This window comes from Rhipicephalus sanguineus, chromosome 4 (genome assembly GCF_013339695.2).
Source record: "Rhipicephalus sanguineus isolate Rsan-2018 chromosome 4, BIME_Rsan_1.4, whole genome shotgun sequence".
Lineage (NCBI taxonomy): Eukaryota > Metazoa > Arthropoda > Arachnida > Ixodida > Ixodidae > Rhipicephalus > Rhipicephalus sanguineus.
In genome coordinates this window covers 46,096,769-46,168,857 of record NC_051179.1, presented here as the reverse complement: position 1 = coordinate 46,168,857, position 72,089 = coordinate 46,096,769, and the positions used below count along the sequence as shown (strand labels likewise).

At 47.1% G+C, this 72,089-nt stretch overlaps 1 protein-coding gene across 4 annotated transcripts; it reads left to right on the top strand.

The window, feature by feature from the left end:
• Positions 1-20,639: 20,639 nt before the first annotated feature.
• LOC119389889 (solute carrier family 12 member 9-like) lies at positions 20,640-55,757 on the top strand. Of its 4 annotated transcripts, none has more exons than XM_037657305.2 (14): positions 20,640-21,229; positions 23,315-23,449; positions 26,374-26,508; positions 33,467-33,760; positions 35,106-35,213; positions 35,871-35,982; positions 38,747-38,904; positions 39,910-39,992; positions 40,178-40,302; positions 41,812-42,004; positions 43,742-43,984; positions 49,764-50,006; positions 51,036-51,404; positions 52,683-55,757. In XM_037657305.2, exons 1-14 carry the CDS (start codon positions 20,872-20,874, stop codon positions 53,004-53,006), a joined length of 2,880 nt encoding a protein of 959 aa, XP_037513233.1. In that variant the 5' UTR covers positions 20,640-20,871; the 3' UTR covers positions 53,007-55,757. The 4 variants fall into 4 exon arrangements, with proteins under 4 accessions (XP_037513233.1, XP_037513232.1, XP_037513235.1 ...); XM_037657304.2 differs by having other exon boundaries at positions 52,680-55,757; XM_037657307.2 differs by having other exon boundaries at positions 20,641-21,229; positions 49,764-49,946.
• The last annotated feature ends 16,332 nt before the right edge of the window (positions 55,758-72,089 follow it).

The window sequence follows — 72,089 nt, the reverse complement described above, 5'->3', positions numbered from 1 at the left end:
TCGTTTTGTAACCAGGACGAAACAGTTGAACATTATTCCTTATCATGTAACCGTTTCAATTTACTAAGGAAAAATATTCTCATAGCAGCGTTTAATCGAATTAGATTGGATTTCATTACTTCTAATATTCTATCCTTGGGAGCCTCCTCATTAGGTCATTGTCACCGGGATGTCTGTTCCGCTGTACAAAAATTCTTAATTGAATCAGGGCGGTTTTAACTCTGAATTTTAAATTAGCATTATGCATTTTTTCTAACCACTCTATAATTCATTAGTCATAGAAATCATATGTGGCCACTTCTACTTTAAATTAATCGTTTCTTGGCCAATCCCCCAGAGTGGGTGTGAGCCATGCATAAAGGAAATCATCATCATCATCATCATCACGGGCACACGAAGAAGAAGAAGAAGCGGTCGCGTGCGAACGTGTTCAACGCTGCGGGCTGCGACTGACCAGCAATATCTGCTTTTCCGACTTTTGCAACCCTGCGATCCGAGAAGTGTCCAGGAGGCTACGGTCATGGAGACGAGTGGCTACAGCGCTCAGGTATTACACGACGGGGCTGCTTAATTTCCTCATAGACCACTGTGGTGACATCGAGTCTACTAGGCCTGACACTCCTTCTTTGGCATGGAGGAAAGAAGATGGCTGAACCCTCCGTCATGGGGATCGGTATAACACGAAAGTAAAACGTGTCGTCACAGAAGTAGTTGATTGTTTATAGTTGTTTGGCAGATATAGCACCGCTTGATCTGGACGCATCCAGGTTGACGCCTGGTGGCACATCTCCGTACCGACGACTAACGCCCATTATCATGATTTAACCCTTGCAGTAGCTGAAGTTGTCAACATATACCTGGACACCGCATATGGTGAATCCCGCGCAAAGAAGGCATTAACAAGCACATAGTAAACACCGATAGTAACACATAGTAACACACGTAGTAAAACACATAGTAAACACACGACGCTTTAAAAGCGTCGTGAAAAGCGAAGAGAAACGCGACGAGCGTCGTTTCTTTCCTCTAGCCTGGCAGTTATTTCTCACAGGGCGCGCGGGGAACGCAGAGCGACAGCCAGGCGAGCGTCGGAGAGCTATTTTTGGATATGGATGGATGCAATGAGCGAGCCTTGGGAGCCGCCACTTCGCGATGTGTCAAAGCGTGGACGAAATTACTATCTATTGGAAACGCGCCGAATTGGACGCTCATAGCATCTATCCATCTAAGAGCACTTTGAGAGGAAAGTGAGAAAGATAAAAGGCGCTTTCTTGTAGCCTCCGCTATGTGTTGGAAAAAAAAAAAAGTTTGGCGGTAGCTCAGTGGGCTAAATGACCGCCAGACATCGTCACGGACTGAGAGGTCGTGGGTTCGACTCCTGTCAACTGAACTTAGTTTTTTTTTTCTTTGCCATCTGATGGCGTTCATTTTGGCGTCCATCTGATGATGACGTCATGATAGTCTTGGTGGACCCCGGCATAAAACACTTTCGTGTTAAAAAGATAATTGGAGAGAGTGCGCCTAGAGTCCACAAGCCAACCTCCTCCGACGCCGCTCCGTCCTCTTGCTCCATGCTTCGGTCAAACTTCCCAACATGATCCTATTTCATTTTTTATGGCTGGCCTTCAAGATTGTAACTTGACGCTCCCTCCTAGTTTTTTTTCCCGCGATGTTCGGTGTCATGGACATAGAGGTTCGGGGGGGGGGGGGGGGTTGTAAAACCGTAATGTATCGCGGTGGGCGAGGGGCAGGGCGCGTTGGTGCGGCTTGGGTGTGGGCAAGTGCTGGTGTGGCTTGGAGGGGGGGGGGGGGGGGGCAAGTGCCCCTTTTGCACCCCCCTGCTGACGCCCATGTTTGGTGTCCCGTGGAACAGCTATCCGCGTTCTGTCTGCACTGTACACATAGGCGTGTGCACAGGGGAGACGGAGGGGGGGGGGTGGCAAGTCTGCCCCATACATTTACTGAGTCAGACTTGTACCGTCATTGTTTTAAGTGCAGGGGTCGCAGCGATCAAACTAACTTGCCCCTCCCCCAGCCCCCTAATAGAGAACCCTGCGCATGCCTATGACTGTATGCACTGTAATCAGGTCTCGGTCAAAGTGTCAGATATAGACCTTTCTTTCGGAGAGAGGGAGCACCTCCTTTCTGAACTGCTGCACGGGAGTATGCGAAGGCTGACGTCGCTGCCTCGGGAGTGCATGTTTAGTGGGTTGCGCATATTTACAATAGCCCTGAGGGGATTACGGCGGCACACAAGACAACCTTATAGGAGAGGTGCATATTCGTGAAACTGCACGAAAAATGTCTAGTTTCTTGGATACATCCAGGGCTTTACACAGGACATGATTAAGAGCGTATGGGAACGAAGATAGCTTAGTTTCCTTCTACAAATATTTGTTTATTATCTTTACCTTCATAGCAAGCTCACACGATGCATTATATAAAGGGAAGCTTGGCTCGACTGCTCGTCTCCAATGTAATGGAGGACCAGATAACGGAGCACAGACCAGGAGGCAGCACACGTAAGCGCGCGTACACTGTGTTCATGGCCGCCGCTGTGGCTTAGTGGTTACGGTGCTGACCCGAAGGTCGCGGATTCGATCCTGGTCTTGACGGCCTCATTTCGCTGTTGTCGAAATTCTAGAGGCCCGTGTAGCCCCTTCAGACACGAATTATGATGCACTGTCTGCAAATGCGTCAAATGCGCATGGCATCATTTCAAGGCGCTCACTATTACATTCCAAGAAAGAAAACGAAGCAATGTGTTGTTTTGTGCGAGTTTCAGTAAAAATTTTTAATTAGCAAGTAACTCGTTATCTAATTATTCTGCCATCAGTCAGCTTCAGTACTTGCATAACAAGAATCAACTGTTAGGCCCGAAAAGCATGCACACTTGCTTTTTCGGTTGTATTCGTTTCGAGCGGAGAAAAAGAATACTCTTGACGTTGGTCCTGGAACGCGGCACGTCGAACGATCGTTTAACATGGTAGTGTCTCCAGCAAAGTGATCGTCTGCAGCAATACGAAGGACAATGAAGTTAAATTACCGCTAGTTGTCTAATCAGGAAGCGTGCACGAATGTGCACACTGAGTTTCAGTTCATTTGAAGAAACACGCGGCGTGGGACGCGCCTCCGAAGTTCGCGTCCCCAAACGAGGACGCCGTGTCGCAAAGGGGTAGTGTGTGGTGTGAGGGCACATTAAAGAACCTTAGGTGGTCTAACTTATACGGCGACCTCCACTACACGTTGTCTCTCGTAGTTTTAGTCGTTTGGTACTTCAAACCTCATCAACTAACCGTGCACTCTTGTCTATGTCCCGTTTCCCTTAACTTACGTCATAACGTGTGAACCTGTACCATCTTGTCCAGTTCACTATAGGGTATTACAGAGTGCGTGGTATACGCAGGTTAGACCTCAGCTCCTGGCCCTGCAGTCGGTGGTGGCGGCCACCGAGGAGGCGCCCTCGTCGGCTCGCCGCATGCTGTTGATGCCGTCGCTGGGCATCGCGGCCGTGGTGCTGGGATCTGCGCTGCTCCTCTCCATCGTGTTCGCGCTCATCAGCTCGCGCACTGAGCCGTGCCGCTCGTACGCCTGCGGACAGTTCGCCCGGAACCTGCTGGAGTCCATGAACAGGTTGGTATACGCATGCCACACGGCATATCTCTGCGTCTATATTGTCTGCTTTTGTAATTAGGGCGGTCTAACCGGATGGAAAAGTTACTGTCGGCACCAGCGAATGGTCCAACACGAACGGTCCGAAAAGTATCACGGGATCGCGATTACCTCTCGATGACGTCATCTGTGATCTTCGACACGTCATAATGATGTCATAGATCACAGATGTGACGTCATGATGACGTCACAGGTCAACACAGCGCAATACAATAGGGATCAATGCGTCTCTTACACTGCGGCTCGTTATGCCTTGCAAGAATTCTTGTCCCCGCTGGGACCAGATTACTTCACCAAGTCAGCAGCAGTCTTTCGTCTCAAACTGTTGCAGAGTTTAACATGCTGCCAACTTTTGGCAAGATCAGTATATATTGCAACGAAGCAGACGCGAATCCCTGTGTTCCCTCCGTTGTAATAATTAAGATTGTTAGAATTAGTTTAACTTAGCGCTTTATATACCTTGAAGCCTACGCCTTTAGTCAGGGCCTGTCACCTCTCCGTGGTCGATAAACGTATACGTTCGTAGATCTCAGAGAAGTGCATGATAGACCATGACTAAATTACACCTAACCTCGTAAACATTTTTTCACACATTTCGTCCGTTTCAGTTCTATACCTTACCGTATTGAAACTGATACTATATAGTTTGCTAAGAGGTTCGAGAAAACCTGTTATCGCTTCATAACCAGTAGCAACCTAACAGTCTGCAGTGGCACTCCTGTCCAATTCCACGAGCATCGGCGCGCAAATGTGCCATCCAATCGCGTTCCCTTTCTTCCGCGACATCATGGTGTCTTGGATTCTCGTGGGTTATCTTCTGTAGCACTGCACCAAGCGACTGTGCTACAGGAAGTGTGACCCTGATTTGTATAGGTCCGAGTGTTCTTTCGGAGCAACCAGGACAAAGTAAGCAATTTTCCGTTGCACGATTACAGGTCCTTCAACCCGTGCTACAGCTTCACCCGCTTCGTATGCGACGGCTGGCAGCAGCATCACGCGCACTCAGTGCGCACCGAGATCTTCATGTCGGCGCTCGAGCGGCTGTCCCGGCTCACGCGCAACGCCGTAGACGGAACCACGAGTGACCTCCAGTACGGCGGCAGCGGCCGACGGGATCGCACGAACCGCGAGCGCATCGCGGCGCTCTACCGCAGCTGCGACGCCGTGGTGCGAGACGGCAGGAACGAGATGCCGCACGTCAAGAAGGCGCTGGCCCAGGCCGGCGTCTTCTGGCCCGTCAGGTCCAGGACGCCCGACGTTCTGCGCACCGTGCTCTACCTGTCTGAGGTCCTGCACTGGCCCGCCATCGTGTCCATCCGCGCTAATGACGACTCGGCCAGCGGAGGGCGCGTGAGCGACGTCTGGCGAACCACGGTCGTCGTGCGCGAAGCGCACACCTTCCCTCGGATGCTGGGCCGGCAGGCCCGACTCCGCACCGTCAACGAGTCCCGCCAGTTCTTCGACGTCCTACACGCCAACTTTGCCTCCGATGACAGGTCGAGCCGCGAAGGCGTGACCTTCGAACAGATGAGGGCCGTGGAAGAGAGGATGCTGCCTCCGCTGAGCAGGGCCTACCGGGGCGTTTCGCACGTCGAGCCGAAGACGCTCGATGACGACGTCGAGGCACTCGTCAACCGCAGCGAGTGGACCGCGGCCGTGGCGAGACACTGGGCCGTCGCGGGCCACCGGGGCATCCGAATCGTGGCAACAAACCCGGACTTCCTGCGCTCTTTCCTCGCGCTGCTTCGCAGGTACGGCGAGTCTGACACGCACCTATACGTATCCTGGTGCGCGGTGCGCTACGCCGCGCTGTTCGCCAACATGGAGCTCGTCCTGAACCACTACGGCGCCGACCGGAGCAAAGCCCTGCTCAACTACGGCCGCGCCTGCTTCGCCATGACGTACACGTTCATCGGGGACCTCGTGTTCGCCCTGTACGACTCGGACGTCGTGATGCGGCCAAACACCAACATAAACGTGCACAGCCTTGCCCGCGACGTTCGCGACGCCTTCGTACGGCGCCTGACGTCGTCCTCCTCGAGGCCCTTCGCGGCCAACACGTCGTTCGCGAGCCGGTGGCAGGCGGTGGACTCGACGCTCCGGCTCGTGGACATGCCCACGGACACGTCGGCCGAGGACGTCGCGCTGCCGGCGGAGGTGAGCGACTCGCTGGTCACCAACTGGCTCGCCTTCTGGTCGCTGACGCGCAGTCCCGGCTACGTGGCCCCGCGGAGGTCGCTGTCGGCTCGCCCCTTCCAGGACTGCATGTTCTACACGATCAACGAGACCGAGAACGACTTCGTGCTGTCGCCATTCACGCTCGTGTTGCCCTTCTACGACGACGGCATCACGGCCGCCGTCAAGTACGGAGGGTTGGGCACGCAGGTACATCGACGATACGTCTAATATATGGCATATTAAAAGGGCCCTGCAACACTTTTTCTGCATGGTCAGAAAACACTGGCGATTAGTAGTCGAGGCTCCTGAGATGGCATGTGAGCCAAACATTATAGCTCAGCACGCGGCTTGGAACTTACAATTCGTTATCGAAGTCAACTAGAAATCGCTCTCTCTTCTCTCGACAAAATGATGCCATAAACCCAAGTGACCGCGTCATAAACACGATGTCTACTGCCATTGACTGATTTGAGCATCGTGAGTTGCATAGTTACCGCGGGCGCCGCGGGATGGCGGGACGTACCCGCGCGCTCGCTCGTGATCAGACTGAAGGTAACCCACGCGTTCGAAGAAAAAAAAAAACGCCAGGTCTGCGCTAAAACCGCAGCACAGTCACAGCGAAAGCTGGAAGAGCGGCGTTTCTAGAGCCCGTTAAGCTCTCTTGGGGCTACAATACAAGTACACTAGAAAGGTACCCACTACGCCATAAATCACAATTTTTGTGAAGTTTGGAAGCACCTACTAAGCCATTATTCGTCATTCTGCGGAGAAGCGAGGCACCAGCTACACGTCTGTAAGGCATTATGCGCACTTTGTTCACGCGACGACTGATGACGATGAAGAATTATGGCTCAGCCCTTTGTAATGGGTTGGAATCTTTAAACGGCCCACCAGTTATGTAATTTGCATTGGGTGCCGCCCGCTCGCTATTTCCCTCTCCCGTCATGCTGTATAACATACGTTGACGTGGGAAAGAGACGGGGGGGGGAGCGAAGAACTTTACTGAGACCCCGAGGAAATGGATCATACGCTTATGGGCTTCCTTGGCAACCAATACAAGTGCCCTTGCGAGGAACCCACTACGCTATAAATCATTGCAATTTTACTGAGACCCAGACGAAGTGTATCATGCGCTTATGGGCTTCCTTGGCAACGAATCCATGTGCACTTGCGAGGAAACCACTACGCTATAAATAATTGTAATTTTTGAGAAGTAGGCCAGCAGGCACTCTGCCATTTTTTGTCATTCTACGGAGAGCGTTGGTACCTACTAAACCCATGTAAGGCATTATGCGCACTTTGTTGATGCTGTGCCTGATGATGAAGAATTATGGCAGGGTCCTTTGTAATGGGTTGGAAGCATTCAACAACCTGCTCGTTGCGCAATTCGCATTATGTGACGCCTTGTTACATAATTCGCGTTGTGCTACGCTTGGTGCTTATTTTACTCATCTACCACGCTATATTGCATATGCGAATGTGGTTCCTTCCCGACATGAAGCCTGTATAGGACCTTTTAGCAAAGCAGTTTCAAGCACCGGCATGGCTCAGAGGTTGAATACTGGGCTCCCACGCAGAGGACCCAGGTTCGAACCTCGTTCTATACTGGAATTTTTTTCTTATTTAGTTTTTTTTTCTTATTTCGAGCGATACTGGTTACGGACACCGGCGGCGGCGGCGGACAACTACGGCGCCAAAAACGGCCGGTGAAATGATCTCATAACAGCTTTCGCTGTAAAAGAGTGCTCAAGGTCCTGACGCGCGCTGACGAACAGACGAGCGCCCCCCCCCCCCTCCCCCCACTTGCGATAGCTTTCAGTGCGCTCGCTGAGCTTTCGAAAGGAGAGAGAAAGCGCTTAAAGGGGTCATGAAGCACCCCTTGGGCTGATTGAAAAAACACATCCTGCGGAAAGCTGACACGGCTATGAACTGCTCTGCCAAATATTACAGTCGTGCGCGCCGCGTAATGGCCACAAGCGGAGCGCGAAGTTGCCGTTTCCCCAGGCACCCTCTTTTCAAACACAGGCCGGTTCTCACTCTCGTCGGTGGGCGGGGCGTCTGTCCGCTGTACGTAGCAAGAGACATAGCATGCTTATTGGCCGACAGCCGACGTAAATTGAGAGCGGCGTTCGGATCAGATGCGCTTCTTGCCGCGGGGTGCCGGCGCCGCACTCCTCAGTACACGGTAGCCGCACTCGCGCAAGCGAATCACAGCGGGAGAGCGATCGCGTTTCATGACGCGCGCTGGCGTAACTTCTTTCCCCCATGCCATCCCTCCCTGTCTAGCTTCCAGTGCGCTCGCCGGCACGAGAAAAGAGAGAAAGCGCCGGGAGCGTGCGCCAAACCCCCGTAACTCCGCTGATTCTTGACGGATTCGAGAAATTTTTGCGGCAATCGATTCGGGAGGCAGTACACTCCGATACTGAGGCCATTAGATTATTACTTGGAAAAGTGGTTCATGACCCCTTTAAAGCGTGCGACAAATCCCTGTAACTCCGCTCGTATATGATGGATCCTAAGAATTTTTGCGGCAGTCGACTCGTGAGGCAATAAACTGCTTGAGTTGAGGCCATTCGATGTTTACTCGAAAAAGTGTTGCAGGGCCCCTCTAGGAAAGCTCAGTAACGTAGCGTTTCGGATGTGTTGGTATGTATGTGTGCGCTACGTGTGTCACAACTTATGAGCACTGTGTAAGCGCTGTATCTACTCTAATGTGAGCCCGGCAGACTTCTTCCTGCTCCCAAAGATCAGGAAAAGACTGAAATGTCACCGTTTCAACGGTGTTCCCGCCATACAACGGGCTGTCACAGACACTCTGTAGCCTGGTAATCGCGTTGGAAGCGGTGTATCCATACCCTAGAAGCTGTTTTAAAGAGTTTTAATATGTATACCGATCGGATCAATCTTTATACCAGCCCCGGTCTCATTACTTTACGTACAGCCACTGTACGTGTAAACGTAACATGTGTGCCCTCTCTTCAGATGGGCGTTGCGTCGGCCGAGCTGGCTTTCCGCTTCTACCGACACCTACCGGACGCCGAGGCGGCGCTGAACGAGTCGCGGTCGTGCCTGAAGTTCTCGTCGACGTCGCCTGCAAGCCCGGCCTCTCCGGACCTGCTCATGGCCGAGCTGGCCTCTGTTGAGGCCGTGCTGGACGCCTTCGTGCGCTCGGGTCACGGAGAGGACGACCGGTGGCTGGTGACGCCGCAGCTGTCGGCTGTCCAGGTACAGGATCTTCAAGGATTTTATTACTGTAAATTCAGCAATCCTTAAGTATACACGTGATTTTAATTCCATAGCCATATGTTATAAGTAGCACGTACACTAGTAATCTACGATCCACAAAAAGGCAATAGCAGAACGGAAGTGCATTGAGAAGCTTACCGCAGTACGCGCGCATAGACTTGTTGTGTTATTAGACAAAATGTATGGAAAGCTGTACCTATATAACAATGATATGGGCTTCTGTTTGTGTCCTTAAAAAGTCACAGGGTCCCTTATGCATTCGCCTTCATATTTTCCTTCTCAGTCCGACGTATCGACCCTTTAAAGCTGTATTCACACGGCAGACCAAATTGCGTATCACGTGACCATATGTCACCCGTTACCACGGCACTCCCCTGATCCGCGTAAAACGATTCACGAAACGAAGGAGACCCAAATCACTGGTGTGGCGAAGTATCCCTTTAATATCCCTATAAGCGTAGGCGTACGTACGCGGGGTTCCCCATCAGGAAGGGGGGAGGCAAAGTTTCATCTCAGCGCCCCCCCCCCCCCCCCCCACCGGTCGAGTCCAAAAGACAACATGCTTAACAATGAATGAAGAAAAATGAAAACGAAGTGATGACGTGCTTCTAACAATGGGCTGCCTTTGGTCCTTGGCTTTACGGGTGCAACGATGGGAAGTACACCAGTTCTTGGAATGCAACATCAGGGGCCTTCAACCGCAGTTATCGTCAAAAACCTGTGTGGCCGTAACCCTACTTATTAAACAACAACGGGACAGGTACAACTTAGTAAAAGTATGGGGCACGCTTTGCGCCCTTCCCCCTAGGTGATTTGGGGTGGAGGGAGAGTGGGTCGCCCTAGAGTCACTAGAAAAATTTCCAGTGACTCTAGGTCGCCCCGCTCGTGCGCACACCTATGCCTGTAAACGCCAGTAGTGGTGCACGTGTGGGTATTTTTATCGTAATGTGCAAATGTCGAATGAGCGAGAATTTCACTCAATCAGACGTTACTGTGAAGCGCGAGACTAAACAAAAGGGTATCGTATTCTCTCGCGTATAACCCGCGCGCACCACTACAAACCGCGAAAAAAAAAAAAAAAACGCCAGGCCTGCGCGGAAAGCGCAGCACAGTCACAGCGAAAGCTGGAAGAGCGGCATTTCTAGAGCCCGTTATAAACTCTCCTGTGGCTACTAATGCAGGTACATTAGCAACGTACCCATTACGCCACAAAGCGTAATTTTTGGGAAGTTGGGAAGCACCCAGCACGACATTATTCGTTGTTCTGCGGAGAAGCGAGGTACCATATGTAAGCGATTATGTGCAGTTTGTTGATGCGGCGGTTGATGACGATGAATAATTATGGTTGCGCCCTTTGTAATGGGCTGGAAGCTTCAAATGACCCACTAGTTACGTAATGCATATTGTGTTAACTGTCCCACCACGCTTTACAACACACTTTAACCGGAGAAACGCAGAGCGGGAGAGAGAGAGAATTGACTTTATTGAGACCCTGAGGAAATGGATCATGGGAGCCTTATGGGCTTCGTTGGCAACCAACAGAAGTGCACTTGCGAGGAACCCACTACGCTATAAATCATTGTAATTTTCGAGGAGTAGGGCAGTCACTGTGCCATTTTTCGTCATTCTACAGACAGCCGTGGTACCTGCTAAACGCATGTAAGGCATTATGCACACTTTGTTGATGCTTTGCGTGATGACGATGAAGAATTATGGCAGAGCTCTTTGTAATGGGTTGGAAGCATTCAACAACCTACTCGTCGCGCAATTCGCATTGTGTGACGCCTGGTTACAGAATTCGCGTTGTGCGACGCTTGGTGCTTATTCTACTCTTTTACCACGCTATATTGCATATGCTAATGTAGTTCCTTCCCGACATGAAGCCTGTATAGGACCTTTTTGCAAAGCAGTTTCAAGCACCGGCATGGCTCAGAGGTTGAATACTGGGCTCCCACGCAGAGGGCCCAGGTTCGAACCTCGTTCCATCCTGGAATTTTTTCTAATATAGTTTTTTTTTTCTTATTTCGAGCGATACTGGTTACGGACACCGGCGGCGGCGGCGGCAGCGGCGGCGGCGGCGGCGGACAACTACGGCACCAAAAACGGCCGGTGAAATGATCTCATAACAGCTTTCGCTGTAAAAAAAAGCGTGCATCATCCCGCCTCTTCTTTGCATTGCCGTGAAGCAGTGCCGTGAAGCCCGAATAGCTCGCCAGAATTCGCGTATAACTCGCACCCCAACGTTAACTCGGAATTTTCTGTTTTGTGCAGGTTTTACGCAAGAAAATGTGGCAATAATGACACTCCCAGTGCTACTGGCATTAACTGCAGTGCTCTTGCGAGTTATGGAAGAGCTCGCTGTGGGAGTTGTGGAAGGGTTTGCTAAGTCTGTGACTTGGGATTTTCTCACATTTTTCTTACATGCGGGTTGGTGGTCCGTTGCATGGAGGGCGCAATCAATAACATACCACAGCATGCCAGGCCTGCCGTTCATTGCTACTCATGCAGAGAGGAAATGCGCCGCCCGTCTTGAAGGAGCACAAAGGAACGCGAGGGAGGGGATTGTCAGTCAAAACTGCTTTAGTTTGTCCCTCGTGCTCTAACACGAGGTTAAAAAAAAAACGACGCGTGAACTACAGGTGCTGCTGATCACGTGGTGCTTCGTCAAGTGCCCCGGTCGGGAGGAGCCCGGCGGCGAGGGAGACCCGTGCAGTGACGTGCTGCGCCACGTTCCGCGCTTCTCCCAGGCCTTCGACTGCTCGCCGGAGACGGTGCTCAACCCGACACACAAGTGCAGCGTCTTCTGAGAGCGCCTAGTTGGATTACCACCTCCCCAACCCCCCCTCCATTTTTTTTTTAAATTTTACTTTCGGCTCCCACGGCGCTCTGTTGTGAGCATCTGCGGTCGCCTAGCTGGAAGAACCGAAGCGATAGACATTCGGCGAATGGCAATGTTGCGTAATATATGCAGATATAAATATATGGTACGCAATTCGATATGTTATGAGATGCTTGGTGGTCTAGTCGGTTATGGCGCTTGACTGCTGACACGAAGGTCGCGTGATCGAATCCCCGCCGTGGCGTCCACACGGGCGATGGAGGCCCGTGTGGTTAGATTTTAGGTGAATGTTCAAAAAACTCAGGTGGTCGAAATTTCCGGAGCCCTTCACTAGGGCGTCCCTCGTAATCATATTGTTGTTTTGGGAAGTTAAACTCGACCAATCATTATGCCTACGTTTCTGATTGCTACTCGACGCACGCTGTTCACCGGGAAAGCTGTTCACAAATGTGGAGTGGATATGGGAGTTAGTGTGCATTGGCTCGCTCTCAAAAACAGCTCACGAAAGACGGCAGACGAAAAGCGCTTGCGTTACATGCAATCGCATTCGTGTTGGGGGTTTTACCTGCGAAAACCACGGTATGATTTGAGGTACGCCGTATTGGATGGCTCTGGCGATTTCTACCACCTGGTGTTCTTAAACGGGCACCTATATTCTAAGCACGCGGGACTCCAGCATTTTCGCCTCCATAGAAAATTCTCCCGCCTCGGCGGGGATCGAACCCGCGAGCTTCAGGTCAACCGTAACCATATACCACCGCGGCGGCTATCTTTCCTGTTCGCTGTCCTCCTCAGAGGCCTGTTATACTTCGGTGGTACGGGCAGAGGCACTTTATTTTACGTTTTTTAAAGCCTCACCATAACGTTTGTCCTCCTCAGACCTGAGAGCAATGTCGCGCATGTGGTCTACTGCAAATTGTCGGCATGTTCTTCACAAGTCAATTATATATATATATATATATATATATATATATATATATATATATATATATATATATATATATATATATATATATATATATCGCTTTATGTTATTTCACAGATGGTTCCACAATACTTGTCCTCCGACAAGGACACCGGGGGGTCTAGATCATCTAAGAAACTCAGTTTTCCGTGAAAACCTGAGAACCAATATTCCTGTAGAGATACAGTATTTTTACGAGAAAGCGGTTACTCCAGTTCGAAGAAAAAAGATTCAGCAGATCCCACGCGTTGTGGGAATCGGTTTCATGCGAAGCAATCAGCGAGTACTTCTATGCTGCATTTTATGGCTTCGAGCCAAGCTTTACGAGGTGTTCCTGTAAGTGTTGTAGCTGTGTGCACATATTGGGCTTCTCAGAGACGTCGACAACACTGGCATTTAAAGGGTAACCTATGGTGCGACGGAACGTCAGCCCTCACGTTAGAGTACACACGTCAGTATTATCAAAACTAAGTGCACTTTAGGGTGCAATCATGCGAATATCATACGCAACTTTCATTAAAGGGACACTAAAGGCAAATAATTTGTCAGAGTGAAAGCTCAATGTATGACAACGTCTAAAACGGCAATATCAACAACAGTGCCCTACTTGCCGAGAAATTAAGCTAAATGTATCACACGATGAGCTCCACGAGCGGCACATTTTGGAAGTGATCCCGATGACGTGGGAGAGTCTGAATACAAATAATCACTAGTAATCAAACTAGCTGCAATAAAAAAAGAACCTTCCGTGCATCAAGAGACGCAATAAAATGCTGCTTGTTCGTTTCTGTTTGATTCATGGAAAAAAAGAACCTCTTTGGCGTTGCCATGGGGAACGGCACGCGTGGTTCAAAAGTTCCGTTTTCGCCGGACTGCGCTTCGCCCGGCGCCCTGCTTCGCTCACGCGGTCGCGTCTCAGTGGTAGTTTCAGGATCGCCTACTGCTGCGTGTGTTTTGCGCGCTCGTGAAAGTCGCTGTGACAGAAAGTTCGACAAAATGCCGCATGCATGTGATGTTGCCGGACGTCCGAATGGTGCACGCCGCCAGTGCACGCTGCCGCGCAGTAAAGGCTCGCAACGTTGGGCACTGCAACAGTGACGTGAGAAAGACCGCTTTCAGGCGGGTGATTTGAAGTGCGCTAACGAAATGCGGACCACTAAAACGTCATTTTATTTCAAAATAAGCACTTCCTTGGCACAAAAATAGCATTACTAGGTTTCTGGGCCGCTATTTCAACAATCAACGTCGAGTTAATATTTTCCTGTAGCGCCCCTTTAAGGCCATCGTCGTCATCACTATCCCCGCTCCTGCTGCTGTTTTCCTTCGTACGAGGTGAAATTACTTATTTATATTACCTTGTCTTGCTCTTATATATATTTAAATTACTTTGTACTAGCTTGGGGCGCAACGATATTTTCTAACCTGCAAAAAATACACAAAATCAAAAAAAGGTCATTCGGTTTACTTATAATGCGCCTTTTGGGTCGCCAACTGCTGACTTCTTTAGCTATTCTCACATTATAAGAATTCATCAGCTGTATCGCTATAGACAAAGTGTATGTTTTGAATGTGAAATTAAAGAAAACTTAGAGAAAACAGTTATGAGACACGAGGATCTGAGACATGGATGGTATACCGGCCGCGCGTTTAAACTCTTCAATGCAACGCTTGTGCCATACCTTGCTTTGCCTTCTAAACCATTATATATAATCTAATCTTGACCCGTTTTCTTGTGCATCAAGCAAATTACGCTTGAAATTTGTAAACGCGAAATACTAAGTTACTGATATGTATATATTCTTTTGTTGTTGTTGTCGCCGTCGTCGTTGTTGTCGTTGTTGCTGTTGTTGTCGCTTGTTACTCTTCTATATGCTTATGTTTCGAAGTGATCTAGCTTTGAAATTATGTATCTTTTTTTTTTCAATTTTTTGTGCTAAACACAACTGCCTCTGTGCTGCCGTGAAACCTTGTAATGGGGGCGGCGGGCTGCCGAATAACAGCTTTTATTCGCCGCTGCTTTGTCTGTTTTTAAATGGACAAAACAAATTCATGTAATGCGAAGCATGCGGCGGGAAGGTGAGTGTGTCGTTATTTTTTACGTTGTGCGAGACGTTGCGAAATGACGCTAAAGATATAGGTGCCAATGGTATACGCGCACACATATGTTGAAGAGTCGCACATGCGTTATAATAACCAGTTGTTTACACTTGCGTAACGATGCCAACAGCAACGTGGGTATTACCAACACCAGACGCGGTAAGCCGATATGTAGTGCCTATACTTGTTCGTTGTGACGGAGAACTCACGCACGTTTCACGAACACGTGTGCACGTGTGGAAGGGGCTCTTGACAGTTCTCACGTAGATGGCGGCGCCGCGCAATGTCTTTGTTATTGTGATGTGCGCAACGCAGACCTCGCCGATCCCGCTACTTGTCTGTGTGTGTTCGGTGTATGGCGGCCGACGAAGTGGGATGCGGCCTACGTTGAAGTTGCGCATCGCCGTGTTTTTATATGTGCCCACGCCACCGCACCTGCAATGAAGCCGCTTGCTGTGGGCGACACATTGGAACCCCGTGACTGCAGTGGGCTCATCGCTCCAGGTTTCAGAAAGTGCTAACACGCCAATTTCTGTGAGCAGAGCCTCTTTTTTCGAGGTTGTGCACGTGCGCGCGCACAGTCTGTACGTGCACGCGTAAATGCGCATGCTTCACACTTGAGCAGTGGACCAAACCGGAGCGACGACACCGCCGATTGCATAAATGGGACCCGGAAATGAGGTTCCGCATGCCCCCTAAATTAAAGCGGCACATCGCAAGTGTGATCCACCGGATTCGTCTTGGTGTGACATTCACAAGACGTCACGCACATATCATCTCGCTGCATTGACACCGGTCCCAATTGTGATCACTGTCAAGTGCCAGAAACACTTGAGCACATATTTTGTAGCTGCCCAGCATACGAGGGAATAAGTTGCCCAGCAAGTGAACGATTTCGTAACATATCATTAACCGATGAGGTTGTGCTGGGCCCTTGGCTTGACGTCAACAGTGCAAATGAAGAGCGGTCATAACCCAGTCCAGTTGCTTGTAGGAAGTTCCTACAAGCAACTGGACTGGATGTACCATAGCGCTTCGCCAACTTGACTGGACTGTATATACTCACCTCCCTAACTCACCACCGTCATCCATCATTCTTCCCCATTCCCCTCTCACGGTGTAGAGTAGCAGGCTAGATCATACTAACACCCAGGCAGGCTTCTCTTCCTTTCTGTAAATAAACATCTCGTTTCACAGAAATTTCGGTGCCTGCGTTGTTGTCGTTGGTTCAGAGCGAAAAATCGGCGTTGTCCATAAGCGAAAGTTCGAGATAGATGCAAATGAATAAAATTACAGTGGGAATCGAACCCAGGACTTTTGCGTGGCAAGCAGGCCTGTTCTACCACAGATCCACGCCGGTTATTTTTGTTTTCTTTTCTTTATTGCCAGATCCACGCCGGTGCTTGACACTGTTTCAAAAAAAAAAACTATGAGAAGGTCATGTATAGTGCGTGTTAGAATTGTAGAATCGCACCCGACGTCAAAACGTGTGACGCAACGACTGCGAAATTGTGCAACGACTGGTTGGTTTAAAGGCCCACCAATTACAAAGCGCACGGACGTAATTAACCATCATTATCAGCAACAGCATCAACAAATTGCGCAGCTGCGCGATTGCGCGTGTTGCCTTACGGACGCGTAGTGGCTACTTCGCCCATTCGCAGAAGGAAGAATTAAATGGCGTAGGGGGCATTTTGCAACTCTACGTGCAGTATAGGCATTCTAGGATAGGATAGCGAAGCCAGTCTAACGATTGAGAAGGCGACGGACGCGAGGCCCGATTACTCTATCGCGTTCTACTAATTGAAGGCGAAACTCAAGCGTCCTCCATTTTTTTCTCTTCCAAATACAAATCACGTCTTCTGTAGTGGATTTATGCGCAAGAAACAAGAAATGAACAAACAAAACTCGCAGGGTTTCTTATGCATTCGTCCCAGTCGGCTTTAAGGCGACAGTAATCTTATTTTTAGGGGCGAAGCTCCTTATAGCATCACCTGGTCGGTCGTCGCTCCATGCGGCGTTCCCCCGCCGTCGCGTCTCCCGTGTCATTCAATAGATGGCGCTGTCCCATAGAGATGCATGCCAACTGCAGTTGGGTGACGATATACTAGATGGCGCTGTCCCATAGAGATGTGTGCAATATGTGTGCAAAAAAAAAGAAAAAAAAGAAAAAAAGGAAAAAAAGAAGAAAAAGAAAAGAAAGAAAGAAAAGGAAAAAAAGAAAGCAGCGGCACCCTGCACGCTAGATGGCGTGCAGTAATTAAAGCGGCGTATCGCTTTGATTACTGCTGGGCGAAACCACTGGACATTTCACGGTGTAACCATGATTGCTTCAGGAGCTTCGCCCAACGCTCTTCATCATTCACCCGTGGAGGAGGGAGGAATAAACTTTATTAAGGGAAACCAGCAGGTTTAAGTGGCCGGGCCTAGGCCTCCGTGGATATGCTGTAATTTTTCTTCTAGTTGGATGTGGAGGGGTTTTAGATGCAGTGGCGTAAATCCAGAAAAATCACAAGAGGGGGGACACACATCTTGCAGTGGCGGCCATTTTGTTTTTATAAATGTGCTTTGTATAAAAATTAAAAACATGCTTTGAAATGAAAAACTTTAAAAAGGAAACGAGCATGAACAGCCAATAGTGTAAGCATACGTTGCATGGCGAAGCAGGTTTCTAAGCGGAACTCGTAGGTAGGCCCTAGCATATTTCCAGGTATGCCAGTAGGGTTAAACCATGAAATTAGAACACACGCTGGGTTTTCTTTTTTCTGGTAATGCGCAAAGGTACCCTTTTTCTCTGACTTCATTCAGCTCCAGTTCCCCATCGTGTATACGTGTCAGAAATAGCCTCCCACGATTTACCCCTGCAATCTTTCTTCTAAAGCATTTTCATGTTCACCGGTAATTTTCTTAAATTAGCCCAATCATATTCAAGCCATTGCGTGTACTCTTTATAGTGAATGACTTCCAACAAATCGTCGACGTAATTATAACGAGAGATGATCAGGGATTCTGTCTCTGCTTTGCAGTTCAAAGGCCCGCATAATAAACATTTGTGGCACGTCAGAAGTAACACGTAGCATTTTAGGAAGCTCGTACTTTACAGTGAAGGGCTTCAGATTTGGTTTTACGGGGAGTGCGCTATCCTTAACTGTCAAGAAGTTCAAATATGACGTTTGAAAGATAAATTACAAGGGAGGGACACTTGCAAGGGATGCAAGGGAACAAGCTGCCGTTCGAATCGTGTCACACTCCACCTGTTGTTGTTGTTGTTCCTTAGACACTTGGCGCAACCCGCTTCGGGGGATAGATGATGATGATGATGATGTCCTCTTCCTTATGGAAGAAGACATCATGATCTAGAAATTTAGATTAAAAATGAAACATCGAATAAATGAAATTGTTTAACGAGCAAGCGGATCAGACTATCGTTTGGGCTTTGTAAGATAAATAATGACTGATTTTAAATCAAGATTATGAACAGAGAAAACACGCTAATGTTTTTGTATCATTTATGTAACCGAACACAGCAGCGCAGACCATGAATTCCGTTGTTGTTGTTGTTGTCGTTCCTCAGACATTTGGCGAAACCCACATCGGGGGATAGGCCAGGAATCGGACGGTGCTTTTCTTAAAGAATTAATTCATTTTCTGAAGGAAATGATTTTAAAAATGAATTGTTTATGCGTTACACATTAACAGTATAACTTCTTAAAGCTTAAAGAGAAAAAAAAAAAGACGAAAGAAAAACGACCAAAAATACGAGTATACACAGCTGTGGTTAAGGAAAGAACGTTCGAAAAAGAAACTGAACTAAGTTACACTTAACATTCAAATCTTTTAGAGAGAGAGAGAACAACTTTATTGAGGTCCGTTACAGACGTGGGGAAGAGTGTCCCCCGCGCCCACCCGGCTATTCCAACGTGGGGACCGACAGGTCTAGCCTTTGGGCCCTGTCGCGGGTATATCGGACGGCCAGGATTCGGTCTTGCGGCTTCAGGCTGTGCACGGCATGGCTTCCCATCTGGGCTTGCTTGGAGGTAGGGCCTAGCGACCCGCACTCCAAGAGCATGTGAGCTAGCTAGGGTAGCGACCTCCTGACCACATGCGGTCGAGCGCAGCAGAAGTCGAGAATTCAGATTTTTTAGTCACTCGTAGGAAATTGCATACGCGTCGAAAACACCTGCTTGAGTCGCACGCCGAACTCGCTCTTCTTTGTCGTCTTCCCCGTCTTCCTTCAGTCGGAAGCACCTGGCACAGAGCCCAACTGCCGTTGCATCTTCACTTCGTCGCGGCCACACAATCCACATCATCACAGTCTGAACAAATCCCCCCCCCCCCCCCCCGGACAACCCCCGCGTGCGCACGGCTACGCTCACAAGAACCCTAATCCGAGCAGTTGTAAATTAATCTCATTAATTAAAAAAAAAGAATGGCTTAAAGCTTGCAGTAAGCCGCGCAAACCTCGATGCACAGCGATCGTGACCGGTGTTATGCTTATTTATTGCTGTAGGCAGAACTTGGCTTTAACCATAGGCGTGCGCGGGGGAGGGGGGGGGGGGGGGGGCGCAAAGCCTGCCCCATACATTGAGTTAATAGGGAAGGGGGTGCGCTGCGATGAACCTTCACCCGCTTACGCCCCCCCCCCCCCCCCCCCTCTCCCCCGAAGGGGAACCCTGCGCACGCCTACGGCTGTAACGTTGTTGAACTTTTGCTTTAACTTGGCTTGAACTCGGCTCCACCTCGCATTCATTTCGCGCATGCGATCCTTGTAATCGGGATCTTGCCGACGCTGTCACTCCTGTATTCCGGATCTGCTCGGCGCCTTCGATTTCGTTCTCGCGTAGCGGCAAGCCTTGCTTATCGGATCGCAGCTTCTTCCTCTGGAGTGCGATTTAGCTTCGGGCGACCTGTGGTTGCGTATGGTTAGGCGCCAGCTGTACACTTTTTCATTGTTAGTGGACCAGTGGTGAAATAGTGGTGATGATAATAGTTCATGATGATGATAGTTTTTCGATTCGTTGTACGAGGAACGATTTGCCCGAAGAGCTTCGCTGTTAAAAAAAGGCTTGTGAACTTTTCTAACAATGCAGACCTGCGCGCGCGGGCGATTTGCTGGTTTCATCACACTCACACTTGAAGCCACAGGCGTAGTGCATCAACGTATTCGGATGAGCTTCACCCGCTGCATTAATTTGTTGATCATGAATTATCCAGAAAGGCAGAGACGTAGGCAGGGCCGTTTCCAGGAATTCTTTCCGGAGGGGGGGGGGGTTGTGCGTATAACGGCTAACTTTGGCAACTGGTGGTCGCTGTGAAGGCGTGTAAATATTTTAGTATCACCTGAAAATTTGAAACATGAAAAAATTTCGGGCGGGTGGGGGAGGGTCAGAACCCCTTCCCCCCCTAGTTACAGCCCTGGACGTAGGAGGCAAGAGACGGTCTGCAGCCCGCCTGTCCACTCGATGAGCGTTTTAAAACTTCCCGCGAAAGCCAATAACGAAACACCGCGCTTCAGGAGCACGACAACAGGTGTCTCTGCCTGTCATTCCCGCAAACCGACCACACTCGCAGCACGTGCTGCCATCTGACGCGCTTTCCCAGAGACTCGCCTTATGTCGACGTCCAATGTTCGCGTCTGACGGCAGCAGCAAGCAGCAACGGTAGGCGTGTAACGGCAGCAGCCACGGACCCGAGAACGCCAAGCGATTCACGATCGGTGAGGTGGCCGCGCGTATTCAGGCGCGCTCGCCCCCCAATGGGTCCCAGGTGATACCCGTTGCCGCTGTCGCGGTGACAGGCGAAGCCAGCCGTTGCTCGAGCCTCGCCAGCGCCTGAGGCATCTCCCGTTCCCGTCGCTTGGACTTCCCACGAGCGTATGGCTCACAACCACAAGAAGCTCGTCGAGCCGTCGTCGTTAGGCTTCGCAGTTCCCGAACATCCCGTCGTGGTCGTCCAGATGACAGACCCCAACAACAGCGCATCGGTCACGTCGCAGTCGTCTTCGGTGGCCTCCCTCTCGTCGCTAGCGCAGGGCGCCGTGCAGGCGCCGCGACCCAACGACAGGACGCCTCTCCTTCGGCACACCAGGCTGTTTCGCAGCCTGAGCGGAGGCACTCAGAGTCCCCAGCAGACGACATGTCAGGCGCCGTCGACGCGACGACTCGCCACGTTTTCGGGATGTTTTACCCCTGTCTGCCTCTCCATGTTCAGCGCGATCCTGTTCCTACGGATCGGTACGTGATCACGACGAAATAGCGTTGTTCTTTTCTTTATTGTTTGGCGTCCTCCCCATCCCGCTCGTGAGCCTAGCCCCCGTCACACTTGAGAATGTATGGAGACCTCCCCTCCACTCCCGTGGTTTCTTGCTGAGAGAGCGTAGGCCCATTTACGGGGTCGGCCAGCCACACAGCGAGGAGCGAAGGGCTTTCAGGAAGTGACTCACTCGCTCGTGAGCAGCGCGTTACACTGGAACCGTTTCTTCGATTCAGAATGACAGACAGGACAGCCCGTTTAGCTCGTGTGAAGCCCAACGAGAAGGGCAGGCCACATTTCCGAAAGATGGATGCGTATATGTTGCCACTGCTCACGCAGAAAGCGGAGGAGCGCACGCGGCGCTACTTTGAGCGCACCTGTGCGTCTTGTCAGACGGCGAGGCGAAACAATTAGTAGTTTGTAAAGTAGCCAGCATTATGTGCGACAGCGGGCAGCTGACAGCTTTTGTCGGAGGTCGTGCTTGCCTAATCAGCGATGCGATTGAATTTAAAATGAACATTCTTTTGGTGCTTTCCGCCGCCGCCAACCGGAATACGTAGAAATGTTCGAAATAAAGAGAGCTAGACAGAGATGCCCTTGTTTCCAACAAGGAAATGGTAGTGTGTGCGTTAAAAGTGGTGCGCGTGGCGGTGATGCCACGAATGAATGGGGCGGATGTCGCGGCTAATGTAATCAGCAGGCCGCGGCTGGAAGTCTGCGCGGAAAAAGAAAAAAAAAAAAAAGGAAGGGCGACCGAGGCCACGCGCATGGGGCGACCCTCGCTAGAGTTATCTCTTTTGCGCCGTAATCGCTTTCGCTCGCGTCGGCGTGACGTAACTGCACGCCGCGAACAGCTGTGCTCGGGCAGGTTGGCGGTTAACTTTTGCATGGGGGTGAAAACGAGTTTTGCGTCGCGAATGCCTCCGCCCTTGCGGTTGTGGGTGAAACATAGTGAGGTGTTATTAGACTCGCGCAACTTTAACCGCTGCACGCCCTGTGTGTCACTCGCTAGGCGCTCGCCGAGCTGCAACTGCCAATGCAACTGTCGTAAAGCTGCAGCTACCAATGTGTATTGTGTCTTATCTCCCACCCAGTGCTGCACATTATCATGAGCAATTATAACGATGAAGTGCGCCTGCTCTGGAGGTTTCTCTTCTAAGGCGAAAGTCTTAGATGCCTCATCGAACGACCGTCGGCGTCAACACGAGTAATGCAATAATAAAAATAATTTGATGACGTCATCATGACATCACAGGTCGCCATATATTGTGGCGTCATCGTGCCGTCACTCTGACGTCATCGCATCGCATCACCGCATGATGAAAGGTGGGAAGATCCCGGAGGCAGCGCAAAAGTACGTTGGTCGCAGTAAACTACCGGGCGGGAAGAGGTTTGGGGGGGGGGGGGGGGGAATCAATACAGTCGACTTAGAAGAAAAAGTTGACTTTTGCCTCCGAGTCATCTTAGGGCATAAGGGACCATGTGACTTTTTCTTTCTTTCTTTTATAAAACTTCCATGAGCAACTTGTGTGTGTGTGTGCAAACATTTGATTAAACATACGTGAACAGCATTAAGTTCACTTTTGCATGCATACTTGGTATCACATTTTTTAAAATTTTTCTTATCTGGAGTTTTGTTTCGAACTAAGTAACTTAGTTCAGGCATGAACTTCCTTGCCTCTTTGTTCTTATGTGCCATAGGTCATTCGCCTCATACATTGTTCAGAGATGATGTGTTGTGTTTGTAGACAGCTGGCACCTTGAATCCACTTTGACGATTCGAAATGCCGTGTGAAGGCAAAATTTTTTCCTATTCGCGATTCTTCTCAATCCGGACACACGGGCACCACACGCCCCTTTCATAGCCCACGTATGCGGAACAGTTAATTTTCGTCGTTTTTAAGTAATGCATCGGTATCGCAATGCATTTGCCGAAAGTATTGATTGATGAAACATTGATGTTTCATTCCAGTTTCATAAAAGTGTGCTTGCGTTGTCTCTATGCAGCTGTTTTTCCTTTGTCACTCATTGCCGGTGCTTTTCTGTTTTTTTCTCTTTCACAACAGGCTTTTTAATAGGTCATTCCGGTCTACTCGAGTGCCTGGTTGAAATTGTACTTGCCTACTCCATCCTTTTCTTCACCGTGTTGTCCATTTGCGCAATCTCTACAAATGGTGCCGTGGAAGGGGGCGGTGCCTACTGTATCCTTTTCACACTTCTGATGCCCCGCTCTGTGAGATTTGAACAAACACACTTCTTAACGATCAGCCGCACTGAAGTGCTGCTTTTGCTTGACTAATTGTAAGTGAATTGCACATACTGTTGAAGGAGTCATTGCAAAAATGTTTTTTCCTGTTGTATGCATACAATACCTTCGTTTTGTTTCTGAAGTTGTTTGCCCACTTCTGCTTGGGTCTACCAGCCTGCAGTATCAGGAAATAAACTATGGCAATCTCGACATAATTAAGGATAGTCTTGATGAAAATCACTTGGTAAGGCAAAGTTACGTGATGCCTGAGAGACTTGCAAGCTGTAGAGGTAGACAAAGCCACACCCTCAGCTTCAATTACTAGCTTCTCTGTTTTCAATTCGTGATTTTAGTTACTTTTTGAGCTAAGCAAAGGTTAGCATGATGGGCAAAAGCTAAAATATCTGAAATGTATTTGTATGCGCGGTTGGGTGTATTCTGCCCATTAAGCATTTCATATCTGCAAAATTTTCGATTGTGTGCCTTCAGTTACACTTATACTTAACAATAACGCATTAGTTTACTCAGCCATTACATTACAAAACCCTCTTCTATATTTTGTGATGGCAGTTGCTTCTAAACTGCAGCTTACTAGAGAAAGTTAAAAAATGTTTGATAAAGTTACGTTGCATCAAATTAAGCTTTTAGACATGCTTATGAAATATTGAAAGAGAGACTGTGAAATGCATGCCACCAGTCCTTGGTTTAAAAGTGAAATTATGTGCACAATTTGTGCGTGATGTAGCGGTTGTTGTTGTTTTTACCAAAACTATTGTGCTGGAAAACATCGTGATGCTGATTACTCTTGCTAGGAAATGCTCGGGGCGTTTGCCGCCTTGTCCTCGGCCATTGTGTGATGCGCGGGCAGTTTTATCTTGCCCACTGATAAAAACAACGTATGCCTTTGTGATTGAACGCAATTGTGCGAGTGTATCACATGGCCTCAAGTAGTGGGCAAATTACCTTGTGACCAACCAGATTATAGCAGAACCTTTTACATGTGTTCAATTGTTCTGTGTCACATAGGTCATACTTTGCTTACCTTTGCATTTATATGAAATAAGAGGTAATCCAAAAGTATTTGAAAAAGTAAATGTTCAACCATTCTAGAAGCGTATAGACATTAACAAGTTGTAGTTTTCACAGAAACATGCCGAAATATCTTTAAGGTAATAGAAAGTCTTACAGGGACAGTAAAGTTTATCATTGAACGTTGATGCTGTGGCAGTCTGGCTTAAACTGTCACGCAATTAAGGCATCACCTGTCAGTTATAAATGAAAGCCTCTTGGCTGCACAACGGTTTTTATTGAAACTACATTTTCCTGTGCATTTCTGTGACAGCCGCATCTTGTGATGGTACATACTTCTTGAATGACTAAAATTGCTCAGATTCTTTTGCCTTCAGATTGCTCCGTATGTCGTCTGACTGTTTGAATTCTTCCGAGGTGTGTGTTGACAAGGTTGGGCTGTGTTTTATAAGTGACATATAAGACCTGAAAGAGAAGAGATTTAAATTCTTTAAAACCTTCGAATGTTATCAAAAAATTATGTATAAGGTGAAGAAACTGCATTTCAGTGCTGTTAGTCGGGGCTTTTGCACATCTCTTTGGAGTCTGACCATGCTTTATGAATAGCACTAAATACTTTCATTGTTTTATCTCTGAAGGTGCTTAGCCTCGGAATGATAATGCGTGAAGGTTGCAGGTCAGAATGATGCTTTATCTTTCGAGCTACCCCAGACTGAAAGCTTGCACCTTTTGACGATACGCATTGTATTTCACGAGCTGATAAGGAGATTGCAGGTAGCCTTCTTTAGTCTTCCGAGATCATTCCAAAGCAGACAGTGGGCTTGCCTGGGCTTGGAAATTGCCAATGCTGATAGATCTGGTGTCCCACTTTACGCTTTTGAATGGTTATAACTGACCACTATTTACGTTGACCCACATTGTATCTTTTTTGTGTGTGTCGGTCTCACACAAAATGGTCAGTTAAAACCATTCAAAAGTGCAAAGTGGGACACCAGATCTATCAGCATTGGCAATTTCCAAGCCCAGACAAGCCCATCTCACTGGCCTGCAATTTCGGATGCATGGAAATTTATTAGTGCAATAATATTTTTGCACAGGTTCTCATTTTTGTTTGGCTCATAACCTATTAACTTCTTTACGCTATGCAGTTCTGATAAACTTTTGGTTCACTTTATATATTTTTCATAGATTTCTCAGCATGGTAGGGCATAAGGTATGAGAAGAAGATAGAAGACTGAATAAATGCACTCACCTAGTCTACCTTGTCCCCAGTTGTCCATTTTTGCACCTGCGCATATTCAGTGCAAACCTCTGATATATACGTCTCAAAGAGACTTTTTACGTCCTTAAATGCTTTTTCAAGATTTATTGTAGATTTCTATGCATAATCCTTATGGCAGCGTAGCATTTTTGTAAAGGCAGCCTTTTGCCAAAGCTTTAGTTTGGAGCAAAGTTGGTTTCTCCTGTACAGAGACATGTGAAGTAGTGAAGGGCTTTCATTAGCCAACTGCTAAGCCAATTTCAATTATATTTGTCTTAATTGAGAGAAACTTACGAATTCTGCTGATTGTAGAAACGAAATTTTCGTTTAGGGCCTCACGTTTTCCTTTATTGTAGGAAACCACACAGCAGAAAAAAAAGTGAAGCACTAAGTTACTAGGCCCATAGCCCCACACTGATAAAAGATATTGCGGTCCTCAAGCGTGAAGGGCCGAAATACAAAAACACCCATGTGCTTAAAATTGGGGGCATGTTCAGAAACTCCAGGGAATCAAAATCGATCTATAGTACCCTACGGTTCGAGTTTGTAGTGGAGGAAAAGAAAATGCCTTGACCCTGCTTCCTCAGTCATGATCAGCAGAGCGCTGGGACCTGAGTTTGGTGGCAGTATCGGCACCTTGTTCTTCATTGCAAACATCTTCTCCAGTGCCCTGTACATCACAGGATGCGTGGAGGGTTTGGTCAACAACTTCGGGCCATCTGGTAAGTGCCATCGATAATCTGTCTCGTGGCAGCATGCTGAAGCAGAGCTGCCACGAGTTGCCGCGCCTTAAGGGGGGGACACACTGTTGTAAACGTTAATATTTTTTTTATTTCTTGATTGATTTTGGTGAAACTTGTTGAGTTTATGTATATTTGTGTGTTGATTTCAAATATACAATTATTTTTGTAGTAAAATGTGTAGTTTTTAAAATGTAGAATATATCATGTGCCTTTCGGGGAGCAAGATATTTCCTAAGCTGAGAGAGTTACAAAGTAAATCAGCATATTACAATAATCTGGAATCAAAACTGTGTGGAGTATGACAAAAATGGATGTTCTAAACCAATTTAAACAATACTTATGTTATGTTGAACATTAGCGAGTTAGTCAATGTCAAGCTGGGATTTCACTAACAAATGTTTGGCATACCAAACTTTTGTTCGAATGTGTTTAGAACCAGGGTGTCGGAACGAAATGTTTTTCGTTTCGGTTTTAGTTTCGTTCCACCGCAAAAAGTTCCGTTCCGTTTCTGTTCCGGAACGGAAAAAAAAAATGTTCCGTAACGGTTCGTAACGGTTTTTTTTTTATGGAAAAATTTGAAGTTAAGGTAATCATAACGAACATTGGATTTGTGATGTAGTTACTTGCCCTCCTCTTAGAAAAGTGGGACAAGGGTAAAATACGTTCTTCAGAGGAGCGGAAGTAACTGTACCACGAATTTCTACCACCTAGCACAAACAAGTATTAATTTCAGTCATAGTATTTATTTTCTCAAAGGACAAATACGATTTTTTTAGTGGGCTCAATGCTTTGTGTCAAGGGAGTCAGCACGATCTCAGAAGCAGCACGTCATTGAGTGTACTCTCTGATGTGCAAGACCGCTGTTCTGATAAAGAGATCGCCAGGCCTGCGCGACACACGCAGCACAGTCACAACGAAAGCTGGAAGAGCGGACTTTGTAGAGCCCGCTCGAGAGTCTCTTGGGGCAATAATACAAGTACACATGCAAGGTACCCACTACGCCATAAATCATCCCAATTCTTCTGAAGTAGAGAAGTTCCCACTATGCCATTTTTCGTCATTATTCGGAGTCTCGTGGTACACGCTGCACATCTGTAAGGCATTATGTGCACTTTGGTGGACAACTATGGCGCCAAAATCAGCTGTTGTGATCTCATAACAGCTTTCGCTGTAACAAACTTCAGCGCCGACAATGCCCTCTCTACGCTGGCCTGCGTGACAGGCGCGCAAAAATCCACTTGCGTTGATATAAACATCTCTTGTTGGCACTGTTTTCGTTTTTCGCACAATTTCAACATATCTTTGCTTTGGAATTCCTGCCTGAGGTGCGCGCTAATACCGTACCCTGAGATATGGTCACATTGCACGAGCTCAGTTGCTCCGGATTGCGAAGTTCTCTCGTGAACCGAAAAACGATTGAAAAAATTTCGTTTTCACTCCGGAACGAAATAATAGATAAAGTTTCGGTTACGTTTTCGTTCCGGTCCAAAATATCGTTTTTTTCGTTTTTCGTTTTCGGTTTTCGTTCCGTTCCGACACCCTGTTTAGAACACATTGTTTTGACATCACCACCACAGTTTTGATTCCAGATTATTGTGATATGCTGATTTACTTCGTAACTCTCTGTTTAGGAAAAATCCAGCTCCCCAAAAGGCATGAAACGTTTTGTACTTTAAAAGTTACGCAATATACTACAAAAATAATGGTATATTTTAAATCAGCACATAAATTTACATAAAATCATCAGGTTTCATCGAAATAGAACAAGAAAAAAAAAATTTGTAGTGCCATGTTCCCCCTTAAACAATTTGCTGGGTTCTTTCTTGCTTACAGTAGCAGTGTTCCTTTAGGTGCAAATAAACTTAACATGCTCCTTGCAAGACTGACGCAACTCCTTGGCGAGGAGTTGCGTCAGTCTTGTGGAGTGGTAACTTTGGTGTGGGTACTAAGTCTGCGGCAGCGAGACCTGCACTGTTGATATTCACACCTAGTTTTATTTATAAAAACACACTCATTAAATATCTGTGACAAACAGCAATCTGTCAAATCAGCTGGGTTACTTAGAGCATGTGGAGATTACTAGAATAGAGAATGGTATTGTGATCTCACTTAATTAACAAAAGAAGTGCATTAGTCTCAACTGGGTAACAACATCGGCGTGGCAATGAAGTCGCATCCATTACATCTGTTAGCAGAAATCCTGTGCTTAGTACCAGTTGTGAAAAATTACATCCACGAATTGTGCCGTAAATTCTGTTGTTTAATTTAGCCTCAACTGTATAATTAAACCTGCTAAGTAGCAATGAACACATGACATTTATTACACATGTTTCAAGAAAGTGTGCTCAGCACCAATACCAAGAATTACGTTCTCAGATTCTGTGGTGAAATGTATTGATAACGCAGTTGTGTCAGCAAAAATATCAACGCATAACAATGCTGCACTGACAGCGCAGAAAGCCGGGCAAGACATCTCCAACCTAAAGCAAGGTGGTGGGGTTTTGCATGGTCATTGCAGCGTTCCTTTTAAAGACTTATATTGCATAGAAATTCACACACGCGAATCTACAAAAACGCATAATGGAGAAACAGAGTAGACGTGCACAAGCAGAAGAAAGTGACCTTACTGTGTTTTTTGTATGGACTGTGAGTGGGACCATTCAAGATATCATAAAAATGTGCAGGTTCGTCGTCGTCTTCTCTCTCTTTTTTGGGGGGGAGGGGGGAGAGTATTGCGATATTATACTTTAGGTTGTATATGTAACCATATCTTAACAAAACCTGCTCAGTCTGTGAATGGCCAATGATTATCGTTGATCTCCTGGCTTATCAGATTTACTTTCTCACAACCAGCACTGATTAACACTAGTGAATGTCGACTATGTTTGTCTGTCTGGCTAATAAATAATTGTAAGTGGGGGATACTGTTCGCTTGTTATTGGCAAACATTGGCAAGAGTTGCCATATGTTGGCTTAAATTATGTCTAGTATTGTCAAATATTGGCTTCGGCTGTTATAATAATGGCAACATTGTCGTCATTCAATTTCAGTCCAAAAATTGAGCTCAATCAACCTGAATATTTTTCAGTGTTTCTTCACCAGGTCCAGTGATTTCTGCATTCGAATGCACATTTGGGTTTTGTGTGTAGACATGGAGTGAGCTAGTTCTCATGGGTGTGACTGTCCATCAGTGCACTCATCTGCTTCGTCTCTGCTGTAATGAAAGAACAGCATCCAGACTGCACTGTGCTTCGTCTTTTATTTAAAAACTTGGAGGACGCTTGAGCTTCGCCTTCAAGAGTAGAACGCGATAGTGTAATCGGGCCCCGTGCACATTGCCTTCACAATTGCTGGCCTTGCTTCGGTAGCCTGGCCAATGTCCGAAGCCAGGCTAGCAAGGCTAGACTGGCTTCAGACATTGGACGTTTCAAGCTATCCTAGAATGCCTACTACAAGTACAGTTAGTTGTTAACCACTCTTCCTTTTGCGAATCAGTGAAGAGCCCACTACGTGTCCGTAAGGCAACACGCGAACCTACGCAGCTGCTCACTTTGTTGATGCTTTTGCAGCTGATGATGAGTCAGTATGTCTGAGCACTTCGTAATGGGTCATACTTTAAAACACCCACTCGTTGCGCAGTTCACATATTTTGATGCCTGGCACGATTCTATGCTTCTGCCATGCAATATTACATGTGTTAAGGAGACTCCTTCCACTACATGATGTTCATATAGTGTTTTTTCCCGAAGTAGTTTTAAGCAATAGCGTGGCTTTGTAGTAGAACGCTTGCTTGCCACGCAGACAGCCTGGGTTCGATTCTCACCCAAACCCGAAAATTTTTATTATTTATTTCATCTTTTTCGATTTTTCGCTCAGGGACAAGATGATGATTTTTGGCCCACAACCAATGACGCCGACATTGATGCCGACACCAGAATTTCTGCGAAACAAGCTCTTTAATGCTATCACTTTAAAATACCTTACATGGCCTCAGATGAGGCATTGTGTAAGGGGGGCAGTACAAAAAGTGAGCATCCATTATACTTTGAATACCCAATATTAGGGATTGTCGATTAAAATTTTTAATCGATTAATTGTTAATCATTAACCGATTTAGCCTTTAATCGATTAATTGCTTTCTGTGGAAAGTTTTAATCGATTAATCGACATTTTTTATGGGTGCTTTAAAACCGATATCTCTTTGTTTGAGAGGCATCGTTCGTGCTTGATATGGACCCAAATGTTTTCATCAGACGCGCTGACCATCGAAAATTCCCGCTTTCGAAAGTGTCGACGACGGGCTTCTTGTGTCCAGTGTGCGAAAATTCCCACTTTCGCACACTGGACACAAGGGGCCCGTCGTCGGGAGATGGCTGTTTGCTAAATAGCGAGATACTGATAACTTACCTGAAGAGGCGGATTGGTGTCGTCAGGATAGGGTTCTTCAACACTGTCACCTTCGTCGTTACCACCTTTCTTTGGGAGATGGCTCTTTGGCACGTGAATAGAGTGGGCGTGCAGCTGGTGATATTTTAGAGCCTCCGTTGCTGGCTTCGAGAAGTGCTTGCCACATTTATTACACCTTGCAGTCTTCGTTTTCTCATCTTCAGCGAACAACAACCAAACTGCGCTCCTCTTCCGATTGCCCGGCATTATGACATCCCAAAAGTAGCAGTATAACCACCAATGTGTAATAATTACACAATATGACACGCAAGCAACGCAAGCCCCACGCATAGACCTTATGCAAAATCTGCTGCCATCTAGCGGCCGCCGTGCGCATTTCCGCCATGTTGAAGGTTAAGCGTGCTCCTCATGTGCACACACGGAGCGTACGTATCGACGTGTGGGGGTTGATAGGAACGGCAGTGCCAACATATTTTCGTGTGCCGTGTTGCTCACATTGAGGAAATTGGGGTGCTGAAAAAAGGTTTAAAGGAAACTAACCTCCATGTTATTAGATTTCCTCGCGGCTGACGAGAAGCGGCAGATCGTTCCGTTGCTCCGGCTACTGCTCACGACTAACGCCGTGTTTACGTTCGCCGTACTGAATAGATGCGGTATGTGATAGCATCGGCACTCATCAGAGAACACTTTTTCGTGTCATGCCGGAACAAAGCTTTCGCGCCGTGTGCTTGCAGGTACAGACAAACCGCAGTTTCGAGTACGAGCTTCAAAGATCATCGCGGCTACTCGCGTGTGTCTGTGCTGTTATTGACATTATTTTGTTTATTACACTGCTATAACAATTACATGTTAGAGAGGTCGGTCGAGTGCTTCATCGATTCTCAGCGAACAGACCGATTGTGCTGGAACGTGTTGTTTGTAGTTGGTTTTTGATTGTGGACTTTGACAAGGTAGCATTTGGTGGGATGCTTTGCGCTCGTATTGCTTCAGTATGCGTATTTTTCAAGCATTTCATGTGCTATCGCTACCAAATTCAGTGGGGCGGCCCGGATGGCCTGACCGCCCGCCTCCTACCCCCCTTCCTTTCTTTTAAAAATTTATACCCTAAGAAGAGCACGTATCAGGCTCTCCCAGAAGCTGATGCCCCTTCGAAAAAATCCTGCATCCACCCCTGTGTGCTATGAAATGCTAACAGATGCTTGTGTTTGGCACTTTTCGTGTGAAATTGAAAAAAATGCTGTTCTGGCAAATGTGTTACATTCGACCGTGGGTGCGCTACCGTTGGTTACGCTCTGAGGTGGTTTCGGAAACGTTCAGTCGGCGATGCAAAACGCCTTGCGGAAACGGGTTGAAATTGTAAGGCGCCAGTAGGCCCCGAAAGTGACGATGTGAACGCGAATATTCTTGGAGTATCGTGTTATTTATGAGCACATGTCCGCTTTGAAATGGGTCGACAGCACTTTCTTACCGTCATCGTTTTGCCTAGCCGTGTCGCGCGCCAATGCCTCCTCCCAACCATCCTACACAACACGCATGGTATTCAGATAGCTAACAACGCTCTATTCGTTACACTGAAAACAGACAAAATTTATAACCTAGAGCAAAGCTTCATTCTCAACGACGGCACGCCTACATGTGACTCGGTGACAGACTTATACCTTCTTCTCGTTGTGAGGCAGTTCTTTACACGCAATAACCGTCAACACGATAATTAGGAAATGCCGGTAATGTGTACATGCCATTACACACTCGCCTTACGTTCTTATGCCCCGGCTGCCCACTGTCGAAGCAGATACAAGTAAGAAGTTATAACAGCGACAGCGATACGATTCGCACACAAGCCTCCAACATGGCGCCAAATCAGTAGCTTCGTGAAACCTCCGACAGATGGCAGCAACTTTGCATAAGGTCTATACTCAGGCGACGCTGAACCAGTCTAAGGGAGAGGAGGTGAAGGCAGTAGCAGCAGCAGCAGTAGACTGTGAGCCAGAGCGAAGCGGGCAAGTACATTTCTGCCTCGATGGGGTGGAGCCGCCTCCTGTCCGGGCTTGAAGCGCTGTAGTGAAAGCATTGAAAGAGAGGCGATGTGCGCGGCATCTGCGTCTCAGGATAGCGCGCCTCGAAGTCATGCGCTCCGGCCAAGGGGGGAGGTTGGCAGCAGGAGTGGGAGGTGCCGTAATCGATTAATCGAATAGCTTTAATCGATTAATCGAAAGGCGGAAATCGATGACGATTAATCGATTAATTATGGACCTTTAATCGATTAATCGTTAATCGATTCTACCATCCCTACCCAATATGCACGAACAACAGCAATAGGCACCAGATTACATAATAATGAGAACTGTGGTACTAAATTAGTTCATGCAGCATCGGTAAAAAGAACACTCGTTAAATAAGGCATTTAAAAAGGAATTAATCACACGAGGTATTTTCTATCAAGTTGTGTAATCAAGCAAAATTGAACTGTTATACAGTATTACGGTTTGCAAAAAGAAAAGTGACAATACGGTGTCTCCAACTCTTCCAGGCGGCGTGGCACGCCTTCTGCCCGAGGGTTTCTGGTACAACCTGCTGTACGGCACGGGCGTCAACTTTGTCAATCTCATTGTGTGCCTGGTGGGGGCGACCATGTTCGCCAAGACGACGGTGGTCATCTTCGGCGTGGTCATTGTGTCGGCCCTCTCGGTGATGGTCAGCTTTCTGGCGCAGCCGGCCTTCGACGTCCTGCTGCCCCAGGAGAACCAGCACATGCGAGAGCTCAACATCACCCATGCGCCGTACACGGGCTTCAGCTGGGTCACCTTCACCAACAACATCTGGTGTGAGTTGCACTCCTTAATTTCATCCTGGGCTGAGGGCACAAGCGCTCGGTTGCCTGTAGCCTGTAGCTGAGTAGTTTGGTTGCCCGAGATCCAAGGGCACTTTGTACGACTTGGGCACTGTTCTACGGCTCATGGAACCCCTTTCATTCTGATACCTCCTAGGTCTATTCAATAGACTTGTTAAATGGAACCTGAAGGGACCAGGAAAATATGTTCCATTAACAGCAGTTTCATTTACTAAGAGATGAACAGGGGTGCAGGACTCGAGTCCGAAACCAGTAATATTAGAGGCAGTTGTTCCATTTAACTGGCAGTTCCATTTAAGAAATTTTCGTTTATTCAGACTTGACTGTATATCTTGAGAAAGTCTGAACGAAGCTGTGCATATTCTTTTGTTCCAAGGTATTATTAATCATACTGCTCCTGACATGGTGTACGGTATGTGTGCTCCAGAGATGCGAAGTAACATTGTTAAAGACGTCTATTTTTCCGCTAGTACTTTAATGCAAATATCAAATTCTGATAAGAATCGGCTTTGCAAGACAACTTGCAGCTCAATCCCAAGTCTGTCCTCTGCACTTTTTTGCAGGAGCTCACTGTCCACTGCTGTCACCCCTAGACAACCTTTGGGCACGGGCGCTCTCACTTGTTACAAGTTCTGTTTTTCCGATATCCTGCGAATACTTTGTTGAGTGTACTACTCTACAAACCTTACTAAACAGACTGCACTCAACAGAAATTTTTAAGATTCTGGGACCATGGCCATGTCGATAAATTGTGGAAAAAGATATTTTGTGTGCCGCGGAAATAATTTGAAATGCACTGGCGCAAAAGCTACATAAAAAAAAAATGAATAAAACATGTTCAGTGTTCAAGCTTTCGACTTCTATTCCTAATAAGTTTCACATTCAGCCATCAGTATAAATTTCACTGGTGCATTCACTAGTGTGAAAGGGGCCCTTAAAAAAAGCCTTCATAATTATTCTGATGTCTTTTGTTCACTTTCGTTGTTTTCCATAGACTTTTTGATGACATGCAACTGAATAGCACGCACAATTTTTTGAGAGGGGTAGAGTAAATGCATTCGCCATTGAAAAGAACCAGTCTCTGAGCATCAAGGCATTATCGACGCGACTGGAACCCGCACATTGTAATTTGTACTTTCTGAAGGCCTTTGTGAGTGTGTTGGCAACTTATAATGTTGTTGCGGGTACGCAAATACACGCAGCTGTTGTCTTGCACTGTGAACTGGTGTGGACATGCTTTCTTTGCATAGCTGTGTGCTCAAGATGGACGTTCCTTGCCGATACATGCAAATGCGATCGTTCGTGTCTGTCTTTGCAGCCTCATACACTGTCGACTACACCACAAAGACCGTGACCACATTCCCCATTGTGTTTGGTGTGCTCTTCAGCGGTGTGACTGGCATCATGGCTGGTGCTAACATGTCTGGTGAGTCAAATTCACTTGCATCGCTAGCACCTCCAGTTGACAGTTCTTTATCGTGAAATGCTTTCTTGAAAAATAGCACCTGAGGATAAGCATTTGGGCGAATTATGGGCACTTGATCTGTCAGTAGCGCATTTTGTTTCTACGCTTACACCATTTCATTTTACTGCATTAGACTATGGTGTTCTGCTACTGAGCTAGAGGTTGTAGGTTCAGTTGTTTTGCTTGGCTGTCGAGGCTGTATGTTGATGGAAGCAGCACGCAAAGTGCTAGCGCCAGTTTATTTAGGGGCAGTACAAGATGATGTTACTTAGAAGCACTTGCAGCTGCATTTCATGTAGTGTCCATATCTTAATGTATGTACATATCTTACACCACGTTATATGTTGTAGTATGGAGTGATTAATGATGAGTTTTCCTCTGTGCCTTCTTTGCTTCGTCTTCTGTTGGCTGTGCATGGTTGTTTTAAATATATTCTTGCTCCCGCAATAAAAAGTGTTTTGTGCTGACGTTGATTGTGCGGTTGCTAGCTGATAAACTTGAGGTTGTCCTAACTTAACGTTTATGTGAGTAAAGTTGACATGCTTGCAGGCGTGTGGTTCATGGTTAAAAGGTAAGCAAAGCTTTAACTGATGGTGGCTGATATGGTAATTCACACAGGGGAGCTGAAGGACCCAGCTAAGGCCATTCCCAGAGGTACACTGTCAGCTGTTGGCTTCACATTCGTCACATACGTCCTCCTCATGTTCCTGACAGCCGGCACCTGCTCCAGGTGGGTCACTGAATTAGTCATGGACATGCAGTATATATGCCGTAATGTATTCTGATAGATAATTTAATTCATGGTGTCTATGATGGAAAAACTTTATTTCGTCAGAAAGCAGTTGCGGACGATTCCGCGTTAGATGGCGATCAACCCAAGGTTGATGGCGACCTGTGTGGCCCACTCCACGACCCTTGTCTGGACGACTGGGTCTGAGCTGATCAACACGGCAGCTCACGGCATGCTACATTCCCACAGTATATGGTCATAACTTGCCACTGCCTGGCACCACTTGCATTGTGGCTTAATCTCCTCCGGGTATATTTTGCTCAACACGTATGGGTTGGGAAAAGATCGCGTCTGCAGTTTTCTCCAGATGCATTCCTGCGCCTTGGTCAACTGCTTGTGCGGGGGCGGATAAAGCCTCCACTCTAGTTTATAATGATTAGTGATGTCGTGAAAGGACACCTCGCGGACCTCCCCGGAACGGGCGGCTCACCTGCCCGGCTGACGAAACCTCGAGCATTCAGGTGAGCCGCCTCGTTCCCAGGGTTTCCAGAGTGTGCTGGTACCCAGACAATTTCTATTTCCTGAATTTCTCACCCCGCGGCTCGATGCAGCAGTCATGTGGCGGTGACTGATATTCTGCCCCTCGCCAGATTCTAACATCCCAATGCAATCCGGGGGGGGGGGGGGGGGGGGTGGATGTCTTTGAGAGATGACATAGTGGGGCGCTTCGGATGAATTCTAACCACCAGGGTTTCCTACATCTGTATACAAAACTGAGTAAATGAACATCTCCTGCATTTCTCCCTCCCCGCATTGAAATGTGGCCATGGTGGAAAGGAATCGAACCCACGACTCGTTGCACAGAAATGCAAGAGGTCTGATGTGTTCTGGTGTGCTCAGGTGCTGTGATAGTTTCAGTTGCGTGTGACAGAAAATAGGGACAGTTTACCTTCAAACCACCTTTTCATTGATACAGTCTCTGAATTAAGCCGCCGCGGTGACTGTAGTGCTGTGGCATCACGAATGAGGTTGCTTGCTCAATCTTTGGCTGTAGTGGCCTTGTTTTGTTTGGTAGGGCTGCAACTCAAGAATGTTAGCTTATGATGTCTTTGACTCCTGTTAAAGGAGCTATGGTGATGAGAATAATCCACAGGCCTGGCCCTTGGTACCTTGGTCACTTTGATGTTCCTCATAGCCCTTGCTTTGCCTTTTAGTGTGAAACATTTGGATTCTGTTGATCAGTCATCTCTGAATCATTACCCTATTGCCTCATTCACCGGTAATATTTCAATGAAGCTGCAAGCAGGATCATGTTCAGTTGTAGTTGGCTGCTTAGTTTGAGTACATTTCTCAACCAGTTCATTTCAGGTACAGTCAATGATGACTGAAGAGTGCACTTGGCAGATAGACTGCTGTCTGACACAAATGTAGTTCATGTAGATTTGCCAGCCTCTTACATTCGCACATTTCGTTGACATCACTGCAAAGGAAAGCTTCTTTGCATATTGTAGTTTATTGGGAACTGTGTTTAAGAACAAGTAGGAATAGAGGAATTTGATTCGGTGGAGACATCAGCAGTCATGCAAGCACTGCGGAATCAGGGCATCGACGAAGCCTATATAAACATAATGGAAGACATCTACAGCGCATCCACAGCCACTATAGTCCTTCATAAAGAAAGCGACAGAATCCCAATAAAGAAGGGCGTACGACAGGGAGACACGATCTCTCCAATGCTATTCACCGCGTGTTTACAGGAGGTTTTCAGGGCCCTAGATTGGGAAGAATTAGGGATAAGAGTTAATGGAGAGTATCTCAGTAACCTGCGATTCGCTGATGACATTGCATTGATGAGTAACGCGGGAGACGAATTACAGCTCATGATTACTGAACTGGATACGGAAAGTAGAAGAGTAGGTCTGAAAATTAATATGCATAAAACTAAAGTAATGTGGAACAATCTTGGCAGAGAACAGCGCTTTGCGATAGGTGGCGAGACGCTGGAAGTTGTAAAGGAGTACGTCTACTTAGGACAGGTAGTAACCGCGGAGCCGAACCATGAGAGTGAAATAACTAGGAGAATAAGGATGGGATGGGGCTCATTCGGCAAGCACTATCAAATCATGAATGGTAGTCTACCACTATCTCTCAAGAGGAAGGTACGTATATAACAGCTGCATCTTACCGGTACTTACCTACGGAGCAGAAGCTTGGAGACTTACAAAGAGGGTTCAACTTAAATTGAGGACGACGCAGCGAGCGATGGAAAGGAAAATGATAGGTGTAACCTTAAGAGACAGGAAGAGAGCAGAGTGGGTCAGGGAACAAACGGGGGTTAAGGATATCATAGTTGAAATTAAGAAGAAATGGATATGGGCCGGCCACGTAGCACGTCGGCAGGATAACCGGTGGTCATTAAGGGTAACTGACTGGATTCCAAGAGATGGCAAACGCGTGAGGGGGAGACAAAAAATTAGGTGGGTAGATGAGATTAAGAAGTTTGCAGGTATAACGTGGCAGCAGAAAGCACAGGACCGAGTTGATTGGCGGAACATGGGAGAGGCCTTTGCCCTGCAGTGGGCGTAGACAGGCTGATGATGATGATGATGATGAGGAATAGAGGTCGGCTCCGGTGCTGTGTCAGCGAATGAATGCGTGCCAGTTTCTTAGGTTGTTGCTTAATGCAACTGTTACTTAAGCTTCTTAGCGCTAGTATTGCTAACACTTAACTTCTTCTATTTCTGTTAAATTTTGTCACGTGCAGGTTGTTGCTGCAGAACAACGTCCTCTACATGCAGTACATAGATCTGTGGCCACCTTTTGTGGCCATCGGCATCTTCTTTGCCACCCTGTCTGCATCCCTCAGCAACCTCATCGGTGCGTCACGTGTGCTGGAGGCCCTCAGCAAAGACGAACTGTTTGGTACGTCTTGCCGAATCATCTTTCTCCCACTCATGTGGAATCATGCAGCAGTCTTCTCTTTACCAGGCTGTGTGTCACTGATACCCGACCTCAACTACTGTATTTATTCGAGTATAGGTCGATTTTTTTTCTCCGGAACTGTTAGCCATAGTCAGCTGTCGACCTGTATTTGTAACCAAAAGAACTTGACCTGTATTCGTGATCAAAGTTAGCAAAAGTACCAAAATAATAGTGTTCCACTGTCATGCCTGCTTTTTTTCAAACAGTGCCAGCTACACTGGTACATTACATAAGTGTATTTGCAATAGATTTGTACACCACGAAAATAAAATTGAAAAATAGCATTTCAACTCAAATCAAAGTGTTTCGCAGATCACTGTGGATGTTGCCTACAGTTCAGACTTGGTCACCGTAGCTGCAAATGCTGGCACACTCAGCGAAGGTTTTTTGTCGACGGATAAAGCTGTGTAAATGAGAACGGCGTCATTCACATCACCATAATAACTGTATGTGATTTCGTGGTCGCCAACGGTTTGAGACGTTATAGTATAACTAAACACATGGAGCGCGCTTGCACGACGGCTCACAAACGCAAAACTGCAAAGACAACACGATCAGACCGCGGGAAGCAATGCAGCACCTCCGATGATGATGAGCCCATGTCACTGCAACAGCACTAAACAACAAACATAAATTTCGATGGCTTTTTTTGCTAAGTGCGTCACATAAGTCATGTGTGCCATCTTCGAATAGCAAATACAGATCTCAATGGCCATGCATTTGCTCGTGGGAATCTGAAACGTCATGGGTTTCTAAAAAATATGGGTCGACCTGTACTTGAATACTTCTTTTTATTTCTCGCAGAGCACAATATATGGGGGTCAACATATATTCGTACGCGACTTGTTTTTGAGTAAATATGGTACCATTAATGACGTTCTTCATTTGTCTTTTGCTCGTTTAATATTATACGTTAAAGCCATATGCATCTCTTTCACAATGCAGGTGTTGTGCTGCGGCCAGTCAGCATCCTTGTCTACAAGAGCAATCCACTGGCAGCTGTCTTCACCTCATGGTTTCTTGTACAGGTCAGCTTCCTCCCTTTTTTTTTGTTTTTGTTACGAACACAGTTGGTGCGTGTGCCACTGTCAGACCCCTAAGTTTTGCATGAGGGTCGCTTTACTTTTTTTGTTTTCTGACTGTTGTTGCACGCTTGTAGGATACAACAAAACTGTCCGTTGCCTTGATTGAAATGCGTTCGTTCTCTTTCCAGCTGATCCTGTTCATTGGCAGCCTCAACACCATTGCCCAGGTGACGTCAGTCTTCTTCCTGCTGTCATACCTGTCGACCAATTTGGCCTGCCTCGCTCTTGACCTGGCGTCGGCACCCAACTTTCGGTTGGTCAAATGCTTCTTTTCACATCTAGCATCTAATACAATGCTAACGATGTAAACGTGTGGTAGTACAACTTGAAATGAAAATAGGTAGCAACTTCTCTTGAGTGAGTTTCTATTTTGAAAAAATCTGACATTAGTATTAATGTTTTTCTATTGCCTGTGGCCATATTCTCTTCGGTTCAAGTAACTTCTAATGCTGTCCATATTATATGCTACTTGAACATAATGACTCATTAATGTGATTATGTTGCTTTATTAATTACTTGTATGAGATATAATTTCAAAATAATGTTAATTTCTCGTGTGCGGTGATTTGTGTGTGATCATGGCTGTCCACTAACTTTGGCTATGGGCTCAACAGTTTTCTAGTGTACTGCCTGTAGTGTTATCAAATAAATAAATAAAGTACGTGAACATCGGGCTAAAGTGCACCTGAAAGTCTTTCGAGCGATTTAAGCAGCTTAACTGATGTGAGCTATGATGTAAGTAATGTAAATTCAAGCTTTGAATGTGGGAGCTTCAACAGAGAGCAGTTGTTTTTATAAACGACTTGAAGATATTAATGATTACAAAATGCTTAAGTTTGACATTTTGTGAAGTTGCCACTCTTATTGCAGGATACTGAAAAGGAAATATTCTAAATTTTTATGACCCTCTGTGTAATGTTACGATGATTTCGATGTTAAATAAATGCCCTACAAATCTGCAAAAATGCTGTAAATTTTTGGTAGAGGATTTTCTGGTAAAAAGATACGGTTCATCCTTGGTCAGAATCAGTTTTTTAGACTAATAAATTATTCACTGAGGTAAAGCACTATTTTTGGTTAGTTTCACCATTGTAAATTGATTATTAGATAAAACTCTTCGAGCGCCTTTAAAATAGCACGAGTCTAATTCAGAGCATGAGCTCGTGCTTTAGTGCAGCAAGTGCCTCTGGAATGGTGGCTGCTACTGTTCGTGTCAAGTGCTCTGACATTAATATTCTAAAAGGGTTGACATATAGGCCTGCTAAATTTATTTATTTATTAAAAAAAGACCCTCAAGGTACATACAGTACATTATAAAGAGGAGTGGCAAGAACACTAGTATTTGAAACAAAGAGAAAAGTAGGGAGGCAAAAAAAAGCATAAATATCAATGTAGTGAGCACAGTAGCAATGTGAAATAACAAACAAAAAGTAAAAGATTGCACTGATATAAACATTGGCAATACAAATCCCAAGTTTAAATTTAGTGGTTGCAGTAGGAATAAAGCAGTAGGAACTAGTTAGAACACCACCAACACCACCTTATAGTACTAGATAATGTTAACTAAAGCACTTTTGAAAAGCACTTGATCACGTACGCTCACAGTTGATTTCGATAGGTTATTGCACTCGCTTATCCCATAGCACGTTACGTACTGAGTATGTGTACGGAGCTTTCTCTGGTTGACACAGCCTCGTTTTGTTTTCTTGTTCATGGCCAAAGATAAAAAAGCAGGCCTGTCCTTACTTGCACCGTTTTGCAGACCATCGTTCAAGTACTTCTCATGGCACAGCTCGTTGCTGGGTCTGTTGGGCTGTGGCACAATGATGTTTGTGGTGAGCCCACTGTACGCAGCCATTGCCATCATCATCTGCCTGGTGCTGGTCATCGTGCTGCACCTTCGCTCACCTCCTGTTCGCTGGGGCTCCATCAGTCAAGCGCTGATCTTTCACCAGGTGAGTGATGGCACCTTGGTGTGCCGTGCATGTGTACATCTGTGTATTCATGTGTGTGTCCGTGCATGCTTCTGTGTTTGGGCTACTATGTGCATGTACCTGTGTGTATGTTTGCGAGTGTCTGTGTGTACAGTGTCTTCCAATTGAAACGTTACGTACCTGAACCACACAGTGGCCAGCAATTTTTGTTCCACCGGTGAGCGTTGATGGATCGCTGGGGCACCTAATGCAGTCACGAAGGCAGCTGCTTTCATTGTCTAAAATTGTGCAAGAGCTTGTTGTCCCGCAGCAGTGATGGGCTCAGGGTGTCCTGTTTCATTTGCTGAGAACTGTACACACGTGGTTGTGTGTGTATGCGTACGAGTACAAGTGTGAGATCCACAGCATAGTCTCTGAGTACGCTGTGGTGGCACAGCAGACACTGAACATTGATGAGTGTACATAAATGCGTCTAGTGAAAGATTTATTCTGTAAACAAAAAGAAGGCTAACCACTGTATGCGACAAGCTAGTGTGCGTTGGCATTTCAATGTACCGCGAGATGACCCTTGTGCCAAAACTTAAAACGAACATCTTTTAACTTTGACAGAGGAAAACGAACACTGTTGGAGCCCTTCTGGCTGTCTTCATTTTGGTGCATCTCCTGGGCTTGGCATGTTGAATTCTGACTGTTACCAACCGAAATGACACCTTTATTTTGGTACAGTAAAAGCTCGTTAATTCGACACCCGTTAATTTGGAAATTCGGATAATTCGGACGGTTCTATTGGTCCCGGCCGAAGTGTATGTTAATCTATGGGACCAAACCTTCGTTAATTCGTCAGAATTGGACTCCACACCGCTTAATTCGGACAAATGTTGACGGCTGCCGCTACACAAAAGTGTGGTAAGGCAGCGCTGGCACCACTGGAGCGAAGCCGAAACCTCAGTGACATCGCCATCGTCATCAACTAGTGGGGGCGATCGCAGCGTCACTGAACGTCGGCGTCTTCTTTCTTCGCTCGCCTCCGACGCCATTTTCCCTTGTGTTGTGTTGGCACCGTCTCTTCTTGCGGAGTTCGCTTTTTTTCCCCGTTGTGACCGTGTTTACATGTGAGGCCCGAGCATGCGGCAGTAGCTGACGATGGCATCGGCGAGGTGTCAGCCGAGTCCATCGACGATGACTGCCCTACCTTCGATGCTGTCCTTCCCTCAGATATGACCCTTCAGGACTACATCGCGATTGATGATTTCGCCACGACTGGTCTCCTGCCCGATCAAGGAATTATTAATGATGTCGCGAACTCATCGCACCTCACGGGAAGTCTCGGAGGCTCTTTTGATATTAGAGGACGTTTGCCTGAGCACTTCCGACAGTTTGCGTGCTGTTGGCCATTTGGAAGTGTTAAGAAAAATTGTAATGTCAGCCGGAATCTGCGCGAAAACGCAGACGACCATTACAAAATACTTCAGCAAATAAAGGTATGCTTCTCCAACTTGATTTTAATGTTGTTTTTCCTGTTCATTCGTTAATTCAGCATTCGGTTAATTCGGACATTTTTTCCGGTCCCGTGAAATCCGAATTAACGAGCTTTTACTGTATATGCTGCCTTCCCAGGAAACTCTGTCTTGTGGGCATGGCAGTGAAGTGTCTTATTCATAGAGGGTTGTGGTGAATCACAGAATTCTTCCTTGGATGCCATCGCTGCGTGAATATGCACAATATGTATTAAGTGGTCTCTATCTGTCCGACGCACAGGTACGCAAGTACCTTCTCTTGCTGGACAGCCGCAAGGACCACGTCAAGTACTGGCGGCCACAGTTCCTGCTGCTGGTTGCCAACCCGCGCTCCTCACTGCCGCTCATCCTGTTTGCCAACGACCTCAAGAAAAGCGGCCTGTATGTGCTCGGTCACGTCAAGGTCGGCTCACCCAGGGATTTCACAGCCGACCCTGTCCTGGAGGAGTACCCCTACTGGCTTGCCCTGCTTGACAAGCTCAAGGTGCGTGTTTCTTTTACGAGTTCTTGGGAAAGATCCAACTGTTTGGTCGTAGTAGCCTGGTCTAGACACCTCAAAGACACCTTACGGAAGTTAGACATTCCGACAGAATTGCCTGTATGGTTTGACTAATCAGTTATGAAGTTCATGATGCAATAACACGAGGACAAGAAGATGCGTACAACAAAGAGCCACAAAAAAGGCACATTTTTGCACTGCTTTTTCTTTAAGTATGTTGCACCAACTTGCTCAGATCAAGCCCCTGATTCCCCAGCATACAGAATTTAACACTTAGAAGAGAGGGCATACCCCCCCCCCCCCCACCCAAAAGCTTCACGCGAAATTTCCGAAAAACCTATATTTCCACTTTGTCTGAGAAGATGGCCTCAAAATAAATGTTCCAGCCTGTAGTAGTTCTCGCGACCTATACAGCTACCGGTGAGGTTAGAAGTGCCGTGCACTAACAGAGCAGAAGTTCGCAATTGCAGTGGAGCCCACGTTTCGTAAACTTTTGTGGGCGGGTGTACATACTGTATATACAGAATGTTCATATGTACGCATACAGAAGATAACTTCAGTATATATGTACGTACAATATGTACACAAAACGTATGCAGCAGCGCATGGTATACCGTATAAACGCGTGTAAGGGCCGCACCCCGTTTTTTTGAAGTGCATATTCTAAAAAAAAAATGCACGTAAGGGCCGCACCCACACTTTCCTCAACCAATACGTATTCAAAATGCGTGCACGCGTAAGCTTCTAGGCGTAGTCGATAGATGGCGCAAGGAAACGCAACCATCATCATCGTCACCAGAGTATATATATATATATATATATATACATATATATATATATATATATATATATTTTTGGATTTTATTCGTGTTAAGATGTTCGTGAAGTGGGCTAAAAATTTTAACTTTTTTTATTAGCATTCATCGACCCGCCAACTAAAGGCTAAGGGGGGACGCGGCTTTCGTATCGCGAAAAATGGCATAAAATCGATTTTTTCGAAAATCGCATTTTCAGTTTCTGTAGACCCTTTTCTATCAGATTCCAAAATATCTTCACCAAAAACCACGTAGAAGTGCTTTAAAAAATTTGTTACGCCTGCCACGGTGGCGAAAGTTTTTGCGGAAATCGCAAAAAAAGCACACTGATTTTCAAAAAATAATAGCTCCTCAACGGCGCCACTTTTCGCCGATATTTTGGTCTCGTCGGAATGAGCATTTCTCAGTTTTCGAATTCCCCGCCTCAGCTGGCTCCTCCCTTCGAAAACAAGCGCACAAAAAGCAAATGTCTGAAGGTCGTTTCGAGGCCTCCGATTCATGCTCCGATTGGCCGCGTCCGCCGTGTTGCCCAGCGCGCCTCGCCGTTGGTCCGATGCTCGCTTCGGGGGATCGTCGGCTGCTGCTTGCGCTTCGCGAGGTCATGGCTGTCAAAAGTCGCGGTCTTTATGACGCGTTCGCACTCGTTATGTGTTCACGGCTCGAAGTTGACGATCACGTAGAACTTAACTACGTTTTAGTTAGGAGCTGCAAGCGGAAGCCCGATCAGATTACGATGGCACGCCGCACTCGTAGTGAACATCGCAAGCGCGCGTCTCGGTCCGACCCTTTAGTTGACTCGTCGGATCAGCGGTTGGAGGTTCTGCTATTAACACTTCGTACGTAGTGACGAAGATAATCGCGGGACCACTCCTTGTACTCGTGACCACGTATTACGTACTTTGAAACAAACATCGGGCACCGCGGCCGGCGCGTCTACTGCTCGGAGTCGTCGCTAGGCCTAACTCCGCTCACGGCGCCGGCGTGCGAGATGAACCTCGAACTTTGCGGGCAAGAACAATGCGTTAGAGGAACCGCGACAGTGTGCTTCTTCGTAAGCAACGCAGCGCATCGCCCGCCGGCTCCTAGGAACCACGGATGGTAATTTTACGCATCGGCAGCGGACCCCACAGCCAAGCTCGTCGCGCAGCGGCCGCGCGTCGGCATCCCGAAATGCGAGACCAAACACGTTGCATGCCGATTTTTCATCGCCGCACCTAGGGATATTGCGCATCGTCACCGAATGCTGCGACCCAGAACATCGTGTGCAGATTTCCCGGACTCCGCGGCCGAGCACTTCGAGGTGAAATAAAGCACTGTTGATGCAATTTAGGCGCGCTTGGAGTCGTGCGTGGTATCGCCGCAAGCTCTCATGAATCATCTGAAAAAAATAAAAGCCTCGAAGATAACCGTGTTCGCCGCAACCGGGTGAATTGTGAAGCGCATCACAGTCGAGGTTTACAAGTGAGCTTGAGTGAAGCAGGGAGATGAATTTACATCTGCCCAATTCGCGTCTTGAATAAACAGCTAAGGAATTTCTATTCCCCCAATGTCTTGGCCGTAATTGCCTATTATTTAGGAGGAAGGGATAGGCTGTCATGATGAGAGCCACTCTTAGTATCCTATAAAAATCATTCAATGATCAATTGCAATAAAGACTTAGTGATAGCATGAATACAAGAAAGCTGGCAAAGCACCACAGCCTATGGCCTAATCACATTACAATATGACGGGCAGCCGAGAAAGAATCTCTGCGCGTGAAAAAGGCTAAGAATCAATCACTAGAGAAGATGGAAGGGCGGCAAAGAAAGAGAGTGCCAAAGGACACCTCCAGTTATGCTGCAGGATCATTTTAGAAGTACATATGTGCTCAAAACTTTCAAACGTCGTTTTCTCAAAATGACTTTTTTGGCTAGTGAGGCTGCTTATCCCAGCCATATCTCTGGAACCACTCATCGAATTTCCATAAGTCTTTTTTTATTATGTACTTGAATAAATTTCTGAGGGGTTGACAAGCCCCTTTTTTCAATATATTGTGTCTGTTATTTATTATAGTTAATCAAAATTTGATTGATGATATCCTAATCACCAACACTAAATTCGATGGTCTGCTAAAACTTTTCAGCAAGGAAATTCAAAAAAAAGGGTTCTGTTACCCCCTGAAGTATCAATCTGGGAATCATCATAGTTAATTTCACAGTTCCAGCACCTTTTGAAAGTTCTCCACGCCTGGGATAAGAGAACCATGTGCACTATTCTGACATACTGCTGTAACTTGAGAACCAGTGAACATAGCTTCATGAAATTTTGTAATTCTTCTAATGCTTTTGCTATGAGTCTATCCTGAAAATTTCATTAAGATAAGTGCAGACCACTTATAACGTAACCGCATATAGTGCAGGACCGGTTATAATGCGGTCTTTTTCGACTCCCGTTTACCCTCCCATAGAACCGCATGTATACGCATACCGCTTATTGTGCAGTCCCCCAAGATGAAATACCGTTTATAATGCGGTTGCGGGAAAATATTTCTGACAAACGCGGTAGCGAGTGCGGTTCTCAAAGGAGGTACGCCGCTGGGGAGGGAGCGACGAGGTCGTTACAAAGGGCGAGGGCACGCACAGTGAACGAACGAGGGGCGGAGGGATGAAAAAGACCGCGGCAGCGCTGTGCGGGCTCGCCGAGTGGGGAAGGATGGTGGTTGCCTAGGCGACGGAGTAGCCTTTGCACCGGCGGCGGCAAGGCTCCGCGGCCGCTTGCCGGCAGTGCGTTCCACGTGCAACGTACGATCGCGTCCTCATCAAGCGCGCTTTAAAGCAAGTTTCCTGTCGGGAAAAGCGTCGTCGTTATCACACTTGCTACAGATATCGCGTTTGCTACCTCGTCCGCAAATTGAAAAGTTTTGCGGCTTCATGACGCGGGCTTTCGCCTTTTCTGCCAGTGCGCGGACTTAAACCTTGGCGGGCTTTTGTCGCCGTTGATCTCCCGGCCGCGAACACTAACTTCGTATCACGCGCGCTGTTCTTGGGATAGTGCTTGAATGCGATCTTTTCGACCTCCGATCTTGTCTTGGACAAACTTCCCGCGACTACATGCTGAACAGCAGGCTAGGCCTAATCAGCGTTGGTTGCTTTTCGGTAGCGGTCGCGGGCGATAAAAGTTGCGGTTTGGTGCGGAATCAACGAAACTTTTTGCGATGGCTGCACTTGAAGGGAAGGGAATCATATCGTTAATGAAAACGAGGGCATGGTTGGCACATGCAGCTCTCGAATGGTGGTTCCGGATTCGATTGCAATGTCTTGGACATCGCGTGCGCGCCCGTGAAATCGAACGATCGGTACCGCTCAGCACGTGAAATTTCGGTCGCGATTCGACATGGTTTCGGTGTAATGCGCATACCTCGAGGTAGTCGGCGAATTTCCGCGATGGCACTTTGTTTTGTTTGCTTTTTTCCCCATGTTCATTTCGTTGGCAATGCGGGTATTTGGCGGTTAATTTTTGAACATTCGGAGATTTAAGTGGTTGTAAGCGCCCCAAATCGCATATGTCGATTATCGGACACGCGAGGCTACATGCTCAACACGTTTTGCGCAAGTGCAGACTTTGAAAAAGGTTGTTTTGGTTATAGTGCGGTACCGCTTATAGTGCGGATATTCGCGACTCCGGCGACTTACGTTATAAGCGGTCTATACTTATCTCAATAAACAAAAAAGTTGGTATCCGAAGGTAGCCTCCCCCGTTAAAGCAGGATTTTATCTTTAGCTTCTCACATCTCTATACAAACGCGCTATCGGCGCTATCCATATCGGCATTAGCATCACCAACTTTGTCATGGCGTTCGCGTTGTTCGATTTGTGCAGTTCAGCCAGCCATTTGCTGTAGTTTTCTGCACTGTTCGATGACCTTCGTGCTAGCTTGTTTTCTACACGGCTTTCACGTTTTGGCAAGATGGGCAAGTACCTGAATAGCTACACTGCTGGCTAAAAGTTGAAGGTGATTGAGTATGCTCTCGAGCATGGGAAACGTGCCGCCGGCAGAAAATTCGACATTGACGAGAAGCGTGTTCGACGTTGGTGTGCTCATAAAGAAGCCTTGCGAAACACCAACAGCACTAAGCGCGCTTTCCGAGGAGAGCAGTGCAAGTTTCCCGATTTGGAAGAAGTCTTGCTCCGCTATGTGACTGAAGTGCGGAATGATGGTCTTGCACTCACAACGGACATGCTGCGTGTGAAGGGATTAGCCTTGGCGACTGTACTTGGATGGATCCTATCTGCGTGGAGCTCGGTGTCGACGGACATTGTGTCCCGAAGTTTTAAAGTCGCCGGGATATCTAACAGCTTGGATGGCACGGAAGATGACTGCTTGTGGGGTGACGGCGCTTCGCAGCACACCATCTCATCTCGGATTCGTCTGAGGACTCGCCGAGTGACGACGATTGAGCACGTATGTCGCAAGAAATGTCGTATACTACAATAAACGCTCTTCGTTCGCTAACTGGTGCGTTTTTACTTTAAAAAAAAAAATGTCGCGTGTGTGGGCCGCACCCTGAAAATTGGCCCTCATTTCTTGAAAAAAAAGTGCGGCCCTTACACGCGTTTATACGGTACGTTCATAGCCTGTGAACCACGGAAATAACTGGGCAATGCACAGCAAGAACAGCATCTTGAGTTTACTGTTGTCACAGCCACCCCTAGAGTGTACACGTCCCATCTGTGCTGTACTTCAGCCACTCCAGGAATACGAGCTCAGTGGGCGGCTCCAATGCCTCATTATTTTTTAATAGAATTAACAAAACCGTGAGCTAATGTTGAGTGGTCTATTTTGTCTTTGCTTTTAAACTGAGTAATGAAGCTTTTCTTGAGCAACAATGCTGCATTTTTATACTGGCCATTTTTTCCAGTGCCCGTGGGAAGGGAGAAGACGTGTTGACAGGCGTGCATTTGTCTGTGCAGGTTAAGGCATTTGTGGAGGTGACCATGGCACAGTCTGTGCAAGAGGGTCTGCACCACCTGGTGCGTGTATCCGGCCTAGGAGCCATGAAGCCCAACACCATCCTGTTTGGCTTCTTTGACGACAGCCACCCGACGGACTTCTTCGACCAGAACAGCTCATTCAAGGACTTGAGAACAGCCAAGGTTGGTGCACGCCGGCAAAGGCTCGACAACGAACATTGTCGCGTGGACAGTGACGAACAGGCAAGCAGAAAGGGGATGATAAATGAAAGAAACTGAAGCACATAGTTGGTTAAACCACCAAAAAGAAGTCCAACTTGGTGGCAGCCATAATACTGTAGTAGCGCATTGTAGCAGCTGTACAGGTGGTGATTCTTGATTGATAAGCCTTACAGTTCAGCACCCTGAAGCCTCATTGTTAAAGTGTAACACTAGGTTGTTGCAACCTGGACTGACTGTTGGGAAAGTTGGCCTTGCGTTATTACTGCATTGATTTAGCGCAAATTGAATGAGCACAAAAGCACTGTTTGCCTGTCCTAGTCTGCTTTGTTCTTTTGTGTACTCATCTTGCGCTAAACCAACACTGATGTCGCAGTCTGGCAGCCAACCATCTCGGTGTCGGTAAACTGAGATTGCAATGCAGTCGAACCTCGATATTATGAATATGGATGTAACGAATTATTGTTTATAATGAAGTAAACAAAGAATAGTCCTGCTATTAATGCAGTGCTGCGAATGTACGCCTATAACAAATTTTCAGGTATTGGGAAGCCATTTCCGCGTCAGATGTGGCTTTGTTATACGTGATGAGGTTTAACTATTAAGGTGAAGGCCTTAGATGCCTCATCAAACGGGAAAATTGACGGCGGTGTCAGCGTCAACCCGAGTGATGTAAAAAATTATCACGTGACGTCACCTTACGACGTCACAGATCACAAAAATCTATAGTGTCATCACGTGAAACCGTTTCTTAGACAAGCAAAGGTGGGCCAATCATGGAGGCAGTGCAAAACCACGTTAGGTGCAGAAACCTTTCAGATGGGGGCTGGGGAAGATCAATACCCTGACTGAGAAGAAAAAGAAGATGGCTTTCACCTTCGAGTCATCGTAGGCAAATGCATAAAGGGACGCTGTGAATCTTTATGGAGCACAGAGGTTCAAAGGGCTACTCGGAAATGGCTACCTCGCACCACAGTTGCACCCAGCTGACGAATATGCCCAAGTGGTGCCATTGCATATCTTTTCTGCTTCATCTCTTCCTCCACTCTTCAGGTGCGTGAGGAGGAGTTCCTGGGCCTGCGGGACGCGTCCAGCCAGCAGCGGCCACTGGGCCCAGCTGAGTACGTGGCCATGGTGTACGACTGCATGTTCTGGATGCAGAAGAACGTGTGCCTGGCGCGCCACTTCCAGCACTTGGACAAGGCGTCCGTGGTGCGCTCTCGCACGCGCCTCTACATCGACGTCTGGCCCCTGAACTTCCTGAACCCTGGGGACAGCCCCGGCGTCATCGACAACTGCTGGCTCTTCACCATGCAGCTGGCGTGCATCCTGCACATGGTGCCGGGATGGAAGCACGCCACCACGCTACGCATATTCATGTGCATTGGGCCCTGCGGCGCAGGAGGCGACGGCGGCGAGGAGGTGTGTTCACAGCTTTTGCTTTTGCGCTTTCTCCCTTGCCTTCCTCGACCCCTCACAGTAGCTTAGTAGCTGAGGTGTTGCGCTACTAAGCTCGAGGACATGGGTTACATTCCCAGCCACGTCAGCTGTGTTTGGTTTTGGCGACATGCACAAACACCACTTTGCAGCAGAGTCTCATTAAACCTAACCTGAAGGGATCGGGAAGATATGTTACATTTAACAGGAGTTCCGTTTACTGAGAGATGAACAGGGGTGCAGGATTCAAGCATGAAACCAATTACATTAGTGCCAGTTGTTCCATTGAAGCAGCAATTCCTTTTAAGAGATTTACATTTACTGCGAGTCTACTGTATGTAGATGCACATTAAAGGAACCCAGCTGGTCAAAATTTATCGCCCAATATGGCATGCCTCACCTTCATATTGTGGTTTTGGCAAGTAAGACACCACAAATGTTTTTCCGTCTTCTTTCTGCATTCATTGGTCTTTCGCAGAACCGATTTGACATGCTTTGTGTTTATTCGCATAAGTGAGATGTCGACAACACAGAGCATAGCAGGCTGGTCATGCTCCTGAATGATGACCCTGATGACAATTCCCTCATTGTATATATGTGTTGCACATAGAATTTTGTGTGAAAGAAGAGAATTGTTTAAGAGCTCGTTTCTTAGTTGATACAATCTTAATGATAAAAAACATATTATGAAGCCAAGTAAGGTATAGGGGATGTTTATTGTACTGTTTTAACTGTGTTGTAGCAATTGCGATATGAATGTGAAGATAGTAAAGTGGACGAAAAGAACACTTGCTGCCGGCTGAGACCGAACCAGCAACCTTCGGATAACGCGCCCGGCGCTCTACCAAATGAGCTACGGCAGCGGTCATCCTCATTAAGAATTTATTTACGTAAGAATACATTGCATCATATATTATTCGTGCGCATTGTTTCATCTAATGAAATGCAAAGTATGTTTTAGTTGTGAGACACCAGTCAATCTTTAAGCAGACAGTTGTTTTCTCACGAATTACGTCTTGATATTTTTATTGGCAGAGATTCTTAGACTTAGCTTGAAGAGTGACTCGTGTCACTCTTGTTCACTCATTTCGTGCATTTAGTGGCACTGGTTTCAGCTGCCTTATAGGGAGTATAGTGCACGAATCGTGTTCATCTTGAAGCGAGTGCTAACAGCAGGAGTTTATGAGCCAGGCAAACAATACCGACAGGCTGCTTACATCTACGGCAAACGCTACCATGTCCGTCTCCTCCTCTCGGAAGCAGGTTGCTCGCCACCGGCGCCACTGGGAGAGCATGCTGCAGCTGCTGCGCATCGAGGCGACCATCAGTGTGGTGCTGTGGGACCACGTGGCGGGCCTGCTGGAGGGTCCGCGCGAGGACTACCTGCACGCCGTCAACGCCATGATCAAGCAGCACAGTCAGACGACGGCCGTGCTCTTTCTGTACCTTCCGCCACCCCCTCCGCCTTCGGACGATGGTGACGCCCAGCGGCTTGCCTACCTCAGCCAGCTGGAGCTGCTCACGTCGGGACTGCCCCCGACGTTGCTCGTGCACGGGATTTCGCCCGTCACTTCCACCACCCTCTGAACAATCTGGAAGTGATCGAAGGGTATGCGGGAAACGAGCACCAGTGGCCGTGGCGGCCCTGGGAACTTGCGGAGGGCGTATACGGATGGACTTGTCATTCATTTTCTGCCTGGCTGTCGCGTTTCCGAAGGCCATGTGAACCTACGTACAGAGAGGTTGCTTCATTCATACTGTGCATGTTTGTTTAAGTCCCATGTGATAGAATGTGCCCGTGGTCGAAGGAAGGGGAAAAACGATGGATGACCCTTTATTTCTGTGTGCCAGTTGTGGGCATTTTCAGACTTTCTTTAAGCTGAAAGTGGCCGTTGCGTTTTTCTTTTGTAACACTATAGGTTTGTGCTCTGCATGTGTCATTTTGAGATTGAATGTCCTTTTGGAACAGTGCAGAGCTGACGAATCAATCTCGATTTTTTTTTTTATATAAAAACTTGCTTCACTTGCATCTGTTTGGTGAGCAGCTCCCAGTAAAGAGACTTCGTCATTGCTGCAGCAGACTCAAAAGAGTTTTGCGAGTAGGTTCCGTACGGCTAGCTGCACAGTTGCGTCCATACTTGGAACCAAAGAAAGACGTGCGTTTGAGGCTACGTTGATGCTTTCTTGGCACAGGCGCACGGCGCCTTCTGTGAAATCTTTGCAAAGCACAGATGCGAATACTTCAGACTTTCATTGCATGCATAGCATCGCTTCTTCATGTAGAGCAGTTTACAACTGACAGCACGCTCAGATCCTTCCGTTCGAGAAGCTGCAATACTGTAGTGCGTGTTGACATGTGTGTGTTTGTGTGTTGTAAGTAACCGGGCCGCCCTTATGGACTTCAGTAGCCAGGAAATTACGCGCGACAACGCAATTCTGGCTTTATATAAGTTGTCTGCAAGGCACAGCTTTAGTTTCGCGAGCAATCTTGCATCGAAGAGTTTTAATGACGTCCCTTACAGGCCTTCTTGAGATTCTTCTGAAGGTGGTGATTCCCTAAGTAGTTTCCTTTGTGTTACATTTAAACAGAACCAACCAGACAAGCTTGTGCGAGGTTGTTGAAGTTATATTTTATAGCCAGCGCCATTAGCCCCAATGCTACGCAGTGGTGAGATGAATTAAGATTAATTAGGCACTCTGCTTGGTTTCCTTGGTGTGCTTTTCTTGCGATAACAAAAGTCCACCGAGGTGTTGCACAGTGGTTTGTGCGGAGATGTTTTTTTTTTTCTAAGCTTACAGCATGTCGTTTTACTACTAGTCCCTGTTTAAGTCCGAGCAGTCCACTTTTCGTGCTTGCCTTGTTGTATTTAGATATATTTATGTGTGTGTGGCATAAATGAATGTGTACCTTTCTTTGCAGCACCACTGCGACAGGCTAGGTTCTTCTTCTTTCTTTTTGTTTTTGCTTCGCCAGCTTTTCTTTTCATAGCAGTTGACTGTCTGCAAAAGACTTTTATGTTTTCGCACTATGTTTACTCGCACTGTACAAGGGACTAACCCGAATTGTGCTTACGTGCCCTGAAAGTTTTTTCTTTTTCTTCTTTTTGTGAATACACATTTTCATTTGTGAATACACTTTCGCCGTGAGACGGTATGGACGCTTTTTTATGCAGGCCCCACAATGCATGGAAATGAGCACCAAGGCATGCTAAGTACGTGTGTGTAGTGTGTGAGTGCCGTACGCTGTCTTCTTTTTTTCTCCCTCTCTGTTCTTGAACCGTATGCCGCCATTTTCTACGTATTGGACTTATGTGCAGTGACCGATGAATGGAACGCAACAAATGCAAAGCGATGCACAGTTAACAATGTAGGTATGAGTAAGCGTGCGCGGTCTCCTCCCTCCGTATCGAAGCTGTTTTTTTCCAGCGCAATGTCGCATGACGTACGTACGTATTTCAGAGTACAGCGCGTGCACATTGTCGCGTTTCATCCGTTGACAACTGCACATTACCCAGCAATACTTGGAGACTGAGTGAAGCGCGGTTGCGTGCGTGTAGTATCGGTGCGCATTTGATTCCCCTAACTTGCCTAGCGGTGCTCTCTCTAACCTAGTGCCTTCATGTCTCATCGACTAATATAATATATATACTCTGAAGTCATCTCCTTGCAGATACGGCAGCACGGCTCTTGTGTGTTGTGCTGTGATGTGATTTTTGGGAGACATATCATGGATTGAGTGTTTCCGTCTTTTCCCTTGTAAAACACGAATAACTCTCTTCTCTTACTATTGGTGATGGAAGAGGCTTCTTTCAAGGGCTTTCATGCCTGGCGAGATGTGAATCTTGGCTGTGATTGCTTTTGCAGTGCCCTCGTTCTTTTTTTTTTTTTTAGAAATAATTTTACTTGTTTTAATTAGTTGCGAGTGTTTTCTCGTATGAAATTGCCACCTGCGTTTTGTTGCTTTAAGTAACCGTGTGAGAGGTTGTATATTTTTAAACTAATTAGCACTAGGCCGTCTGCACTTCGATGAAAAAGTGGCTTGTTTATTGTTTTTTTTCTATTTTTACTCCTAAAAACGTAATGAACTTTCGATATTTTGTGCTAGTGTGCGTTGTGTTAGACTCACAAGAAAGTGAATTACGGCCAGCTGAGAACTTGGTTAATTTAGTGGTTGTGCCTTGACGCTTCGTTCTGAATAGTTCGTTTCCATGCCCTGAAAATGGAAAACAAAAAGATGGCTCTATTGTCTTTGATGGCTGTGCAACTTGTCTACATTACCATATTTAAAAATATTATTTTCTAGGTTTCAGTGTTGTGTAGTAAACAGATTTTTCTGACCTATGTGATGTGTCTCGTCTTTCACTCTGAACACAAAAAAAAATATCATACCATTAGTGGGAAACTGACTTAGGGCAAATTGGGAGATTTTGTTTCATATTATATTTACTTTATTTTATTGTTTTCGTAATACCACGTACGCTTCCTACACTTCAAAGTGGGTGTAGTGACCGGACCTGCAGTCATAGCGCACGGTAGGACGACGCTTGAGTTTCCCTTTCAAGAGCAGAACGCAATAGCGTAATCTGTCCCCATGCGCATCACCTTCAGCCATGCTGGAAGGAAAGGAACGTTTCTGCGCGCAACATTGGCCATTTCAAACATTCCTAGAATGCCTATTGCAAGTACAGTTGCAAAGTGCCCACTGCGCCATAATTTTCCCTTGGGCAAATTCGGGATGTACTCGCCACACGTCTGTAAGGTGCCACGTGCAGCTGTGCACTTTGTAATGGGTGGAATTTTTAAATACAACCCACCCGTTGTGCAATTTGCATCTTTTGACACCTGGTGCGATTGTACACTTCTATAAAACTTCATTTGAGCCTAGTTGGTACATATTCCGGAGGTAAAAGTAGCAGTGAAAACATGCAAGACATCCCACATAGAAAAGACACGTCTTTTCTATGTGGGTTGTCTTGCGTGTTTGCGCTTGTCTTCTATATTTGGGGTGTCGTGTGCTTGCGCTGCTACTTTTACCTCAGGTCTACATTTCTGCCACGCAATATTACATATGTTAAGGAGGCTCCTCCCACTACATGGCATTCTTGTAGCGTTCTTTACGAAGGAGCTTCAAGCACTGGTGTGGCTATGCCTGCTTGCCTCACAGAAAGCCTGGGTTTGATTCTTACTCGAAGCGAACCTTTTTAATTTATTTATTTTGCATCTATCTGATTCTCGAATTTTCGCTCACAACCAACGACACCGACGCCAACACCGAAATTTCTGCGAAACGAGCTCTTTAACCCTATCGCGTTAACGCAGTAGCCACTGTCAGGGGTGTAGGCGCACTGACTCCACAGGTCATGTGCTCCACTTTTTATTGTACATGGCACGAGTAGCGCCAGCTGGTGGTGCCAGTTACCACACTTCCTCCCCCTTAACACAACAGATTAACAGAACATAAGTAGTACAGTTCACGGAGAAAACCGAAGCACAGGATGGCGTTGCCTAGTGCTGTGACGACGCTGAGGTATGGGAGGAGGCGGGGAGCAATCTGTGCATGGTGATGTTATGGTGTCCACTGTCCTCCAGTTGATAAGGCTCGCTGGATGGTAGTAGTTGGCCCGCCAGAAAACTTGGCACCATTTCGGGGTAAACCACTGTCAGCTGTGCCTCCGGTCCCTGAGGGCGTTCGGTGGAGGGGCTGGAGTCGGTTGTACCGGTCGGGCATCGACTGTGGCCGAGACACATGATCGAGATGCGGGGTTCATTGTCGCCCATCATCCAACTGCACTTCCGTCTGCGAGTTGTGTTGCTTGGCGACTACTGCGGGAATCCAGCTCGGACCTGGCCGAAAATTCCTGGTGAATACTTCCCTGTCTCCGGTTGTGCTGGCACCCTCGGTTTCGCTCTTTGAACGTATTCCATCTTCTGAGCGAGTGTTTCTGGAGGAATGTTTTCATAGGCGTGCGCACAGGGGCGGGGGAAGGGGGGGGTGGCGCAAAGTCTTCAGTAGGTAGTACTTCACGCGCGTCTGTCGCACTGTTGTTGCAACTAGAAGCGGTTTTGTACCTGAAGTGGAGTGGACGCAGGAATACTGCGTTTGAATTTAATGTTTGCAGCGTGACGTGCTAGTATGCCGGGTCCCTATGCCTTCGGTTGTCTCACCGCGCAGAGGACGGGAAAAATATTTTCCTTTTTAGCGTTAGCTACACTGGCCTGGCGGAGCCAGTTTCGCGTGGATCCTCAAGAGCCGTGCTGCGCATGCGCGAGGATCAGTGATGTCACGCACCGGAGCCGGCAACTCCCGCGCACTCCGCCGCCGCCGCCGGTCTGCGCTTTCCAGAGGAGTGACGTCGTAGCCTTGGCAGACGTATTGGCGCCGGCGCGCGCTGCTATTCGCCTTCGCTGTGCAGTCGCTGTCTGACACTGCGCTGGAGCTGCTTGATAGCGCCTCTGACTGGCGTTTGTCGGTGTGGTATAGCCATGGAGAAGGAGAGCGCAGATGCTGCTCAACGGCGCAGAAGAGCGGAGAAGCTTAACTCATCGGATCCCGTAGTTGCCTGGCAAAATAAATATACATGTGCCACATAATACGTATACCGTGTGTGTGTCATTAGGGCAGCAGTAAGCATGATAATCAAGCTAATCCTAGACAATCAGGAAAGCTAAGAATAATTAGCTGAACCTTTGCTAACGCTACGTTATCCTGGCGTAGCCGAGCTAAGCCACCGCAACATTTTTTTTTTCGCTCCTCGCTGTGACAAAAATATACGCTGAAGGGAAGGTAAGGCCCAACAATATCAGTGGCAAGAAATTTGTGCCCACAGAAAACACCCGGCTATGCGAAGTAAGTGATTTTGTGATAGTTATAACTTCAAGCAGCCTTTCGCCTGGCCGGCGTGCTTTTGTTCGTGCATATGCATGAGCACTACCTCAGCAACGCTATTATTGCTTCGGCATTCTTTATGCCGTAGATTTGTGCGTAGTAGTCAATGCAGAGTCACACCCCGTATTTATAACATTTAATAGCTCGGAAACCAATACAGACGCCTTTGTTTTTCTCACCGGGTTGGCTTCAACACTACAAGCTCATAGGGAAATGAGCATTTGGGATTAGTTTTTTGCCACACCCACACCTTGCCGTGTTTTGCCGCACTGCTGTGTGCGAGATGGATCAAGGCTTCTTCGTTGAAGCATTCCGTGTGACGTTTTCCCTAGAGTGCCACAATGCTTTTGACAAGTTCGAATAAATAATACTGCAAGACATTGGGAGGAAAAAACTGAAACCATATATGACGCACCGAGCATCCTTGCTAGTTTGCCAAGGCAGAAGGAACGGAAGCCACCCGGCAAGCGAATGAGGGGGGAACAGTGCTCACAACAAAACCTCCAAGGAAAAAATTTGTTATGAATTCATGCAATAAAACCCAGTTTATGAATTAAAAAAAAAAGCTCTTGTATTCACTTGCATATCTACGAAAAGCGACCTAACTCAGCTTTTCTGGTTTTAATCTGGTTTTATAGCCTGTAGGTGTATACATACCCCAAGTTTATTTGAAATTGCATTGACTACCATTCCCCGCAGGGGCGTCTGCGCGAGCAGGCGTTTGGTGTGTAGCGACACCACGGACCCGAGCTAACGGGGGGGTTTCGACCCCCTCCCACGCCTAGCCGTGCGTGGCATTGCCGTGTCCGGGGAAAAGGGGATCCTGGGGGTTGAGCCGACGCCGGGTGATTGGACCTTTAAGGCCCCCCGGCAGAGGCAACACACCCCTTTGGCCCCGGCTTCACGTAGACGGCACCCCTGGACTGACCCACCCAGGGGAAATCGGCAGTCGCCTTTTCCTGTCTCTCTCTCCCCCACGTCTTCGTCTGTCTCTCTCACTTTTAATCTTTCCTGTCCACTCCTCTCTTCCATTTCCGTTTTTTCTTGGCGGCGAGGGTTAACCTTGTGCAAATAGGCAACCTTGTTCTATGCGCATTTGGTTATAGTAGCGGTGTACGGCTGGCGTCTGCATGCTTTCAATTCCATGAATCTTGTAGCGTCCCCATGTTGGGCTCCATGGTGGGTGGCTGCCATCGCTGCCGAATCAGATTCATTTACTATGCATAGAGCATTCCCGTTGCTACAAGATCGTACCGCTTCAAAGCGCGTACGCACCGATGAACTCGCCTTTCTCACTCGAACCAAAGAAGTATTCCCTCACCAGTGCTGGGCAGTATCGAAGATACATGTATCTTAGATACTATCTTAGATACTCTATGGGTATCTTGTATCTGTATCGCGATACTCCTCGAAAGACGAGTATCTGTATCTGTATTTCCGATACATTCGATAATGTATCGTGTATCTTAAGATACAAGATACTTCTATCGCAACACAACCGTGCGAAACAATAATCGCTGGCCAAGCTCCGCTTCTCAAGCCGGTACTGGTCTCACTAAGCCATCTGAATAAGTCTTAGGGCAGTGACGCAATTTTATTTTTCCGCCAGAGTACCCCAGTGAGGGCAGAAGATGAGGAAGACAAGTGCGCGGACGTGTACACCCAGCCCACGTACCTTTTGTTTGCCGATTTCTTTTCTTTTTAGTTGCGCCAATGCCGCGACACTTGCTCTTAGCCACTGTCCTGCGCCGCGTCTATCGCGCAAATTCTGATGCTGCTGATACAGTGCCGTTATTGAAGATTCTCTTGCGTCTTGCGTCTTGCTCCGTAACGAAATGTGATGCGTGCAAGAATGGGGTTCCTTTGCGTCGCGTGGATTTTACATATCAGCGATTTAAAGGATCTCGTGAATGTAAGTTTGACTTGCATGCCATGAATTAACTTATATGCAAATAAGAATCTAACAACGTTAGCACCATTGGTACTGATGCTAGATCTAAAAGAGCAAGCGTTTACCTAACAGAAAACATCTTGGCGTACCGTATCTTTCACTTCTCGCTACATTTATTCAAACAATTAATGAAATCATAATTTGATTATTAGCACAAGTGCTTTCTTAGCTGTCATTTTTCATCCCTTACATTACCTAAGTCTCTGCACTGTTTTTCCGGTCTGGACATTGCAGTACGCCTTTGTAACGCGCTCCCAAAATAAGATCTCTGCTTTATTCTTCTGTCTACTTTATTTCCACTACTGTGTACACATTTACACGTTGCCAAGGCGATTTTGAACACAAATATAATTATGCGGGCGTACCTTGAGTAAACAGTACAAAACATTCTGCTTACCGCTTAGGAAAATCGCGAAATTGAGTTTGCGTTATAATAATAGAAATTATTAGGAGCCATCTTAAAGATGTTAGGAAGGGGATTCGAGAAACTGTTTTACTGAATGCTCTGTTTTGCTCATGAGCGTCCCAACGAGCCGTTTCAGGCAATTTTCCATAGGCACTGAATTTTCTATTGTCTCATCAAGTAAGTTGACAATACCTCATGCTCATAGCTTTTAAAGGGGTCATGAAGCACCCCTTGGGCTTGTTCAAAAAACACAAACTGCGGAAAGATGACACGGCTATGAACTGCTGTGCCAAATACTACAGTCGTGCGCGCCGCGTAAAGGCCACAAGCGGAGCGCGAAGTTGCCGTTTCCCCAGGCGCCCTCTTTTCAAACAGAGGCCGGTTCTCACTCTCGTCGGTAGGCGGGGCGTCTGTCAGTTTACGTCGCGGACCTGTCAGTTTACGTCGCAAGAGACATGGCATGCTTATTGGTCGATAGCCGACGTAAATCGAGAGCGGCGTTCGGATCAGATGCGCTTCTTGCCGCGGGGTGCCGCCACTTGCCGGCGCCGCACTACTCAGTACACGGTAGCCGCACTCGCGCAATCGAATCACAGCGGGAGAGCGATCGCGTTTCATGACGCGCGCTGACGTAACTTCTTTCCCCCGTACCATCCCTTCCTGTCTAGCTTCGAGTGCGCTCGTCGGCACGAGAAAAGAGAGAAAGCGCTGGGAGCGTGCGCCAAACCCCCGTAACTCCGCTAATTCTTGACGGATTCGAGAAATTTTTGCGGCAATCGATTCGGGAGGCAGTAAACTCCGATACTAAGGTCACTAGATCATTATTTGAAAAAGTGGTTCATGACCCCTTTAAGGGCGCCGTCTGTATTGTGTTTCTGTACTCATTCAATGTGAATGTTTGATACACAACCACCTCTCTATTTTACTTATATTTGTTTTCCTGTTTCAGGCTTTCTTATATTTTTCGCATTACTAATCGCCACGTAATGGGAGCTATAAGTGGCAATAGCGCGAATAGCGGCGGTGTCCTGCGACGCTTTATGGAACCATACAATATGTCTGAGACGTTTCTGTGTTCCACATGTTCTCTCGTGGAAGAATAATTCCAAAAAAGGTTGCACGTTAGTGAGTATATCAACAAAGAATCCTTTACGCCAGCATATAAGTAGAATATGACAATTCATTGCAGTTTTACGTCATCTACGTATACACCAGGGGTCTCAAACGAAGCTTATAGCCAGCGGGCCGCAGTAGCGAATTCTAGTTGCAAGGGCCGGGACAGAGTGAAGGTGGTGGGAGAGAGTTTGAGCACAATGACGTTTTAAATGAAGCCTTTCCCATATCTCATATATAGGTCATTTCTGAAGGCGATTTGGAGTCAGGATTCGAGAAACATCGATAACGATGTACAGAATGACTGATATCTGGACGCGGATTCTGAAATATAGAGTTTTTGTTCCACGGTTATGTTTTAGCACATGGTGACCACATGTTCCTAACGAGAGAGAGAGAGAGAGAGAGAGAGAGAGGAACCTTTATTGAAGCAGGTGATTCCCCTTATCCCCACCGGGCTGGTCGACATCCCTAGTCCGGGACGTCATTAGTCGAAGCCGCCGCCCGAGCCCGCTGGACCAGAGTTCACTGTTCCTCTAGTCCTGAGCAATTGAGCAGGGTCGCCTCCCAGTCCTGTTTGGTGGGGTTGGGAATTGGGGTTAAGTTTGGGTTGAGTTGGCAGGCCCAGACCATATGGTAAGTGTCGGCCACTGCACCACAGTACTGGCATTGCAGGCCCACTTATTTTTGGGTCGTAATGTTTTAGTACCGCTGGACAAAGCAGCGTGTTTGTCTGTAGGCGCCGCAGGACGCGCTCCTCCGTTTTCGAGAGTCCCTTCACGAAAGGAATGCTTGAGACCACTCATGTCTCTGCAGCTCACGAACATCTTATTTAGAAAATAAAAACAAATGAGACGAAGGCGGTCATGTGTGCGGGCCGGGCCGCTAGCGAAATGGCTCAAACCCATAGTATACACCATGCGTCCCCCCCCCCCACCAAAAAAAACTAAGAATAAAAATGTCGCTACCAGCGTTGTTGCTGCTGCACACCTGTCCGGGTATACGGTATTGTGCAAGCTAAGCTCTCTTTTACGGACAAGGTAAAAGTCCACACCGGTATTTGCGCCGTCGTAAGAAGGCTTCTTCTTAAAGTTATTGTGATTATATGGCAACCTACTAGATGGTCGGCAAGCTGTACAAAGCAAGTACCGCTGTCAGTGAAGTGTACAAAGAGTTGTCTTGTGAAGAAACTAAAACAAACCCCAATAAGTTATTTTGGAAGGAAACTAATGTACTTTGAGCAAGAAGGGCAAAACTTTTGAGATGCTAACAGACGTTTCATTCGAGTCAAACAAAACAGGTCACAGTTAGGATATTTTGAAGAAGACAGTTTCGTGCATAGGCACTTGCTGCTACATTATATGGATCTATAATAACAAATTTGAGAATGTATCGAAGTATCTTAAGATACAATTGGCAAGTATCGTATCGGATACAATTTTTGCGGCAGTATCTTGTATCTGTATCTCCAATACTTCTTGCCTGAGTATCTTGTATCGTATCGCGATACAATTTCAAAGTATCTTTGCCCAGCCCTGTCCCTCACTATCACGTAGTGCACTGTGACAAGACTGACAAAACAGCTAGAACCGCGTGTCCCCATTTGTTGTATCCAGAACACTGACAGCCACCTTAGGTGCTGGCTATAAAGTTACAAAAATGGCCAGTGGTGACCTGCTTCTCCAACTAAATGACAAAATACAATTTGATAAACTAAAGAACCTCCGAACTTTTGGCGACATTCCTATCAGCGTTACACCACACAGATCCATGAACTCCGCACGCGGAGTAGTATCAGACTCAGATCTGCTTGAACTATCAGAAAGTGAACTCCTCGAAGGCTGGAAGGACCAGTACGTAACCGATGTGAAGCGAATTGTAATAAGGAGAAACAATCAGGAAATCCCAACCAAACATTTGATATTGACCTTTTCTACTAGTGAACTTCCACAGAACATAGAAACTGGATACACAAAGACAACCATCAGGCCTTACATCCCAAACCCTCGCCGATGCTTTCAGTGCCAAAGATTTGGCCATGGCTCCCAGAGCTGCCGTGGTCGACCCACCTGCGCAAAATGCGGTGTCCAAGGCCATGCCTCGGACACCTGCAACGAAACCCCACACTGTGTTAACTGCGACGGCGACCACGCCGCGTATTCTCGTTCTTGTCCAAGCTGGAAAAAAGAAAAAGATATCATTTCACTGAAAGAACGCGAAAACATTTCATTCAAAGAAGCACGAAGAAGGTGTTCGCCATTTTACGGTCCAACTTATGCTGATGCGGCGCGTCAGGGGGCAGCGTCGCATCGGCCACCGCCACAGCCCCGGCTCACACAAGGTGAGCCACCGGCCGTGGCGGCTGCCCCCGTGGTGGCAGCAGTTAAGTCTGCTCCACCTGCCCAGCCAGAGATCCCGGCTACTCCAGGGTCGTCGGGTCTCACGACCACGCCTCGCCAGGCGAGGTCGGAAAAACAAGCCAACAGCTCGCGTACGCGGGCGTCCAGTGCCTCACACGAGGCAATGGACACGACTTCGGTACCCCTGGTGCCGAAAGAGCGGCGTAGCTCCTTGGAGCGCGCTAAGAAAACGAAAAAGCCTATAACAGGGCCCGCCGACGGCTCTGTTACCTAAGTTCCAACTTTCTGTCTGAACAACAACAAATTCCCGTACATACACACAGCACTACTTAACTTCCAATATGGAAGCACAAATTCTGCAATGGAACGTCAGAGGACTCCTCAGAAACCTCGACGATATCCAAGAACTTTTACATAAACATTCACCAAAAGTGCTGTGTGTACAAGAAACACACTTAAAAACCAAACACACCAACTTTCTACGCAGTTATATTATTTTCCGAAAGGACCGGGATGACGCTGTGGCGTCATCCGGTGTAGCGGTTGTCGTTAATCAAGGAATTGCATGTACACACTTACCTCTCCAAACGTCCCTTGAGGCAGTGGCTGTTCGAGCGGTTCTTATGAACAAACTCGTGACCATTTGCTCTCTTTACATACCCCCACGGTACCAACTGCAAAAACATCAATTTCAATCTTTAATAGATGAACTCCCAGAACCATATCTAGTCCTTGGGGACTTTAATGCACATAGCAGTCTGTGGGGTGATTCTCGCTGCGATGCACGAGGTCGTCTGATCGAACAATTCCTTTTCTCTTCCGGTGCGTGTCTATTGAATCGAAAAGAGCCAACATATTATAGCCTAGCGAACAAATCCTACTCGTCCATAGACCTCAGCATTACATCTCCATCCCTTCTTCCCCTGCTTAATTGGAAAGTTATCGGGAATCCTTACGGAAGCGACCATTTTCCAATAGTTCTAAGCGCACCAACAGGAAATGACTTTCATCCACAGATTCCTAAATGGCAGATTGAAAGGGCCGATTGGGAACAGTTTAAGAAAATTACACTTTTAAGTTGGTCGGAGATGTGTGATTTAAGCATAGATGCAGCCGTAGACTACTTTACAGCTTTTTTGATTAACGCTGCCACCAAATGCATCCCTCAAACAAGTGGACTGTCTGGCAAACGACGTGTCCCATGGTGGAACACCGAATGTCGAAATGCGCGAAAAAGGCAAAACAAAGCGTGGAGGTTACTTCGGGACTCGCCGACAGCGGAAAATCTTACAAATTTTAAGAACGTAAAGTCACAAGGCAGGAGAACGCGCCGACAGGCAAGAAGGGAGAGTTGGGTTAAGTTTTTATCGGGCATCAACTCATATACACAGGAGGCTAAAGTCTGGAACAGGGTTAGTAGGGTAGCAGGACGACCAACACATTCACTCCCTCTAGTAAATACACAAGGCGACAGCTTGGAAGACCAGGCGAGGCGCGCACTTCGAACAGGTGTCCAGCTCGTCGCAATACTCCGAGGCTTTCCAGAGGTACAGCACGAGAATAGAAAAACAGAAATTAGAACGCACAAAATACGAAGCCTACAACCAACCTTTTTCCTTAGCTGAGCTTCAGACATCGCTAGACTGCTGTAATAATTCCGCCCCAGGTTCTGACCGGGTATTATATGAAATGTTGAAACAGCTACCTTCTGAAACACAAGAAACACTGCTCTCTCTTTACAATGTCATATGGTTTTCCGGCGAGATGCCTAGTTCCTGGAAAGAGGCTATAGTGATCCCTGTTTTGAAACAGGGAAAGGATCCAACCGCTGTTACTAGCTACAGGCCTATCGCGCTAACGAGTTGCCTGTGCAAACTCTTCGAAAAAATGATAAACTGCAGGCTAATTCATTTCCTCGAAACAAACAAGTTACTTGACCCGTACCAGTGCGGATTTCGAGAGGGGCGATCTACAACCGACCACTTAATACGGATTGAAGCACAAATTCGTGAAGCATTTGTCTATCGGCAATTTTTTTCTCTCGGTATTCCTGGACATGGAAAAAGCCTACGATACAACATGGCGGTTCGGAATACTGAGAGACCTGTCCCATTTAGGTGTACGAGGTAAAATGTTGGACATAATAGAGAGTTACCTTACGGATCGTACATTCCGTGTCCGAGTGGGAAACATTCTTTCACGACCGTTTGTTCAAGAAACTGGGGTGCCACAAGGTGGTGTCCTCAGCTGCACACTTTTTATTGTAAAAATGAATTCCCTGCATCTATGCATCCCACGCAATATGTTTTATTGCGCATACGTTGATGACGTGCAGATCGGATATAAGTCGTGCAACCTTGCATTGTGTGAGCGGCAGGTACAGCTTGGGTTGAACAAGGTAACCAAGTGGGCAGACGAGAACGGGTTCAGCCTTAACCCACAAAAAAGCACGTGCGTATTATTCTCTAGAAAGAGAGGCCTTCATCCCGATCCTGACATTGAATTGGGTGGCCACCGTCTGTCTCTAAAGACGGAGCATAAATTCCTTGGCCTCATTTTCGACACGAAGTTAACGTTCATATCACACATCAAGTACATAAAAAACAAGTGTATAAAAACTATGAATATCATCAAAGTGTTGTCACGCACTACGTGGGGTAGTGACAAGAAGTGCCTGATGAACCTCTATAAGAGCCTCATACGCACGCGCCTAGATTACGGGGCAATAATCTACCAGTCCGCGACACCAAGCGCCTTGAAAATGCTGGACCCTGTCCACCATTTAGGTATTCGTCTTTCTACGGGTGCTTTTCGCACGAGCCCCGTAGAAAGCCTCTACGTCGAATCAAACGAGTGGTCGCTTCATCTACAGAGATCCTACTTATCATTTGTATATTTTCTCAAAGTGAACGCAAACAAGGAACACCCCTCACACGCCACAATCAATGATTTGTCCACGTCTGCCTTTTTTCGCAACCGTCCTTCGGTGCGAGAGCCTTACGCGCTTCGTGTGAGAGGCTTGGCAGAGGAAATGAGTGTTCCACTTCTTGAACACAGTCTAATGGCCCCCGCTGCTCGTCTCCCGCCATGGCAGTGGCAGCTTATAGACTGCGATATATCTTTCGTGGAAGTTACAAAACACGCACCTATTGCACATATCCGTACATACTTCCTCGAACTGCAGCACAAATACACTTGTCCAGAATTCTTTACAGACGCCTCAAAGTCCAGTACTTCTGTGTCTTACGCAGCTATTGGTCCATCTTTTTCCAATGCTGGCATACTACACCCGAATACAAGCATCTTCACAACAGAGGCCTACGCCATACTTGCGGCTGTCAAACACATCAAAGAATTAAAACTAGAAAGTGCTGTGATATACACTGATTCTCTAAGTGTAGTAAAAGCCCTGAGATCTCTCAAAAAGCATAAAAACCCTGTCCTTGTGTCACTCTATTCACTCCTGTGTACGGTCCACACACTCAAACAGCATGTCGTGGTGTGCTGGGTGCCAGGGCACCGAGGGATACAAGGAAACGTATTGGCGGATCAGCTAGCTGCATCCGCCCACGAAAATGCTGCCGCCAATGCACTCATTTCCGTTCCTGCCCTTGACCTAAAACCCCTCCTTAAAAGAAAGCTCAGGGCTCATTGGCAGAGCACATGGGATAGACAAACACATAACAAACTACACGTTATCAAGCCTCATCTTGGTAACTGGCCACCAGGGTCAAAGTCACGCCACACAGAAGTAATACTCACAAGGCTAAGAACAGGACACACATACAGTACACACTCACACCTTCTCTCTGGCGGCGACCCACCATTGTGTGATCGATGTGGCGAAGCACTTAGCGTGCTTCACATTCTAATCCAGTGTAATGATCTAGACACGCTTAGAAAACAACATTTTATATTACCCTACCGACAACAATTACCATTTCACCCATCAATGTTCATCGGTAGGGAACCTGTTTTTAAACATCAGTCACTTTTCGCGTTTTTAAAAGATGTGCATGACTTTCACGTTATTTACCCAGGCATTCCGTAGCACGGCCTCCTAACAGAGGCTGCTGCTGCGGTAGTTACACTTAAAGTAAGCACCTGCCTCGCAGCCCTTGGTCTCAAGGGCGCTGACGAGGCATTTGTGCTCGTGCCATATACCCTTAGTTTTATTATTACAACAACCCGACATTCATTCTCACTACAAACACACATCACGTCACGCTCATGATTTTAATGCTTATACGTTCTACCCGCCCTAGGGCGCGGAATTTTAGGCCCATATACAGCCACGTAACACCATCATAGCTCACATCCCTTACATACCATTGTAAACCACCGACCATTGCTACACTTTTATCATTTTCATGGCGCTCTTTGGCCACGCATGGCCCTTGCGCCATTAAAACCCACATATCATCATGCATTGACTACCATTGAAGGAAAGACGATTACTTTTAAGGGCTCGTTTCTTAGTTAGACACAATATTATTGAGAACTAACAGACAATAATGCCAAAGAAAGTATAGGGGATGTTGTTCGTTGTAATTAGGAAAAAGTGTGAAGAAAGTAAAGTGGACGAAAAGATAACCTGCCGCAGGCAGGGATAACTTGCCGCTGCCGGCGGCAAGTTATCTTTTCGTCCACTTTACTTTCTTCACACTTTATCCTAATTACAACGAACAACATCCCCTATACTTTCTTTGAAATTATTGTCTGTTAGTTCTCAATAATTGACTAACATTGCAACATACCTTTCTATCTGCGGGACACATTTCAATGTTTAACGTGCTCTGTGCTTGTTAAAGTTATTGTCCCTGTAATTTGATAATTGATGAGACTCTTAGGCCACAAATGTTAATAATTTAACGGTTCAAGCGAGCACCGAGTTCAGCTTCAGGCGTCCGCAATATGCACGGAAGCGAGCGGCACGTCGTCTGTTATCGCTGCTCCTTGGACCCCTCGAGAGGGCGCGCGTGTAGTTGTCGCTACCTTTAAAAATACAGGGACCTTAGTCGTTGCTAGAGTTACTGTATATGCTATCTTTAGCATATACAGTAACTCTAGCCGTTGCTTAGCCGTTGCTAAAATCACTGAAACGGAAAAAGTACCGCGACCATCCCGCCCGCCGCCATATTTGGTCCAGCACGGCTGAAGCTGCAGCGGCGCGGTGTTGATCTTACGCGGAGTAACGCATGTTTTACGCATCGCGTGCACTTTTGCATCCCCAAATGAAGCATACCGTTGTTCTCTAACTGATTAGGAAAGAAATAGCGGCAGTTTTCACTTGCCTACACGCACACGCGCGCGTACAAGAGCAGCGATAAAGAATTGCGATCTGCGCGGCATTTACGCGCTCGGCTGTTGGCATTTATTAAATGCGAAGCATTTCTTAGCGATCTTCTGCGACTTTGAACGTATCTATCTATCTATCTATCTATCTATCTATCTATCTATCTATCTATCTATCTATCTATCTATCTATCTATCTATCTATCTATCTATCTATCTATCTATCTATCTATCTATCTATCTATCTATCTATCTATCTATCTATCTATCTATCTATCTATCTAATCTATCTATCTATCTATCTATCTATCTATCTATCTATCTATCTATCTATCTATCTATCTATCTATCTATCTATCTATCTATCTATCTATCTATCTATCTATGAGTGCTCGGCGATTGAAACGCGATTGTCGGAGCGCGCGGCTGCTGGCTGTGAGGGTAACGCTAAGGGCGGGAGCGTTCGTGACACATGGTGGCCACTGTGCCAGGGGCGCGGTTGTGTAGGTAAGAGAGATTATGCGCATCTTCCTGCGCATTGCAATGCTGCGGCTGCAAACGAACTGCTAGAGAGTTGTTGGAAGCCTTCTATATAAAAAAGAGAGGGTCTGATTGTGTCATCTGTAACTCTGTATTCTTCATATATGCACTTTCTCGATAACATGTTATCTTGAGCATGTCGTCCCACGTCATACGTCGACTCTTCACGCATGCGCGGAAAGTGTCTTTTTTTTTTCCTGTACGTTTCTGGGAGTGTCATTAAACAGTCTGTAGTCGGCGCCTCACTTTCTACGCCCCTTTTTCACGAAATGTATTCTGCGCCGCAATCAAGTGTACAGCGATGGGCACTGTTACGGTGAACGCGCGAGCGCGTGGCTGACGTAGAGTCACTGTCAGCGCCGCGTAACGGTCATCGCTGGAAACATTGCGCATGCGCATCATGCGTTCTACGAAATATTCTTTCCACCGCGCGCATACAAGCGTATCCAGAACAAGCGTATCCATGACGTGGTGCACGACATGGAAAGAGTGTATCGCAAAGCACATGCTGCGCACGTGCAATGTTTCCAACGATGACTTTTACGCGGCGCTGACGCTGCTGTCGGCCACGCGCTCGCGTGTTTTTCCCTAACAGTGCTCATCGCTGTACCTAAGCAATGTAAGCACCAATTCGCCCACAAAGAGGTCTTTTTGGAACTGCTTCTTTGGTTTCTTTAATTGCTATTCGTTTGTTCGGTGCTAGGGCTTTGTCGTGATTTTCTAAGAAGTACGAAGAAGGAGTGCACCCTGTTGAAGATCAGCGTATGTGCGGCTTTCTGCAGCCATCTACCGGACATGCCAGGAAGATACCGCAAGGTCCTGGTGTCAAGTGAGGTTCTACCTGGAATACCTCAAGCTCATTCGCTCTCGTGACGTATGTGCTTGCACGCCTACCATCTTTCATCATGATATATCATCCCCTACACTCCTGCGATGAGCCAGAAAAGCTCTCCGCTGCTTGCTTGAAGGTTTTATAATCTCAGAGCCATCATCGTTGGTGAGTGTGCCATTGCATGTACAGCCCCGTCCACGTCTGTGTAGAGCGCGCGGGCAGCCGGCCTTGTAGGGTGCCTCAATGACCGCGCGCTCCCGGGCGCGCGCATCGAGGCACCCTACGGCCTTGCTCTTGGAGGCGACACCTTGCGGTAGTCGCGGGGTCTGACGTGGTTTGCCCATGGGCAAACCACGTCAGCTCGCGCATGCCCCTGCAGGGGCATGGGCGAGCTAACGACATTCAGACCTGCCCTGCATGAGGGGCACATGCGCGCGCAGGGTTCCCCTTTAGGGGAGGGGGGCGAAGGTTCATCGTAGCGCCCCCCTTCCCAGTAAATCAAACTATGGGGTAGACTTTGCGCCCCCCCCCCCCCCCCCCCCCCGGTCTCACGCCTGTGATGAGGGGCATCGTTTAAGAGTGCGCTTGTTTAACCGAATTTGCAATCGGCCTCAGGATGCTTGCGGCACCTAGATGCCAAGGACTGACGCATTTGGGCTTATAACACGCGCCCGACTGTTTCAGAACAAATAATGCGGCTTTATCCTTACAGATTCAAAGCGCTAACACGACCGCGACAAGAAAGGGCACAACACAAGCGCTTACTCGCAACTGAAGGCTTTATTTCATCATAAGGAAATATATACACAAAAGAAAATATATACATATTTGGTCAAAGATGGGCGTCTGCTGCAGAAGGCCGTCCCGTGTGTAATAGAATGTTTCTGCAAGTTCACGTGTCGTGAACACCGAGATCGCATGACACGCAAACTTGCAGAAGCTTTCTGTAAAAACAACAGGGCGTCTACTGACTATAGCTCGCTTTTCAGGGGCGTAGCCAGAAATTTTTTTCGGGGGGGGAGGGGGGTTCAACCATACTTTATGTATGTTCGTGCGTGCGTTTGTATGTGTACGTGTATATATACGCAAGCAAAACTGAAAAATTTCGGGGGGGGGGGGTTTGAACCCCCCAACCACCCCCCTTGGCTACGCCCCTGTCGCTTTTCCGTTTTGATTCACTGATGCGGCTTTCTGACTGATACACGCGGTCACATTAAAAAGTGATAACCCCGGGTAATGCGCACAGCCGGCAAAACAAAGGCGCTTGCTTACCAACGTCATTTCTGG

Bases quoted from the DNA above. Each gene is read 5' to 3' on its own strand.
- LOC119389889 (XM_037657304.2), top strand. From the start codon at position 20,872: ATGGCTCACAACCACAAGAAGCTCGTCGAGCCGTCGTCGTTAGGCTTC. The intron at 26,509-33,466 runs GTAAGTGCCATC...CAACTCTTCCAG, and splicing joins CAACAACTTCGGGCCATCTG to GCGGCGTGGCACGCCTTCTG. The intron at 35,214-35,870 runs GTGAGTCAAATT...TAATTCACACAG, and splicing joins GGCTGGTGCTAACATGTCTG to GGGAGCTGAAGGACCCAGCT.